Raw genomic sequence first — 60,948 nt, 5'->3', positions numbered from 1 at the left:
AAGAGAGATCTGATCTATGTAAGTGCATTTCCAGTTTTTTTAAATGAAAAATATGCTTAGAAAGGGAACGGGGCCTGATGTCTGCCAGACTCATGCTGTCTATGTAATTGTCAATGGATTATTCAGGCGGCAAGGACAGGACCTACATCTACCTAATGAACAGTTAAACTATAAAAACTTAAGTCAGACTACAGTGATGGTTTTGGAGGGAGAACCAATCCAGAGATCCATAAAAAAAGCTGAATTTATTCCAAAGCAAAACAATTTTTGATGCCCTGTTTACAAAACATTGTCAGAGCACCTCACAGAAAATTACAGTTACATTATATACATTTAAAGTACCTGGTCACCATAGTGATAATGAGTGTTCTTATTGAATATAAAAGATGGAAAATGAAAGATTTTCTGCTTAATTTGAAAAGCTGAAGAAACGGTCAGAAATTAACATTTTTTTACTTTTCATCATAAGTGCACAGCAAATATTGTGCTTGTTTTAAGTTCAAAGTGCATTTCCTGAGCAGGTAGTTTTTTTTAAGGATGGCAGTCTTCAGAACCAGGCAGAGAAGCCATGCTTATCCTTCACCACCCATATGCTGTCAATCACCTTGCCGTACTGGAACACATAGAAAATTATTCATCACTTGAGCAATGCTCTTTGAGCTTAAAATGTCATTCCACCTGTTCTGTGCTTGTGTGCACGGTTCTCCATGTGTGCTTACCTGGTCATCAGAGACCTGCTCCAAGTAAAGGTGGGTGGCGTTGACCAGTTGCATGCGGGTGTAGCCGTAGTCTGTGCTGCGGAAAGCGCTCCAGTCCTTGGGGTTTGGATTGAACCTGTCAGTCCTCTCTCTGCAGCCCTGCAGAGGAATCGGCGGTGATTAAACTGAATCTGTGAGTGATGAACCACATGCCTTTCCCAAGCTCTGTCCACAAAGCCCTGTGTGACATTTACAACTGTGGCTATGCCTCGGTGTGAGTCTGGCCGCGTTTTGATATCCTAGTGACTAACCCCTCTGTGGTTGGATGACGAAGCATGCCATGCGCTGCTCACCACCACATCAGAAAACACTTAACCAAAAGAACAGCTGGTACTGAACTCATGTGGCAGAACAACTGCTGCACAGAAAGGACGGTGAACAATACCTAACATTGTTTATGTTGATTCTGCTTTCAATTTGTGCACTGATATATGTGTAAAAAACAATGAGTGTGTGATGTGAGTGATGTGAAAGTACTTACAGCAGAGCCTGTGATAATGTGCACTGGAGCTTTTGGGTTCACGTAAGGCTGGTCTTTGCTCCCATTGTACACCTAAAGAGAAAAACATTCACTTGCACCGATCCAAAACAAAGGCTATATATGTAAAAATATGGTGAATTAAGAATGCAGGAGCTGACCTTGTCACCGTAGACTGGCCAAAGCCTCTCATATGTGTGCTCATGTGCCCACAACTCCAGATCCACTCCTGTGAAAGAAATCGGCTGATAGTCAGCAACCTTCCATAGAAAAACACAACTGGCAAAACAGCTCAATTCAATTTTGCTGTGGAATCTATCGTTTCTCAGATCCTATGCCCGTTTAATTTTGAGATTTCTCAGCAATCAACAAAAGCTTAAGATCAGAACAACCAAAACTTTCAAAGTTCCACCACAAGTTAAATAATTAAACGCAACAAACAAAAAGTCTGAGAAATGTAATACAGGAAAAACATTTGCAAATGCGCTGTTGGGACATCAGCCAGACCAAAGGCCTGCTTTTTTTAATAAAGGATGTTTGGATTGCTCTGCTCTCTGCAACTGTTAGGACATTAGTCTGTCTGAGCGTGCAAATTTGCGATCTTAAACACCCATTAGCAGCACACAGCTGGTTGTCAAATAAAGAGCATACCGTAGCGGTAAAATAGATCCTCTAGACCAGGAGCTGGCGGTTTGGTGTCATTCCGTCCCAGTCGGACCTGAGATTTAACAGAGAGGGATAATGACAGCATGAACCGGCATTAACGGTTAAAACAGTACCTGCTACCTGAAACACTACCTGGTGGAGCCCCATTATGCCCATGCCAGCCTCACTGCAGACAGTGCCAAGTGCTGAGAGAAGTCAGCCTAAGTGGAAACTATTTGGTTCCAAATTACAGTGATTACGACAGCAGACCGTACTCAATGTGCTTACGGGCTGCAATGTGGACTGGCCAGCTTGCAACATGCGTGACACGTCTGCTAGCAGGGGCCATTAAAGTGTCAGGCAACACAGCAGAAAACGAATCCTACAACTATCTTTACGTGATGAAATGAAACCTTTAACAATACAAACATGTCCACGTAGTGCAAACTAAACAATGAGCCCTTTGGAGGCAATTTAGAAAAAGGTTTTAAGATAATGATAACATTTCTTTTTCTTGGCCAAATAAAATAATGTTCCGTACATAGGTATTCTACTAACAGTTAATAATTATGCTTTGCTAATAAAATGTCTGCCATCAGGAATGCAGCAAAGCCATTACAACAGGAATTTCCACACTTGAGACCAAGCAGATGTGTGTGTGGCATCATCCTCCGCCAGACTTTAAAACAGTCTTCCTCTTCAAGGTACATGCTCCTTATAAAACTACCTGTCAGTATGAGTATGGCAGTGTGAAGACATCAGTAGTTTAGGCTACGGTGTATATTAGAAACAACGTATGAATGAATGGATAGGATTCTGTGGTTTACACACATATGAGTCAAACTTGGTGCAGTCATCCTGGTCGTCATCAGAGCAATACATGGGTCTGTGTCCCATGGTGATGATCCATGGACGCACTGCGCGGTTCTCTGGCTTGTTGGCCTCCTAGGTTAGGAGAGGACATGCATAGTGTGTGTCAGATTGAGATAGGAAGACAGAGGTCCTACAATGTTATTTGGAACAGAATGACAAGTAGAAGAAATAGATTTATAATGCAGAAAATGAGAATGGAACGACTTTGAAAGATAGCATTGTGCTAAAGTGGAAAAAAGAGGCAACAAATGTGGGAACAAAGGAGAGCACTTAGCCATCATCAACACATGTAACTGGTGCGGTAAGTAACCTCCAGGTCTTTCGTCAGCCACTCGTACTGCTTGAAGAGGAGGTCCAGGCCGAATTCGAGATAGAAATAAACCTCGGTGGAGATGGAGATGATGTGTGCTGACCCCAGGTTCCAGCTGTGGACACACATCGTTAAAATGATACACAGCCTCAACCCAGTAGAGGAAGCATGCCGAAAGTCAGTCGATAAGCAAGAACAGGCCTCTCTTTAAATTCCAGATTGTGTGAAAAATACTCAGACATTTTTGTCTCTTGCTGTTGAATGTGGTGCCAGATCCACTTTAGTGAATAAACTCCTTACCATACTGTGTGAGTGCTTACGTGTTCATCCTGCAGGCTTAATGGAAAAGCATGGGTTCTGTACATGTGCACTGTATGTTAGGAACTGTTTACAGCAGGAGCAGGGATTTCAGATTGCCTCTGCTTGTTCCTAATCATGCACACGAGGCAAGGGCTCTCAGCCAGCAGGCCTGTCTGTGTCTAGGACTGAGGAGTGGGCAGCTGGCCTGTGGTCTAGCAAGGTATTATCTTACTGTCTGCAAGGAGGTCTGTAGTGGCTTATGAGTCATCCAGTCAGATGTATAGCCCCTTTGTGTAGTCCCAATGTCCCTGAGATAGGAAGCAAACTAAACTAAGAGAAGGGAGCTCTGCACTTCTCTGCTGCCAATTCTACTGGGCCGCCTCTTACAGCTCATTAATGCTTACTGAAATACAGTAGGAGGTTTGGTAAACCTTCACATGATACTTCACATGGGGCCCCTTGTTGGAAAAGAAATGATTTCTCTGTCCTAGCTCTCTGTGTGTGCGTGTGCAGCTTGCATTCACTTGGATTTAAAGTGGCCCTCTACTGACCAGAACCGCTTGTGGTTCTTTCACCTGCTTAAGCACGTCAGAGTCCACCTTAACTAAAGCAGCGACTGGCTTATTTATTCCACCAGGTCGACATATTTTCTCCTCCCTCACCTGTACCACAGGCTCTCAGTCTGGCCCGGCATGCTGAAGCGGTTCCTGTAGTTGGAGAAGTTACTGTAAACAGACAAGATAAGAAATGAAAGGTTAGTTAGAGGAGCTGATAATACGATCTACGTTCTTAAGAAACAGCAATTAACACCACAGACTTCTGCCCTCTCTTATTTTGTGGTGTCTACACCAGAGCTCAAAGAAAAGAAACTGCAATCCATTCGTAACACACTGTGTGGAGTGAGGATAATTCTCAGCTTTACTATAAACCAGCATTTCTTAAAATAACTGACTGTTTTTGTTTTTGTTTTATGTTACTTTTCAGTTTTCATTTCAAGCTGAAAGAAAACTCGGGCCGGTATATCATCCGAAAAAGATGACCATCAAACTGGTGGTGGTACCATCTGCTTCAAACTTAAAAGAAAAAGATGTAGCTAGTTTTAGATGTTCTGAGAAACCGTTCCTTTGCTGTAGCCAGGCTATCAGTGGCTGCCTCTCCAAATTAAAGGCTGTAGAAAAACATGGACATCGCCCTATAAGTTTCTGATGGGACGTTTTGAAGCTTAGGATCATGGTCAGTTTCTAGAGCCAGATAATCAAAAATTTGGGCGACGTGGGGGAGCATGGGTGGCGCGAGTAGGAGCCACAATGTGTACTTCACCTGTCAATCAAGAAAAACTGCCTCTAAATATACTCCTTTTAAAAAAACCATGACATTTTTTTTAAAGATCACAATCATTTTAGATCCACTGGCCATTAGAGGCATCACAACCTAAGGCACTTCCACAGCTGTGTCAGCCTTGAGTTGTGGTGGTTCCTACTTGATCCAGATATAGTAGGATGCTTGTAGTGGTCAGTCCACCCCTACACTTATCTATCACTGCTACCACAGTCACCACCACTCATTTCCATGACTATTTGCTCTGCACCAAACTACGTAAATAGACATGTCCTTTAAGACACCGAGTAATTGAAAACAACATCTTAGAGTTCCAGTACTCTTCAGATACTACAATGGGTGCACGCACCATGCAAAAAGGGAAAAAGTCTTTCATGGAAAGCTCTGGCCGACGCCAACCCGCCGGTCTCTTTTCACAGTTTTTAATTTCAGCATGAAAGCAGGAGCCAATCTTCTCAACGGGCTATTAACTAAGCGAGGTGATAGGAATGACTGTTTTCTTATCTTACATAAGGGAGAAGAGGGGGGAAAAAGGCAATATTCTGGGATGCAGCCGGGGCAGGGTGGGACGGTTCGGATCCCTGCACTGACTGGGTTAATGTAGAGTTAGCGGTAACTAGAGACCAGCGGGGTCAGAGGTCAAAGGCCAGGAAGAGGGATACAAAAGAAGGACCACAGTGAGTTTTACTAATGCTGAATAAGTCTAAAACTAACGAGAGCTGTGGTGTCTGTGGACACCGAGGTCAGGATTCAGTGGCCAAGGCCAGTATGATAATCCAGCAGAAGCCATTTTGTGAGCTGTGCTCATTCAGCACAAAGGAGAATCTCTTTATGTCCACTCTAGCATACTATTATTGCCACACATCAACACATTCCTTATCAAAAAGTAGCTAAAACGTAAACTTTCATATTTATGTCCTGACTATAAGGGAAATAGTACAAAAAAGTAAAATTGTATTAAATGCATCAACCCTAAATTTAAAGTATATCCTGATCTAACCACACAATAACGTAAGCTGAAACAGAGCTTAAGAGTGAGATCTGCTTCTGTGAAAATCAATTATGATCTTGAGGTCTCAGTAATGGCACCGACCCAAGAACAGACGTAAGATGAGTTCATACTCCCATCTTGTGGCTAGGAATGGTACCAGCAAACATGCATAGGAATCTGGGAAGGCACCGTCTTCTTAGTTGAAATAAACAATCAATCTTCTATTCCGTAAAATAATACACATACTCTCTATGAATCCAAACAGAGTGATATCACTGGGCATGGCCTGAAGGAAAGGATTAGCCTGTAGAAATAAAGTCAACCGCAGGTTTTCAAGTCTCTCGTTTTGTGGTACAAATATGATAAACTTATATTTGTTTCATTAATCTGCACTATGGGAGTCCAATGTGTGAGTCATCCTCCGTAACCCAAAGCACACTTGTTTCCATCTGTTTGCTTTTCCATTAAAATAAGAAGGAGATAAAAATTTGGTGGCTGTCAAATTCAATGTGAACAACCTGACTCTTAAACTGACCCAACAAGACTTTCCCTCCTCATCAATTCTTTCCCTTTCATCATCTGATGAGCGTAATCCAGGCCGTTGGAGAACCGAAAGGAACCGTTTGTAGTCTTCAGGAAGCATGTCACTACCTCCCATCACAGGACATTGTTTCAAACAGAGACGGTTACTAAGCTGTCCCTCGCAGGGCCTGACGAGCCATATTGTGCTTGGTGAACAAAGACAGTCTTGATTGGGGCCTTAGCATCTTCTGTGGATCCACTGTTCTCATCCTGCTGGAATGCTGACTGAAAACGTTTGTGGTCAGCACTGCTTCAATTGCCTTTTACCCATTAGGTTTTGAGGTTGGAAACAGAGAGGAACAGAGAAGTATAGTGAGAGGGAGCACAACAGAGAGCGGGGAAGGAGAAGCAGGGGCCAGCTGCTCGGAATATCTGGAACACCGCAGAACAAAACACACATTTAGGTATAGGAGAGGGAGAGAGGAGCTGGCTTTCTGGTTATGTAATGCAGCGAGCGAGATGGTTCTTGGTATCAGGTTCTTATGTCACGACGCAGCGCCAAGAAAAAGAGACTACTGTTAGCAGCTCCTTAATAAAGACCAGGCAGTTACACATGGCAAGGCCAGGCGAGGACTGTCTCAGTATCGCAGTGGCAAGTAAATATTATGGTACAAGATCAGACCCCTCTAAAGCTTTCAAAATGTGCACACAACTAACTCCAGCAGATGTGCTTGGAATTTAGGGATACATATCTGCTGATCTTTGGGATTAAAAGCATCTGAGGCTAAACCATTTTCTATCATCTTCAACAAAATACCATTGAACTGAACTCCAAAATGTAATGAAAACATTTGATCAGACAATCGGCTATAATTCATAGGCAGCGGTACATTTCGGATCTTTGTTAATACAAACCAAGCTGATTCATTATTTGTAAAAGCTACAAACAGACTCCAATTCAATAAAGACTAATGAGGCAGCCTTGTGGGGACAGAATAAAAAAGCTAAAGGATATTTATATGTCAGAATATCAATGAACAACTCATGTATGTACAGTAGCAGTGAAGGCCACAACAAACAATTAATTTATCAGTTAATCTTCACATTTGTTTTTTTAAATAACCACTTAAACATTTTATCTATATAAATAGTAAAAATAGTGAAAAAGTTTCCCAGATTCCAAGCTCAAATTGTGTGTTTTGTCTGACCAAGAGTCCAAAACTGACAGATGAACGATACTAAAGTTGAGCTTGTGTGATGTGGCGTGAATATGTGTTGCCAGGAGCTCTGTTTTGTTTTGTCTTAGGTTGTCTTTTGCTTTGTCGTTAGGATTGTTTTATTTTGTTGACGAGAGAAGTGTATATCTTATATATTGAGAAAACTAAAGATATTCCATTTACTATCATGTAAACAAACTCTCATCCCATCTGAGAGGCTAGAACCAGCAGATGTACTTTGCTTGAAAAAGTACAACTAATAAGGACTGCATTGCTCTCCCCTCGCTGCCCTGTGTCTCAGTCCATGACATTTCCGAGACTCCAATGTGATCAGCACATTCAGTGAAGATGAGTCAAAACGCAGACAGAGTTCCCGTCCCTGGGAATTGAAAAACAGATAGTGAGTGCTGAAGATTCCCATTCAGATAAATGTTTGTTTTGGAGAGCGTTGCCTTGTTTAGATGTTGGTGGTTCCTGACGCCGCTCCAGTCTTTAGAGACCAAAATAGCTCCCATCTGTTCAAACGGTACAGTGAAGAGTTTTCGGCAAACCAGTGTGTTCTTTAAAGGGGAAAAACTGCGGCTGACAAGGAAGGTTGCTTTTTTTTTGGGGGGGGGGGATCACAGTCCCGTCCCATCCCCCTACACACACACACACACACACACACACACACACACACACACACACACACACACACACACACACACACACACACACACACACACACACACACACACACACACACACACACACTTTACATTTACAGTAGCCAGTTCTGAATGTAATTTGTCATTTGGTGTTTGGCAAGCCTCCCCTGCTAATACGGAATACAGCATGTACCGCTGTTTTTGTCCAAAACCCATTAACTATACTTCTGCCCCCGAGCAGAATGTGGCATAAAATGAAAACAAAAAGGGAACAGACAGACTTCTTCCATGTTGACTCACTGGCTATGAATTTCTCTTTAAGCGGTCACTGTTAAGAAACAATTCTTTACCAAAAATGTGTTTAAATTCATTTAAGAAATTAAGAGTACACCAAAAAAGAATAAATGCAGTGAGAAGAAACTCCACCTACTATGTGGCTTCGTGGTTGCCTGGACAGGTCATGTAGGGCACGTAGGCTGCTATGGACTGGATCTGCCTCATGAACTCATCTCCAATCCTGGCATTGTCCTGCAGCAGTGTCATTCAGCCGTTAAACACAACGTCAAAGATTTTCCCGTTAGAAAACAATGTTTCATTTTTCTCCATTCGCCGCTATTCAGCCAAATTAGTTTAAAGAACTGTGTGAGTTCATTTTCCAGACAGCTTGCGGGATGTATCATCAGCCTCCCAAACAAACCTCACTGAAACCAGAGGCCCTTTTTTTTTCTACACAGATTTTTTTCTTATTTTTTTTTAAAACCACAATGGTTCATGGCTGTATTGATGGCTTTTACCTGTTTTTCTATTTATAATATCAGTGAAGCCGCAGGATGTTCTTGCACATTCCAGCTAAACACATTGCGTGGTTGAATTACGGTTATTAATTTTTTGCAGTAGTCTGCTGACTGAATTTAGCAGTTCTCCATGTTAGGGTATGAATAATTTCAGGAAATATGATATTAGCATCCAATACAAGTTTATGTCCACTAGGTTTCAAAGATGACAGTTAGGAGGTTTTCAGATGAGAAAATGGTTCATTGGGACTTAAGATTTGGGGTTTTGAATGGCACTATTTTATTCAAGAAATACTTGGACAACATGACCCTAACTCTCATCTTTCACCGCAGGCTTAAGGCATTTCACAGTAATGCTAATCATAAGCTGTGTGTCTCAACCACAGCTGAGAGCCTTTATATGCGGTGATTTTAAATAGTGGTGAGTCTTGGGAAGGGGACAGTGGAGAAAGGTAAAGTGGCTTATCTCATCTGTCATTGTGGAATTAGTGAGGCTTTGAGAATATTTACTATTGATGAAAGCAATTTGCTGTCAGCTGCCTTAACTAAGTGTGATGAGAGTTCATGATACTGAAAAGACAGAAGAGTACAATACCTCATCCATATCGTAGGCAAAGTCCCCTGTAAAACAAGAAAAGATCTACAGATTACAACAAATATTGAAAGTATTTTTAAAAATGTTCTCCCACAGTATAGAGTGAGAAAATATGTACATCTCTGGTGCACTGTGCAAAAATCTGTTAACTTAGAGGTTTTCCTTAATTTAATTCTCAGTTCATCGTTTTGTCATTAAACAGACTTTATTATAGGGATAATGCACCCAAAGGAATAGTTAAACATTTAGTGAAAGACGCTTAATCGCTTTATTGCAGAGAGTTAGAAGAGAAGATTGATTCCACTCTGTCTGTACACTAAATATGAAGCTAGAACTAGCAGGCAGTTTGATTAGCTTAGCATAAAGACTAGAAACAGCTAGCCTGGCTCTGTCCAGAAGTAAGTAAATCTGTCTACCAGCGTTACCTTTAGACAGAGCAATGCTAATTTCATATTTAGCATACAGACATGTCAATGGTACCTAACTATTGAAAGGCAAACAAAAGAGGCATATTTCCCAAAATGTCAAACTTTACCCTTAATAATAATTACAAGTCAACTACGGTTGACCTCAAATGAGTGTTTGATTTGACTTCATGAGACAATCAAAGACTTATATTCTCTGTAAACTTGTAAAGTGGCTGTAAAACAGTGTTTAACTTGGTGTTTCATTTGCCAAGCCAACAAAAGGAAGAGAAAAAAAATTATTCTTTTTAAAACTATCTGACGTGAAATTGAGACAGGGGACAAAAACTAGAGAGCCAGAGATTGAGTTAAATTTTTGGGCAAACTAATTTTGGCACAACCCATATTGTGAGTATACTCCCCACCTATTCACATTTTCATATGTGACGTGAGCAAGTGACCAGCATCCAACCCATATAGTTCAAAAGCAAAATATACAAATGATGAATAGGTATCATTATGCTGATTACAGTAATTACCATCATGATATATTACCTCTTCATTATACATCTCTGTTGTGCAGGTATCTGTGGATGACTAATGCCTTACCTAACGGCTGATAAAACGTCTATTTACTACTTTTACAGTGCATATGGTTGTAATATTTCTATCAGTGTGGAGCGTACCTATGTGCAGGATGACATCGTACATGCCAAGCTGTGTCTCCTTTTGCAGTCGAGCCAGAGACTGAGGGTTCTCATTGCCCAGGTCACCGTACAGAGCAAACCTGGGACTGAAACTAGTGCTGTCATTCAGCGCAGTGAAGAGGAACACATCGCTCCAGCCCTCATCACTCCCACAGTGATATACTGAAATTACATAAGAGAAGAAAAAAAGTCTTGTTTACATGTTTATATGGAGAAACAAAGTCAGTAATATTAAAGCTCCACCCACCATAAGTAGCAGCGGGTTTGAGGCCTGTGAGAGTGACCCTGTGGATGTACAGCTCCCTCTTCTCCTCTCCTGAGTCCACAAACAGAGTGGTGCCACCTTTGGCACTCATCTCAAATAGTCGACCTCCCAGAAGGCCATACTCCACCTTGCTCTCTGTCTTATTGAAGGTGGTCCAGGTCACTGCCATAGAACCAGGCACTCCTGTGAAGAAAAGCCCAATTGTTGGAATCGTGATGTAGATTGATCTGACTGAACAACTGGATTCACTTACTGATGCATTTATAAAAGCCAAGAGATGCTTATGAAAAGGCTGACTTTGCACAAGAGTGCCGCTTTTGATCTTGCCACTGGCAAGATAAAACCTGAGTTAAGCTGACGACTGGCCAGGTACTTATTTCATCAAGACATCAACTGCTTTAATGACTACCATGTTTCACCTTCATAAGGAATGTACTGAAGAACATTTATTTTGCAGACTCTGTATTAACCAAGGGTAACATCAGCTATATGTATGGTAGCTGATGCAATTATCTGGTGTCTTTAACCTAAATGACTTCCAAAGAGTGCACACATAGTGCTTCAGTGCACCAGGACACCTGTTGCATATTGGGAATAAGCCTTAAAGGTATAATATGTAACATATCCACATTATGTTATATATAGCCCATAACTTAGCACTGACTTTATTTGATATAAAGATAACTGAAAGCGAATTTGAACTGAAGTGAAACTTGTTGCAGAGCTATAGACCAGCAACAGAAAGTTCAGATTTCTAAATATACCAGTGCTTTCAATCATTATATTATTGAGTGATTTGTACAAAACACCTGTACAAATCTGCAATCCATATGACCTGGATACTGTTTTGTATTACTAAGGGGAGAATGGTATCCCTACATGAAAACACATGAGGCTGATGGAGACAGTTCAAACACTTACCCGGATAAGAGAGGTGCACCTGCTCTGGCTGTGTCCAAATGGGAGGAACACCAAGCACCAACAGGGGTACGAAGCTCAACAAGGCACAGGCAGCATGAACAGGAACCATTTTAACACTGAACTGCAAGAAACAGTAGTCTGGTTAAAGTTGCAACACACACCCGGAAAATAAAACAACTGTCACATGATGATCAAAGCTGTCGTGCAACCAAAATCACATGACTGAGTCTATTAATATAAAACCAAGTGGATCAATGTGTCTCTTTTGGGATTATAAACAGTACAGCTGTAAAGTATCATACCTGACCTCAGTGCCAGTTTACACAGAACTCCCCCACAGCAACAGACACACGCAGACCGTGTTTTGGTCCCTGATGAGGACCTCTACATCAGTCAACCTGAGCGATGAAAGTGCAGAACCAAAACAGCAGAGTCAGCGAGGAGCAAAAGGGAAAGAGATGATGTGTCAATAAAAGCAGCTGATGTTGTTTTTCGTTGTGCATTCAGGGAGGTTGCTGCTGTCAAAGTGAGCACAAGTACAGCAGAGATTAACCCACAAGCCACAGCTTGCCTCAGATCAATAAAGCACCAAGGCAAACAGCCGGTATGCCTCACTGATCGGGAGAAAGGCACGGACAGGGTCATGGCTCATGAAGGCAAAACCATAGTTTCATTAGAGCCAAAACAGTACACCAGCTGATCTTATTTATGAGTCATGGTAACTGGCTCTCTTGTTTAATGCGTCTATCAGTGAGATCAGTTGACTGGGAGTATGACTTAAAACCACAAGTCTACACCACTGCTTCAATGAAGTGTTTGGATTTGAAATTTGCTCCGTTTATATGTCAGTGGTCGCTAGAGGGCGCACACTGCACACACTGCATTATGAATGGGATACTTTATTCTCTCTGGGCGGTATTAGCATTTGAAATCTGATGTTAGCTAACGTTAGGTAGTTGTCGCCTTAAATAATCAAAGGGAAAGATTAAACTCTACTGTCACTGCTTGAGAAAGGAAAACATGGTGAGTACAACAGTTAGGATAAGTTATTAGCTTCACTTTATGATTTGCTGTGAAGGTCACAGACTAGTTTGCTGGACCACTCGTTTTAACGTTAAAGCCTTACAGCCGTACAGCCTTACACTGTCAGTGGTTACACCGTGCGAACCAGATGTTTAGTCTTATTAGCTGTTAGCTGTTCGGCTAATTCTTGACACAGTTACTAAACATTTATGCTACGATGTGTAACTATTAAAACGTGCTACACACAAAAGATAGCATTTTTTTTCTTTAAACACTCACAGTTTAAAAACAGGCTCTCCCAAAGGTCAAACGATGTCTGACCCGAATAGTTATGTGAACGTTAAATTAGTAACTAAAACCCTCACAACACAGCACAACTCTGCTGTTTGGCCCGGGAGCAGTTCCTGACTACGTCATTGCACAGCAGGACAATAATATCCACGTGGATTGTGGGAAATGGTGTTTTTTTGTGTTTTGCCTGGAGAGCCTGTTACACTGAGGTATAATGCTGTTTTCTTACTGTACTGAATTTTAATATTGTATATCACTTAAAGCCGTAACAGAATGTTATATGAATGCTGTGAATAATAGATTTAGAGATATAAACCATACTGTGGTTATCTTTTATGTTTGTATGTATTTAATTAGTTCTGACAATGTATTATAATCAATATAATCATATAATATAATTATTTAATATAATCATATAACTGATTTAAAAGGGGTTTCTCTTTCTCTAGGTCAAATGGACTCCAACAGTGAGGACGGAGAGTACCAAGCAGCCCAGTACAGAGTGACCTATCCTCACGGGAGAAACACAAAAGCGGTGAGCTGAGTGCCACGTTATAATACACACATGTTTTTCTGTATGCTAGACCTCGTTTTCTGCTAGTGTTATTTGTCACCATGCAAAATGTGTTTTTATATGCAGGCGGACTATGAAAGGAATGAGGAGTTCAACAAAAAGAGGTAGGTTGTACATGTTTTGTGGTTAAATTACAGCAAGTGCATAATGTGCTTTGGCTTTCAACAATACCTTTGAACATTTCACATGGCACAGATATCCCGTGAGTCGCTCTGGCAACAACCCCGGCAGAGTGAAGCGCGTAGTGTCATGTAAGAGGAAGACCCATCATCTGACAGTGGCTCGAAGGAAGCAGGTCGGGACCGGGAGGACTTGTGATGCTGCAAACAAGGAGAATGAGATGAACTGCATGCAGGACATGAAACAGGAGATATTTGACATGGACCTCTGGGAGTTCCCACTAAATGTCAATAACAACCACAGGACTGGTAGAACTGGTTCTGAGCAAGCAGACTACAGTACACTCACTGAGGTCAGACATAACATCACAGTTCAGACTATATTTCGCTTTCTTGTGTTGTGGCTTTTTTATTATTATTACTAATATGCAGATAAAACTGTCTGAATCTAACAATATGTTTCAGCTCACAAGGGATCATAGCACAATGACTGATGTGCTCTTTGGAAGAAATCTGAGACTCAAAGTGTCTTTAACATTGTGGCAGAGAAATGTTGGAGAGCTGTTGACATACTTCCTGAGGTATGTACATGTAGTGTGTGGTTAGTTGGTGCATGTGACACACAGTATGTTTGCTTGAATTTAAAGTATTGTTACTTCCCTGTCTTTGTGCAGAATCCAAGACATTGGTGTGTTTGTTGATTTTCTCCCACTGATAAGCAAAAGGTAAGTGACTAAGATTAAGCAAAGGTAAGACTGACTACAAGTGGAGTACATCTTATTTAGATTTAATTCTCTCTGCAGCATTGATGATGATTCCCGCAAGATTACCATTGGTTGCTGTGTTGATCTCTTTCCTTTAGTTAAAAAAGTCCTCAACAATCCATATGAAGAGTGAGTATTCCTGCTGCTATACATTTTTTTGTTTTTGCAATGCAGCTGAATTATTACATAGTGAAACACACATATTTGCATAGAAGAACAGAAAGCACTGAAGGTTGTCTCTGATTCTTACAGGTATCTTATTGTTGGTTTAAAGTGGATCAATTCAGTTTTGAAAAGCTGGTGGGAGGAACTAAGAGCAAGTGGCTACAGTGGATCAACTAATCTCCCATTGGATGAGTAAGTGTTGCTGTGTTTTTTGAGCAATAGTGTTGGAGAAGCTACTTTGAAAGCTACAAGTACTGCTACAAGTACTTCACACTGGAAGAAATTGCAGCAAAACTGCCCTCAGGATAAATCTAGTTTGGTTAACTAAAGCTACTTAAACAAAGTAGTACATATAATGTAAAAATGTGACATGCCAGCAAAAACAAATGACAAATTCAGATTTAAAACATTAAAATCTAAGCCTAAGCTAATATAGTTGAATTGAATTGCATGTAGTACACTACTCCCCAACACTGCGAAGCAGCATGTTATTTTTACACAATAAACAAAATAACATAATGCTAATTAATAATCTAAATGCTGTAATGATCTTCCATCATGTGTTTGGTTATTCAACCTTTAAAACAGATATTAACTAAACCCCACATGCAGCACCACTTGAAAACTAGTGAGAATTTGCCACAATTTCCATTATTTGGTGCACTGTGTAGATCAGAATGTGTAGCCATTGTGGTTAAATATTTATTTTAACTTTGTTACAGAAATTTCCAGGCCTTTAATCAGCAGTTATTGGAGTTATGGCATCAGCAACCTTTACTGAAATCTGTCCCAGGAACTGCTGGAGACATGGCGAAGGTCAGTGCCACATGTATGAATACATCATTACCACTGTTGTTGATGACTTTCTTAAACAGAAAAATCATCTTTTTCCCTCAGGTCATTGATTCCTTCCTGTCTCAGCTTACTTGACGGCAATGAAGAACCAGATAATTAAGTGACTGTTCTCTGGTAGCAGCCCCACAAGAATCCTTAGTAGAATCATTAGACTGGAGCTGCTGCTGTTTCCACAGAGAAGTGCCTTTTAGCTCGTATCTGTCCTGAGGTAATGTCGGTAGAGCTTGATGTATTTTTTGGCTTGCAGAGCAACTTGAACAGAGGTACTGAGAATGTGTAATATAAATTGAATCATTGTCTTTTGATTGACCAAGTAGGATAGATGTTGTAATTATGATCAACAAAAATATTTTGATCATTGTGCAGTTTGAATTATGTCACAGAAACTTAAAGGCTTTTGTGAGTGTAAGAATGAATGTAAGAATTTAGTTTCATTGACATGTGGTATGTGTCTGTTCTCTTTAATTGCCCCATTTGTGATGAATAAAGTTTGTATTCTAAATTTTAAAGTTTGTGGTGTTGAAATGAGCATTTTTTACAACCAGAACAAATGGTGTAATCCCCTTCTTCTGTGGGAGAAGACAGCACCAATATGTTGCCGTTTTAATTATGCACGTGCTGTACTTAAACTCAAAACTGTACTTTACCACAAGTTAAAGTAGATGAAATAACAAGTGGAAAGATGCCAGATCACCAGCAACACATATAAGTTGAACCCCTACAATCCATTCACATCTGGACTTCAGCCTCAATAATGCTTGAAGTGATTTAAGTAAGTCAGAGATATGGGTTTACAAAGCTCATATCTCTCCATTTACATGTGGGTTTATCTCACTTGACACAGATAAGTGGAGGGTTGATGTCATTGTGATGTGAACCTGAGGCTGAAGTCCAGTTGTGACTGGGCAGGAGACACAGTGAACTCTGAATCTAAACTCAGCAGTCTGCTGGTGCTTTTCATTCAGTCAGTGTAGACCATACAGTAAGAGCGTGGGAAAAGATTTGGGTTCAGAGAGTAACATATTTCTGTCACCTTATACAGCTGGCTATACTAAAGGTAAGCACATTGATTTTACATTTCAAGATACCTTCCTTTTTTCTCCTCAGTACAGTTTTTTGTGTTCTTCATTACGTACTGAATTCAACAAGAAGCTCACAGCATTGTATGATTAATTAGACGCAGTTGGTCTGACAGCAGAGGAAAGTGAAGGATGCGGTGTGCGAGATGCTGGCTGCCAGCAGTGGCTCTGCTGTTGCTCAGTGTGTCTGGAGTTGACATGGAGCATCTCCAAGCTGAGAACCTGAATCTGATTTCTCCAGATGAGCATAACTTGGTCCTGAACCGTGGGATGAGAGGTATTTATTTGTGTACACATTCACTTTCATTTTGACTCTTCTTTTTCCTGTCTATCACAATAATGCATTTTTATTGCATTTGTTGGGGGAATTAAATGCACACAGCTCATGCATAGATTATCATGATTATCCGATTTTCCTGTGGGTGTGGGTCAAATTCCAGGCTGTAGATCCAAATTGCTTAGTGACTCATTATTGGTAAGTGTTACCTCCAGTGAGGCGATTTGTGTATCTTAGTAAGATAAGACAAGACAATAAGACAAACAGTTGTAATAGTTTGGCAATTGATCAAGGTTTTACTTTGTGTACCTGGGAGACATTGAGAAACAGTGTTAGTGTGCCGTTGCCATCAGTGTAACAACTGATTCCTGGCATTGCTGTTGACCACATTGTAGCTTTTGACACTATCACTGGGAGCTCCAAGGAATAGTAGAAATAGGGGGTATAAGGAAATATGGTTATTCGGTTTCTTGCCAAGAGTTAGCTGAGAAGATTAATATCACTGTCATGTCTGTACAGTAAATATGAAGCTAGAGCTACCAGCCTTTTCGCTTAGCTTAGCACAAAGACTGGAAACAGGGGAAAATCTATCCTGGCTCTGTCCAAAAGTAACAAAATCCAAGTAGTGTGTTTTGATCAAGAACGATAACCCTCATAAAATCATGATGTGTCATTTTCACACTTGTATTCATATAAACAAACTAAATCTGTTTTAGTGATCTTAAGAGATGTAGTGGGATTTTGTTACCTTTGGACAGATACAGGCTAGCTATTTCCCACGGTTTCAAGTCTTTGTGCTAAGCTAAGATAACTGTTGCCTGGCAGTTCATGTTTAATCGATTGACAGCAGAGTGGTATTAATCTTCTAGTCTACTGTAACTCTTGGCAAGAAAAAGAATAAGTGTTTTTTCTCCAAACACTGGCTCCAAATAGGTCCTTAAAGGGTCTCAACCATAGTTTCTTCTAAAAGCTTGGAATGGGAGAGTGAGGTATGGGTGTTGCTATCAGCAACTACACTGCCAGATACCATGGACATCACTTTAGCATCAAATGGATAGAAATCTGATCTTAGGACATATCTCCCCCAGCCCACCCATCTCTTACTAACCAACATGCTTAATCAAGTGTAATTACCCTTTACTAATTAGCAGTTATGACTCAAACATTCATTTGATCAATAGTGTTGCCCAGAGACTGCCATGAAATGCTGATGACATCTTCAGGCCAGGCCAGAGACGGGGTGTACCTGATCCAACCAGGTGACTCCCCTATCGTGGCCTACTGTGCCATGCAGGAGGGAGGCTGGACCGTGGTGCAGCATATCACCGTCAACAGCAGCGTGAATTTCGATCGTACCTGGGTGGAGTACAAGCATGGCTTTGGGGATGTAACTGGAGATCACTGGCTTGGGAATGAACACCTTCATCAGCTCACCCGTGGCCCCGGGCGCTATAAACTGGGAGTAAAACTAGTTGACCGAGACGCCATCACCAAGATGGGGGAGTATGATCCATTCCTGGTGGAGAATGAATCATTAGCATACAGGCTGAGGCTGGGGTTGTTCCAGGGCACAGCTGTAGACGCTCTGACCCTGGACACAGAGAACTACCTCCACGACAACCAAAGATTCACCACTAAAGACAGAGACAATGACAACTACTTCCAAAATTGTGCTAAGCTGGAGTTTCAGGGAGTGCCAGGAGGAGGTTGGTGGTACGACGCCTGTGCTGGTGCCAACCTCAATCGCAGGAATGTGATCTACTGGCAAAAGGACTGCAACAAGGAGCGACTGTGCAAGTACGCATGGATGATGGTGAGACCTTCAGACACAGTCAAACTGATTCAAAGTGGAGACTGCAAGAAGGATGAGCTATAAGGACATCATTGTCAGGATTTGTGATGCTGGGTGACAATGGGTTTGGCAGCTATCGAGTGTCAAGAGGAGGTAGAGCAGGCTACATGAGTGATTTTCTTCTAATAGACACTAAGCTGGACATTAAATTCACCACATTTTATTCAGAAATGCCTGGACATGATCACGAAATACTGAAAACAGCAAAAAATGAATCACAAACTTGGAACACAGTATAAAAATGCAGTACGGTTTTAGCTCTAGCTTTGTTTCCATCATACACCATTATTAATACATGAAGCAAAGCATCTCCTTCATTCCCCAAATTGCAAGTGCAGATTTCTGGTTTATCACAGTTACAAAAAAGTGTTTCATGACATTATAGCTTATGACACATGTAAAATATCGTTTGCATGTCATCTCGCATCCAATGCCTACAGAACATTTCACAAACAGCTATTTTTCCTTTTTTTCTTTTTTTTTTTTGCCACAGTACATTACAAGTTTGCCAGAAATACAATGAAGATAAGACATTTTGATTTAGCTACAGTAATTCAGAGAAAACAAATACTGTATTTCAAAAAGAAAATATCCTGAGGATAAGGAGTAATAAACAGATTATAATCATCACTGTGTGCTCTTAATTCCTCCACTGTTTTCTCATCGTAAACACTGATACTGTTCAGCAAGTTTGTCGTGTAGTTTGTACAGGTTATAGGGTAAATCAGTATGTTCAGTTTTTGGTTTATTTTATAAATGTTTGTGTTTTAATTTATGGAAACCTTACTCTTCATATTCCACTGAGATTTTGCAGGGCAGAAAACACAGAACATATGTGAAAACAATGAAGATGAATCTATATTCACTCGTCTGACAAATGACATTGGCACATGTGAAAAGGCTTTGATTATCATCAAGTTACAATCTTGACTTAGCAAACAGATTCTGACATCAGGACAACACGCATTAGCCCTTTACAATAACATAGCAATTCTAAAGTGAGCATCCTCAATACAAACACAGTACCTACAGAATAAAACACATCTGTGTGTGTTACATATTGGGTGTAAGAGCATTCAGCTTTGGGGAGGATACTGGCAATTTTTAATACTTTCAACAGTGTAAATGATCATCTTGTAACCATTTTATTATGTTGTTTTATCATGTTCTAGATATCAAACTGCATCTTGAAAACAAATACAGTACAATATGAAATGTGTTAATTGATGGGATTACCTGCAAAAGAGCATCAATTCTGGGAGAAATTACAGGTATTTCTAATATTTTAGAATCTATTTACAGTGTGACTAATTATATTGGGACAATTTTATAATGTTCTCTCTTTTCCAAAGTTTGAGCAGTAATTAACATACACTATAGTAGACCTACTGATTAATGAGCCACATTACAAATCGTACTAGCTCCTTGATATAGTATTTTTATTTTCTATATCACCTAATATGTAGAATTCAGCTTCATGACGCCAGGGTTAATAATACAAACATATAATTTACAGCCATCATCATACACCATCTTAAAAAAATAACAGTTTATGTCAGTTTGGAGCTGACCACAGGGTTTTGTCCATACCAGTACAGTTTCTCCTCAATCCTTTTCTTCTTCCACTGACAAAGTAAGAGCATACGGAAGGTCTTTTGGAAAGTCTTGTTACAAAGTGCGTAGCACATGGGATTGACAGTGCTGTTAACGTAGCACAGCCAGTAGCCCAGATGCCAGAGTGAGAGGGGAATGCAGTCTGAGCAGAAGGTGGAAATAAGCACCATGATGTTATAAGGCGTCCATGTTAGGATGAAGGCCAGCAGGATGGCACTGAGAGTCTGAGCTGCCTTCCTCTCCTTGATCAGCACCATCCTCTTCCTCTTGGTGATCTGGTTCTTCAGCGTGGCGTCTATGGGCTTAGACGTGGAGGAGGTGGATGGAACGCTCATGGACTCAGCTGAGGAGAACGTTGACGACGCCATTTTTGTGTCTCCATTTTTGCTGTGGTGCTCCACATGAGCATCTTTGGCCACGGGCTTGAACTTGTAGGACACGCACTTGCTGCTCTTCTGAGAGTTGCTTTTGGGTGGCGTCTGGAAGAAGCTATCCTCATCGTAGCTGCTGAGCTGCTCGCTCTCACTGCCCACACCACTCTTGATGGTCTCACAAGCCTGGTTCCTGAAGGAGGGCTGGAAACCCCCTGGAGACACAGGTCTGTCCTCATCCTCAGAGGAGGCATAACTGTTGAAGGTGGTCAGCTGACCGGCTTTTGACCACTCGTCATTGGTGGTGGCTGCCGATTTGGCAGCATTGCTTCTGCTGGAGGAGGACCAAGAGGCTTGGTTCCTGTCATGTGAAGCTGACCTTAATTTACAGCTAAAACAGGATCTGATAATGGTTTTCTGGGGCTGGGTGACCCGAGAGTCTGTGGGATAGTTAATACCCTGTAGCTCCGCCAGATCTTTGGTCCTCTTCTCCGTCTCCTTGTAAATCCGACAGTAAAGGATTGTCATGACTGATACAGGGATATAAAAGGCAGCAATCGCTGTCCCAAAGGTTATCACAGGCTCAGAGAAAAACTGGATCTGGCATTGCCTCTCAGGGACAGTCCTTTTCCCTACAAAGTACTGCCAGCAGATAATAGGTGGAGCCCACAGAACAAGTGACACCAGCCAGGCTAAACCTATCATGATCCCAGCTCGTCTGGGAGTCCGTTTGGCCCTGTAGGTCAGAGGTCTGGTGATGGAAAAATATCTGTCAAAACTGATCACCAACAGGTTCATGACAGAAGCGTTACTGGCTACATAGTCCACTGCCAACCACAGGTCACAGGCAAGATTCCCTAAGGCCCAGTAGCCCATCAGTATATAAGAGGTATAGAGGTTCATGGAGAAAACACCTATGATGAGGTCAGCAGCTGCCAGACTCAGCAGGTAGTAATTATTCACTGTCTTTAGCTGGCTGTTAACTTTGAAAGAGAGCATCACCAGGACATTACCCACAATGGTTATGAGGCTGACTATAGCTGACACAGTGGCAATAGTGATCACCTCCCACAGACTATGAGTGACCAGCTGGATATCCATTGTACTGGCATTTACAGTGGAGTTTAGTATGCTCTCTCCTTCCATGGTCTTCTTGTTGTTATTAGCATCCAAGCATGATAAGAATGTTTGGATTAGTCATTTTCAGGAAGATCTCCTGGAAAGAAAAGAAAGAAAATGTGATTCCTTATTCCTTCAAAAACAAGGTCCCATTCATTATCATCAACCATCCACTAGATGTCGACAATTCAGCATGTTGAGCATCAAATATTTACACTTGGCTTGACACCAAGGAGGAGAATATACAAGCTTAATATGTTTTGCTCTTTAAAACCAAAAGTAAAACCTGCCTTTGTCCTCCGTAACAGTTGATAGCATCCACTTTACTGAATTATATATAAAGTTGGTATTTAAGGGATTGTGTTTTTTATCTGCTACATCTACTGAAAAAATGTCATTAAGCTATTGTCTTCACACAGTTGACACAATTAGCTCTAGCTCATGTAAGTATACCCATATGGAGTGTTTTAGGCAATCTCTGCAAACATCTGTGGCACATTTAAAAAATCCAGGTCATTACATAATTTTGTTCCTTGCTCTAAATCCTTGCTGTTATATTAAGAGTGCATCAGTTTATAGTTCCCTAAGATGGGCATTTCTCTGTGACACTATGAAAAAGAGCATATAGCAAATCATTTGTGAAAACTGAAATCTTCCAACAAACAAATGATTATGGTGATGTTTGTAAAAGCCTTGTCCCAGTGCTTACTAGCTAACACAAAGTACATTAGCAGTCACACATAGCTACAGGCAACTCCCAGCTCACTAACGTGCAAGTTTTTGGAGTGTGAGAGAAAAATGAATTGTCTGGAGTAAATCAAAGTGGTGGTGGTGAGAAATGTCTTTATTATTTTATCAATCAAATGTGACAACATACATTTCCCTCAAATTGAATGCAAAAATAGTGGAAGAAGAAATCAAAACATGAATTGGCACTTGGATATAAGCATAAAAAACAACTTTGGTGCACTCTAAGGGAGCCAGTACTGTACATTCAGCCATGAAATTTGTTGAAAGTGTATAAAATGACAGATGCAGTATGGTGGATAAACATACAAATGTGCCTAGATTTCAAACTCACTGCCAGCTAATTTGTCAGCCATGCATCAAATTCCGATTTCTGCAGTGTATACTTCATTTTAAAGAGTGATGGCACTAAAATAATCAAATAAGCAAACATTTTCTCCTAGTCCTGCAATACTCTCTTCTCTACCGCGCCTTGGCCTATGGGATCATTCATAGAAACAGAACCATTCAGTTAGCCAACCACAGAAGAACTGGTAAAAAGCAGTATATCTATGATATATATATATATAAGTCATATCATAGATTTCTGTTCTATTGTTTGGAATTAATAGTTTGGTTTACTTTGCTAACATGTTTTCGGAGCAGTTTAGTAACTTGGCCCAGAAGTGGTGAAACACCCTATCTGTGTTATAGCTCCCAGTGCATTCTGAGTTCTCATAACAGTCAACATAAACTTTTTAAAGCAACATTATTTTACCTTAAAATAAAAGCTTCAAAATCATTTTGATGCTACACTGACTAATACTCGGGTGAATGGTGCCTCTGTCATTCACACTCGGCTCTGTAACACTTCACAGCCCAAAGTCACACACCACCAACTATGTCTTTTTACTGGATCATATTTTCTGAAAGAATGTTTTCAAGTTTTGTCCTCTGGCTATTCTGCCTCAACTCTCTGGGATTTATACAGTTTCCTGATGGAGAGAAAGATTTACTTTAGTTTAGCTAGTTAGTTCAGTTTTCCGTTCAGCACCGAGAGAGTATAGGTGTTTACACCCCTAGCACAGGAGCTTTGGACCTCCGGGAAGAGGTTTTCAGGCCAAGGGTAAGCCAGAGGGGATGCTGATGGGGAGCCAGCAGGAAATGGAACTTGGGGTCTGCAGCCTCTGTGGACATGGCAGAGGCAAATAGACCCAAATGGACATTGATGGAGGAAGCTAAGAAGAGGAAAAAGATAAAGTTATCAAGTAAGAGGCTGCCAGACAAGAATAAATCTCAGATTGGCTTTTAGCCACTGGCGATAGCTTTGCAAAACAAATCAACTACAAGACAGACGGCAAGCTGGTCTTCTTGCTGTTAGACTAGTAAGTAATATTAGATGGCTTGTTATCTTGTGTTGTTGCACTTGCTTGATGTTATGTTACATGTGAGAAGGTACAGTACCCACACATAACTACATGCCCTGCACCAGTAGAGGGCAGCAATCACCCTCCACACCCTCCTACACCCTCAGGTCAGAGCAATGGTGTGCATGCACATTTCATCCCTGGGTGCTGGACGCACCGATCAATAGTGACTGAGGGGTTACCCATGCCAACCTGAATCTGTGCATTCAAAACAATCCCACAGGAAATGTCCATGCCTTGATGTCTCGTCTTTCATGACCTACAAATGCATGACAGTGCCATGTGGTCTTGCTCTTGCCTTGAAGGTGTTTATCAAATATGTTGAAGCAGCATTAAATCCCCTGGGTTTGAGTACATTTGTATATGCGGATGGATGATTATACTCTGTGGGGACAACCCAGATTTGTACCCATTAGACTATTCAGTAGCCCATTCGAGCGTGAGGCTAGTCTCTATGTTATACTGTTCCTCTGTTGTCAGTAGAGATAATATGTTCTGCACTCCCTCCTTCCAGCTTTCTAGAGAGGACACTCCTCGGCCAACTGGACGCTGTGGTTTTGATGGGTCTTGCCCCTTGCTCTGCTTAAAATTAGGGACTTTCAGTGCCATGTTAACGCCTAGTTTCATCCAGTGTATGACGTTCCAAGATCCGAATGTTCGCATAATCATTACCTTCTTAAAAAATGACCCGTACAACAATAGTGGCATAAACCCTCCATCAGGAAGGCACAGACTGTTTGAGGCTCTCAGTGTGGAGTGACAATGAACTCCGGGGCATATGGCTTCCACAGAGAAAATCCTCCATGAGAGTTGTAGCAATTGAACCTTCAGGCCATCAGCCAGGGATGACAAATGGATGTGGATGTGTCGGCACACATGTGGGCAGAGAATCAGGTTTACACTCCCCCACCTCCCCCGCCCAGTCTGCCTTATCCCTATAGACATGCCCAAAGAGAGGCAAAGCAGTCAACACACTCATTAGCACCATGTTGGGGGATAGGCACTCAAAAATACACTGATTCAGATTCTAGCTGACCAATCCTGGCCACTCCCATATACAGTACAGACACCTGGAGTGTCTCCCATTGAAGGACCGCATAGGGGACATTGTAGTGAGAGTCAGGTTCAGAAAACTGAATGCAATCACAGAAAAACTTTATCTATGATTGCTGAGATACCAAACAGAGAACATATGGTTACTAAACTCTCTTTGTGATCGGGTGATGATGTATTTGGCATGAAATAAAGATGGCTCATGAAGCTGGATGAACATTTTTAAAGCCCTGACTGCTAAACCCATGAGGTTTGTATTCTGCTCCTTTCTCCCACAAGATCTCTTTTTTTTTCTTCTTGTGATCATCTCTCTTAACCGCTCTCTCTGCTGGAGATCTCATCGTAAGACGTTTATGCCCATGATGCAACGCTTTGGATGTAATCGCTACACTGGAGTTGAGAAATCATTTCCTAACTCATTGGCATTGCTTTAACAGTGCCAGGTTAGCAGGAGTGCCAGCGTCAGCCGGAGGCCTACACAAATAACATTCCAGTCACCGTGGGGGTCCTCCTGCAGGACTTGGGTTGTCCCTCGTCTTGTTATAGAATGGCATTTCATATCACATCAATCAAATCCCCCACATCATTACGTTGTTCAGTGTCGGAGGTGCCATGAATCTGTCCACAGATTTTGCTGCTATTTCCTGTTGTGCACAAGCTTAGCGATTTGTAGTTTTGTTCTTATTGTTTACCTTAAGAGACCTTCGTAATGAGCTCCTCGTTTTTTTCCACTGAGCTCTGTAACATTTTTGGTCTAGTCTAGTTCATGGTGTAGCTCTAGAAATGACAGTGTTAGGTTGGTTGGGGGGGGTCCAGCACTTTGCTGTGGAATTAAATATCTCAACAACTATGAAATTTGGTCCACATACTCATGTTCCTTCTTTGGGTCATTACGTAATAAGCCATTGTATACACAGCTCTTTTCAAAACAAAAATAGACTGAATGTGATCATGTTTCCAAAAAGAATGAATTAATGATGACAGCTACGGTGTTTGAGAAATGAGGATATTTCTGATTCACTGATGACTATAGCGTTGCTAAGCTTACACATACACACACAATGAATGGACTTGTTCTACCTCTTGACCTCAGCCGGTAGAACAAGTCAAGCTTGCTAATAGCTTCTAAATTGAAGCAGGAAGCTTTTTTAATGGTACACTCAGAACAGAGTGTGGGGTAAACATGGACTGCATCACTATAAATAGTGAATATGGTCTTATGGCCTGTTTTTGGACTTGGACATCAAATGTGACGCACAGAGGGGAAGAGCATCCTGATGCAGTCTGGTCATACAAAAGCTTTGAAAAATAAAGATACTGCAGAATTTCTGGTAGCATACTGTGACTTGGTCATACGGTGTATGGTGAAAAATATCATACCCAGAGGTCAGTACTATGAATCAGGGCCAAATACTGGCGCAAAGACATTTTGCTCTCACTCTTGCCAAGAAAACTGAAAACTTCCTCATTACATATACATCCTAAGAGTATCTGACTGCTTCCTGAAATATCGTGTTCAGCTCAGTATGCATAAGTAATGGTCATTGATCCAGTGATTAACAGTGCCCAGTCTCTGAGCGAGGACAGACTAGGTAGCACAAATCCGTCCTGAGCCTCTATACCGAGTGCAGAGGCGGACATGTTGAAGGGTGGCTTCCTGCAGGTCCTCTGGCACCTGGCCATCAGTGCTCCTGTGCAGTGGCTCCATACACTGGCCCCCACCAGGCCTTCCAGTCATACATAACCTTTTTCTTCCCACTCCTTTGGTTGCAGCACAGCTGCTCTGTACAGCAGAAACGTAAAAAGCAAATAGCATGTGTGTGGCATTTAAAAGAAAGGGAAAGAAGATGAGAGAGACCAAAAGGAGAAGCAGAAGAAGGCAAAAGAGAGGCGAGTCAAAGCAAAGGAGGCAAAGGACACCATGTGTGTCTGCGTAGTGGATATGTATGATGTGCAAATCAGCCCAGAGCTTTTTGTCACAATGGTTCATGCATCCTGTAGTCAGCCCACTGACCCATGGTTAAGATTCCTGCATATGTAAGGACCTAAGAAATACTTGAATCATTCTGCGTATCCGACACTGGAGGAGAAAATAAGCGGATTATAAATGTTCACATGTAAGACTCCGAAACATGCAATATGGAATGTTTATCAACATGTCAGTGTTGGTATACTTATCAATCATAGCAGCATATATTTGGATGGACAATGTTAGGTGTAAACAAGTTGAAAATAAAAGTAAGAACATATACTCTGTAATGCAGCGTATACTTTCGGGCTCTTTGTTTATTAAACACCTAAATATTTTCTCCCCAGTGATTTTAAAACAAGTACAAACTTGAATTACATCTCTTTTACGATGAGGAATGATGAATATGATCATTAGATGAATGTTATGATCTGCTTATGGACACCCCAGTGGTTTTGGCAGCTGCTGAAGGGAATAAAACGATAACGCTTAATGCCTGTAGGAGTTCTTTTTTATGAGCGACAACAACATTTCATTAATGCCCCATCATTTGGATAATGATCTGGCTATAAATTCATTTGTGTTCTCGTATGAAGAGTTTTCTAAATATGGATCTGTGTCTGTTGCTGTTTTTGCCTCTAGGTTTGTCTACCCTGTGTTATGGGCTGTTTGTCCCAGCCCATTACATTTGTCTTCAAAAACAAATAACCTTTTGAATAACCTCCATGCTGTTTAAATATCAATTTTAAGTTTATAGGGGGGACGCACAAAAACGCATGGACAATAAAACATATCTGTGTTTCCCTCTCAAACTGCTATCTCAGTTTGTTAAGATGCTTAAAATTAAGCTCACTGGCACACTATAGAGGAAATTAGAGCCAAATGAGAGCAGGTCTGATGTCATAGTATATCCCTGCTGGACAAATCCCAAGCCAACATTTACAATCACAAATAATGTGATTTAAAGTAAAAATGCTGCACAAAAACAAGTCAAGTCTGGTCTACTGTCTGGTCATGTTTTTTTTCTTGACCCACAAAAATACTGTTTTATGGCAGCCACTTCCATAGTCCATTCCATTTTTTAAAAGAGCACCAGCACCTTTCTACAGTTTTTGCAACACCTCACAAGATCTGTGGGGACTGGATGGACTCGTTAAAATCACGCTTCACTGCTTAATCCTTCCTTGTTTTGTCATTTCCACTTAATCAAAGACAGGAGGGGAAAGCAGGTGAGAGCCGCGTGCTCTAGCTTTTTGAAGAAAAATATCGATCTCTCTTGGTCTTTTGGGAGAGAAATAAAGAGAGAATTAAAAAAAACACGAATTCCACATTTTTACCATACAAGGATACCATTTTGAATTTTTAAAAACAAGGAGAAAGGAGGAGTAGGCAGGAGAAAGGGTGTGGTAAAAAATAGGATTGTGCTTTAAAACTGAGCGTACTACTGACAGGCTAAGAGTGAAATAGGAATATGTGGAGGATGGATGAAGGCAGATGTGAATCTGAGATGAAGACTCACAAGTTAAATGAGTGTATAAAACAGATATGCCACTTACAGCCTATGAAACACACATTCCTTCAAGTTATTTTGCAAGAATTAGTAGCCTTTAAAATGTACTTGATATGTGACCAAATAAATACATATCCAGTCTAATGTGAGCACTTTTCTATACACCAAGTCTTCCAGAAGAACAGATGCACACACATCTTTCCGGCTGCACATCCTCGGTTGCATTCATTAAGGTAAAAGGCTACATTAAAAATACATGCTGAGACCTCTCAGACATGCACTTGTGCACACATGACTCTATTCCCCCTTAAATCCAGGTCATGCCTTTGTGCATTCATCAAAAAGTGCATATGCAATCACTCATGAGTCTCTAGAGACCATGAAACAAGTCACTAATGTAAAGGGGGGAAAAGATGAACATACTCACAGTTGACTTTCCTCAGATCTCACAGTTTTCTGTTTAAGGGCAGACTGTGTCTCCTGGTGAGAGCAAAGTTCATAGTTAATCCCTTTGTTTTGCCTGGGAAGCCTTCAGGTCAAGTGTGGCGCTGAGGAACAGGATCACAACACAGTTGGAGGGAGGATTGAGGTGGATGAGAAATCCTGCCGACTTGACCCTCGCATGCCAGAGGAGAGCACAATGGCAGAGGAGAAAGAGGACGAAGAGTAGGAGGAGGAGAAGTGGACACCAGAAGGCTTCAGTCATCCCTGCTCAAGAGGCGCAGCAGAACAGAGCATCATGTTCCCCATCAGCTGTCCAGCACAGCCACCGTGTGTCCAGATGAGAAAAGTATCCTCAAGTTGCAGAGCATCCTTCCCCGGTCATTCATAAATTAGTAGAATCTGCATGGGAGCCAAAGGAAGAAGACGAGAGAGAACTTTTCCTCCCAGTGTGAGCTGAGCTGGGTGAAGTGTGCCGCCTCTCAGGCAAGTTGAAGCAGAATGTCACTGAGAGGCTGCCTGACGCCTGAGCCAAGTCACTGCTACTGCCACACTGCTGCCGCTGCTGCTGCTGCTGCTGCTGCCTTTGCATCTATACTCTGGCTGACGCTACAGTAGCTTGCTGGGAGGAGAAATTCCCATAGGGCTGAATGGTTCATCATGTTTCGGGACAGTGAGCATGCAGCTCAGACCACAGAGTGTGAGAGGGAGGAAGGAGGGGGGGGAGGAGGTGGCCGGGTGGCCTCAAGGGATTTGTTTTGGAAGGTGTGGGGGGGGGGTGTGTGTGTGTGTGTGTGTGGCGTGTGGTGTGTGTGTGTGTGTGTGTGTGTGTGTGTGTGTGTGTGTGTGTGTGTGTGTGTGTGTGTGTGTGTGTGTGTGGAGGTCGTGGTTATGGAGAGAGTGGTGTTTAGTCAGACCAGTCAAGCCAAATCCTGTTTTAGTGTGGTTGAATGTGTGTGTGTGTGTGTGTGTGTGTGTGTGTGTGTGTGTGTGTGTGTGTGTGTGTGTGTGTCACATAAACCATTAATTACCTCCAATAGCATGTCTTTTGTCTGTGCTGTACAGAAAAGCAAGAAGAGACAGGGGCTATCACCACTCCCGGCTCTCTCAGTGTTTGAACTGCATTGAGGCTAAAGCAGCGTGGCTATCAGCAAACTCATCTGCGGAGCATAAAACACCACCACTGCCTTTGTGTGAGTGCTGACATGGCTTGGCCAGATAAGCAGACCACTGAAGTGACAGATGTTTTTCACTGGGACCTTTGTATGTGTGATTGTGTGTGTGTGTGTGTGTGTGTGTGCATGTGTTTATACAACACGCATGCCATTGTGCTGATTGGGAAATTATTTTCTCGGCATTAGGCGACTGCCCTGAATGGGTGTAAAGTCCTTATATGCTATAATCCGGATGATGGAGGCTGATCTGTCCTATGAGCTCCCATCAAATCACCAGTGAGATGCACTAATAAATCCAGTTGCTGCCAATACATTGCCATACAATGCTTTGAATGTTAGGATGTACTGTTGGTATTTTCCCTCATACAATTTATGCCACTGGCTCATATTCACAAGGTCACTGGACACAATTGGCTCTTGATTTTATACTCATTCATTGTGGAGAATTATCAAAATACCCTAATTTTAAGCTCTGGATATCTATATACTATATATCTAGTGTTATACTGTATCTATACTATATGTATAGCCTGATAAAGTGGTTCCCAACCCGAGGGACACTGCCAACAAATGGTAAGATAAATCTGAGGGTTAGTTAGAAGGTTAACCTCCTATACAGCAGGGAAGACGTGACTATGGGTGGTACAGAAACATTACTTTGTTTTGAAGAGTCACGAGCCAAAAAGGCCGGGAACCACTTGTCTCATGTATTGAACTAAAATGTATTTTGATAGCATACTTCTAGATCAGACTTCACAAAGTGCTTCACAATAAAAGACAGAAGAAAGACGTAAAATAGATAATAATATGGAGATAAAAATAAAAATAGATAATAAGCTGGAGTTGGTATTCATGCAATGATAATATGATAATAAGACCTCTGTGTTGATACACACAGAATAAAGAGCTGCACTTTGCCCTGTGGTGCAGAGGAAGCCGGTTAGTGGACAGCAGATAGACGAGACTCCCTCCTATACATCATACTGACATTTGTCATAACACAGCTCTCACGCTGAAATGATTTTGCTGCTAGATCAGGGCTACAGTACATGCCAATGACATGATTAATGTGTTTCATGAAAATCCCACCATGTCTGTTCCACAGAGCACCGTATATCCCCACCCAGCCGCCCCTCCACCTTCCACCTCGCCTGACAGTCTAATCTAATGCCATTTCCAGGCAGCTGGCCAAAGGACAGACACCTGGCTCATCATTACCGTTAAATTGCTGACCGACACAAAGTTTAGAGTGTAGTCATTTTTTTTATGTGATACATCCACACATTAACATGCACACAAAAGCATATGTGCGCACACCAACTAGCCGTACAAGCTGGTTCATATTGGTTATATTTGCAGGATATGTCTTATTGATTAAATTGCAAAAATTGATTCGAAATAATGTCAAGCCCATGCATTATTAACTTTCTAATTACATGTGCTGTTAAAAACTGATAATAGATCAGTAACTGAAATTAAGCATATGACCTTTAACACTACAGACAAAGCATAATGGTTTTCCAGTACACCTCACTGAACCTAGAAGTGTTCTTGTTTCCAGACATCTTTTTGATTTTGATCACCCCTGCCTCGTCCTCTCTGGAAAACAATATTCACAAGGCTTCTAATGATAGCAAACGATGGCAGATGTCAGGGAAGCACTGAAGCCCTCTTTCATTCATGCATCCTCGTCTCTGCTCATCTGCATCCTAAAGGCACGGCTGTTTTTGTTTTTCTACAGGTTACTGTCTGATCACTGCATGCCTGTGAGAGAGACAAGATGGGGGAGGACATCAACACAGCCAGAGATGGATTACATCTGTCCACAGTCCACAGGGGCTTGCTTATCTCCTGACCCAATTGTGCACCCATATGCTGGCAAAATAAAAAAAAAAGATCAGCCTCTGCACGATGCAATCTTTTTTTCTATCTTTTTTTCCCTCAGTCTAAAAGTATTTGTGCTTAAGAGTTAATGACTATTCCTGGTAAATGAACTTCATTTAGATGACCACTGCTCTTACACTTTTGTTGTTGTTGTTGCCAAATTAGAGCCCTAATCACTATAAATATCCAGCAGAATAACCTGGCTGACACGATCAATGGCTCACTTTGGAGCCCCTTTTAATCTAGTTTATCCCTGGCATATGTGTCCCTCCACACTGGCTGAAAGAATTGACTCTTCTGATGTCCTTCTCCCTTCAAGGCTTTGATGAGCAACAAATGTTTATCTGCAGTCGTGCCTGCCTATTCTTTTTCTTTTTTTTCTCTCTCTCTCTCTCTCTCCCTCTGGCCCCAAGCAACAACTCCTGTTTGACATAATGATTTGCCAATACCTTGTACTGTACTCAGTAGATTTACAAGTCCCCCTACTGTGGAGCTCGCTTTTATCCCTGTGTAGAAAAGACTGGTTTGTTTTGAGCCCTTAGATTATAAGATACACAGGGGTTTCCTGTTTCAAGCAGTTTGCTGCACAAATACCTTGTTTTAAACCTTTTGATGATTGCATGATTTTTAAGAAAGTTAACCAGTATTTGATCAAAGCTACTGAATAGAACTTATGTTAAGGCTCATGTATACATAAGTGCTTACTGGAATTAGAATCTAAAAGCACTATCCATGTCGCTAACAAACAGTAAATGAGTGAACCACCAGCTTTGTACACCTACTCTACGTACCAATCAGCTGGGGCTGGGTGGCACATGAGCTCTCCCTCTGTACAATGCAACTTTAATGTTGCCTTGACAGAGGAGATTAGGTGGAAGGCAGCTCTGATTGAGCTGTTATTGTGGGCCCGTGGTTTGCACTCCTTTAAGGACATTCAACACCGACTCCTCAGACACTCCTGCGTCAACAACAATGACCTTGTCTGGATGAGACCCAGGCTGACCTGTGCACGTGTCAGATACCTGTGTGACTGTGTGTTAGGAATAAGGAATAAGCGCTACCTCTATGAGCCATACTGATAATGTTTCAGATCACAGCCCGTGACGCAACTGTCCATTTTATATTTATGGTTTTAATATGTGTTGTTTTTGTCATTTTTGTTTGTTTGTTTTTTAAAATCATGCATGAGTAAGGCCAGTTTAGATGGCTTTTACGTTTTAGTGACAGTGCACTACCATTAAGACAAAGCATGGGAAATGTGGGCGAATGCTCCTTCATTACAGTGTAAGTTTGGGGTCTGTAAGATAAAAATAAAGCAGTCACCTCCATTTCACTGTAGCCTAACTACAGTGTGGTAACAGGGTGTGCAGGCTGTAAAAAAAGACAGTCCAAAAGAGTAATGACAGTGTATACAACAGAAACATTTTGGGAAATATGCTTACTTGCTTTGTTGCCATGACTTTTATGAGAAGATTGATAACCACCCCCTGCATCCAATAGGAAGCTAATGTCACACGCTAGTTACCCTAGCTTAGCATGAACGCTGGAAACAGGGGGAAACAGCTATCCTGGCTCTGTTTAAAGGTAAGGAGTTTGCCAGTTCATTAATCACTGATCTTCAGAAGTGCTGTTGTACAGATTCTTTTGGTTTTTTTACCTTTGGACTGAGCCAAGCTTGCTGTTTCCATTTGTTTCCTGTCTTTATGCTAAGATAAGCTAACCGGCTGCTGGCTCCAGCTGCATATTTATCATACAGAGTGGCAACAATCTTCTGATCTAACTCTCTGCAAGAAAGTAAATATTTCACAAAATTTCAATTTCTTATTATGAGTATTATGATATCTGGTGGTGTAGCTATGAATTTAAGGTGGATGCCACAGTCTAAATGATTGAAATGGCCCAAGGAAACAAGTGTAAATAAATAAATGTCTCTGTTTAACAGGCTGTAAAATAAACCAGTCCCTTATTTACCCATTTACAAAGTATTAACAAAAATATTATATGTGAGTTGATGTAGCATCACTTATTACTGTATAATTACACAGTGCTTGTATTATATACATTATTATATATTACATTACTCTCTGAATACATATTTCAGGTAGCCTAATGGTATTTTGGATGGCATTGTTGCTACTGATAGGTACTCAATTCATTGGTATGTACAAAATAATGACACTGTAATTTGTGGGCTGTAATCTTTACTGCCACATTTATCTATTTAATTAAAGGTCAAATTTAGGGAATAAAGAAAATTAACATTCAGCACAGTTGCTCACACATCTTGACAATGCAAAAAGAAAGACAACAAGTAAGAACTGCTGGATTAAAGTTTTTCTCCCATCATCCTAACGGAGTTGCCGTTGTCCTTGTTTATGTAGGTGTGTGATATGTGAATGCGTTCATGTGCATACTGACGCAGATCCTGTTGTGGACACTGTGTACAAGATGTCCAGACTCCCTCCCTATCAGGTCGTCCAGTCACCATCCGTCTGAATTATTGGTCGCCTGAAAAGGGTGTCAAGGCTTCAAATGAGCTCGGCCAATGCCGCAGAGAATCTTATCAGCAGCAGCCAAATTTCCACTGTGAAGAGAGAGAGAGAGAGAGAGAGAGAGAGAGAGAGAGAGAGAGAGAGAGAGAGAGAGAAATTAAACGCCTTTTCAACAAAGCTTGCCCCAGCCCGACCCCAGAGAGAAAAAGTGGTAGAGAAGAGAGTGAAAATAATTGATAAAGGGTGTTCAATATCTGATCTCTCGCTCCATCTGACTCTGCTCATCTGTCTGGGCACTGTCCTGCTCTCATGTTGTGGCTGGCTTTGCAGGGCGGTCTGTGTCTTTTTAATTACTGTAATTCAGGACCACCCACTGAATGTCTCCATCTGCCTCTCTCTGAGGTGAGACATGGAAAATTCCTCAAAGAGAGAAGGTCCAACCTTCCAAACAGCAGTGAAGTAGATCCATCATCTTAATAATCACCCTCCATGGACAAGGAGAAGTCGAGGGCAATTAAATCTTCTTCATTGTCTGTTTATTCTTTAGAGGAGATTTTTTTAACCCACAGTTCAACCTAGTAACTCCAGGATGACAAAGCTTATTTTTTTCACCCCTGATGAGATTCAATTCAATTCAATTCAATTTTATTTGTATAGCGCCAATTCATAACAGAAGTTATCTCAGGACACTTTTCAAATAGAGCAGGTCTAGACCGAACTCTTTAAAACATTATTTACAGAGACCCAACAGTACCACCATGAGCAAGCACTAGGCGACAAGGGCAAGGAAAAACTGCCTGTTAAAAGGCAGAAACCTAGGACAGGTCCTTCGGCTCTAGGTGGATGGTCGTCTGCCTCGACCAGTTGGGGTGAGAGAGAGAGAGAGACAGAGAGAGAGAGGGGAGAGAGAGAGAGAGAGAGAGAGAGAGAGAGAGAGAGAGAGAGATGAATCCTTGTTTCCATCCTGAGGACATTGTTCTAATCTGCTTAATTCACATGCAATGTTAACCCTAATAGGAGGATTTCTCATGCAATATCCCGAGGTATAGTATGTTTTAGTGAAACACGCTATGGTGGATGAATCCACTATTTATCAATGTGGAAAATCTATAAGCCACCAGCCACAGTTTCTGCTCATGCTGCTTATGAGAAATTTCTCCATGAGGGGAAGTTTTGCAATCAGGTCTTCTGCTTGGTAAGTGGTGATTAAAAAGATCATTTTATTGGATAATAGTAACAACCGTTTGCACTTTGTTAGTATAATCATATCTTTGCACTGATTTGTGTATTATTATGATATACCTCACATTCCTGTACAGTCAACATTATAACATGAAGCATTAAATAACTATAAATGCATGTCTGTATTTTACATGCATGCTGTGTGTGTGTTGTAGTTAGTTATTCCTAATGAACCTTATTATACCAATATAAGACAAAACACAATATCTACTAAGCTTGCACTAACCAGCCTATTACAGGGCATTATTGTCATTGTATAAAGAAATGTGTTATATTTTTAAATCTACATCTTTAGGTGTCCTTATCTTGTTTGTTTTGTGATTTATATGCTTTAAAACTGCAATTTCCCTTTTATTAATTTGATCAAAGTTGGAAATTTGGTAAATATGTTCATTCATTTTCAGTATCAATCTTCTATCTAACTCTGCAAGAAAGCACACTGTGCCTTCACGATGCTCGGAAAGAAAGAGACTATGACAATTCAGGAGATCACACTTCATCTTTTTCTTCATAGGTGTCCATATGAAGAATAAAATGAAGTCTGATCTGAAAATTAACTGGGATGTCATCTCAGTTTGTTTTCGACACCTTCCATAGAGTAGGTGTTTTTTCTATGTAGCCCTGAACTGCTATTTCTTGCCCAAATTTCAATGTGTTAATCATATATTTCAACACGAATATATCTTCTAACTCACATACAAACACAGAGTTTTTGCTCCTGTTTCCATCCTCTTGAATTTTTTGCTCACACTACAATATAATCAAAACCTTGCATGTCTACTTCAAAAAGAAGATGCACTCAAAACAAACACAAATGGCTGATCAATGCCGTTTGGTTAAAATTATATAAATTATTGCTTCAAAGAGGGAACACAGGACACACGTCACATCAAAGCGCTTCTACATTTGCAACTGGTTACTAAATCAAAGACTTTTGAAAATTTCTCTCTGTTCAACTGATGTTGAACAGAGAGAAATTTTCACACTACAGTCTCTTCTTTCTCATAGATTAAGACTTTTTTTTTATTTTTAACATTCACACTCAAAATTTTGTGTGGTCCAAAAGGCACTATTAGATTCTGCTATACCAAAAACAGCCTGACCCAGTTTAAGAATGTGAGTTACATACTGACACCAAGTTTTTTGCCTCTAACAATGAAAACTCTGCTTATATAATCCACTGGTACATGACCTGTGAGGCTGACTTGTGACGTTTTATTGTAGCCCGGTGTTTTGTTTGTGTGAGACTCAAAGAGAAACAAAGAAAAGGAGATATTTGACTTGACAAATGAGTGTTCTTGCTCCATTAACATGTAATCATTTTTGTTTTGACACCACAGATCTGGCATTAAAGAGGGATTGCTCAGAAGGCCGTCTCATACCTGTTCACCCACACTGTTGCGGCAGCGATGAGTCAAATGAAGGGCAGACAAGAAGTGCATGACAAACAGATGTCTTACTGGCACCTGAATGAGAATGTGGAAGTATGTTTAAAAGTCGAAAAATAAAAGACTAAAGAGTTAGGAATATTTTTACTTCTCGAGGAGTTATGAAATGCCATAACCACAGATGCAATCAAGGTCCTGTCTCGCCACCTTTCAATCTACCCACTTTTACTAAGATTTTTGAATGCTCGTCACACCTAACACTGTTCAATGACGGATTGTTCTTTCAATATATTTAGCTTTCAGAATCGTTGCTGTTATCCCTCATTTGAGTCTACCCACCGCCTACCAGTGCTTGTATTGGGACTGTTCTGGTTACAAAAACAAACTGTCACTTAAACAGTGCTGCACACCCCTCACTGTCAAACATGCATACTAGAAACAATTAACACAAAAGTCCAACAAATGAGTGACCAGACCATTAGTTGATGCAGAAAACGCAAACAATATGGGCTTAAAGGTGTGTGAGATTTCGCGGGATCTATGCGCTCTACATTTTATGATTTTTGCAGCCACCATACTTTTTCCTGATTGCTAAGAGGGCAAGGGTGAGGTGAGGGGTATTCAGATGGTTGCAATTTACAATCTTGCCAGTAGACTTCCTACACACTGGACCTTCAATAATGGTACGTTGAATTTAAGAAGTTTGGCCCAAAACAAGGTCACCTCTTGCCTTTACTGAATTTGGGTATAAGTAGCAGGGGAAATGGCTGGATTATTTAAAGGAACAGCTTGACATTTTGGGAAATATGCTTACTCACTTTCTTGCCAAGAGTTAGATGAGAAGATCAATACCACTCTTATATACTGTATGCCCATTAAATACAAAAGTCCTGTCAGCAAAGTAACCTAGCATGCAGACAAGAAACAAGGGGAGAGAGCTAGCCTGGCTCTGTCCAAAGGTAACTAAATTAGCATACTAACATATCTGAAGTCCACTAATTAACAAGCTTTATCGTGTTTGTTTAATCTGCACAAAAACTAAAGTGTAAAAACAATAAGGTTGTGCAAAGATAAGCTAACCAGTTGCTCATGGTAGCTTCATATTTATTGCCCAGATATGAGAGTGGCATCAGGTTTCTCATCTAACTCTCAGTAAGGAAGCTAATTCGTTTGAAATGGATTCTAATAACCAACTATGTTTAATTAGTTACATTTCCAGTTTCCAGTTACAATACATGACTTTTGAATACCCACCGTTAAAGAAAACATCATAACAAATTAGATCAAAAAAGCAGTTATTAGATATCTTGTAGCTGGGATGGAGTCAAAAGTGCCTGGTTTAAGACTTAGGTGTTTTTAAAGAGTTGTACACTTCATAACACAATATAAAGACCAAGAACATTCAAGATAAATACCAATGTGAATATTGGTTGTGAAAGTGGATAGCATATAAAGCATTTACTGCAACAACTGGATCGACACATATATTTGGTGGAATTGCCTTTTCTCTTATACACTGTGAGCATATAATACACTGAGATGCCAATCCCCCGAAAGGGCTATTCAAAACAGACCCCAACAGACATATTAAACTGAGTTATAGCATACACATCAGGCATTAGATGAGAAATGCCTTCACCAGGTACGGCGATAAGCTGAAGGTTGGAGTGATAGGGAATAATAAACAGGCAGTAAGAGTGTAGCAGTCAGCAACAACAACAAGCAAAGAAATATACAGTGGAAAGAACTATCTCATTATCTTGATTTAATGTGATTGGGAAATGTTTCAATGTGATTGGTAATCAAAGAGTCAGCTGAGACTGAACTGCACTACAAGAGCTAATGTGATCCTTCATTCATCATATGTCATTTTTCATCAGTGATAATGAATATAGTGTCTATGTGCAGCCCTGTGGTGGCAAGAGATAAATAATTTTGGGAGACAAGGTAATCTTCCAACCTTTATCACATAGTCATAACTATTGCATAGATCCTTCGCAGTTGCTTCAGAGTTTGTTCCTACTGGCACATTTCTCTCTCATCCATTAATATTGTACCTCAGAGCAAACATCCCACAACAACAGGAATGCAAAACAGCAGCCAAGTGCATCCGATGTTTGAAGCCATTTAAAATGGAATACCTTTCCCAGCAAATGCTTTGAAGTTTCATTTGAAATCACTGCAGTGGATTTGAGCCAGGATTGATTTTTGCTGAGAATGCAGCATTCAGGAAGTTCCAATTGTTTCAAATGGACTGTCAGATGATTAAAATAAGAGGCTGTTTCACAGTAAAATATTTTTCACTGTCTGCAAATGCATATCGATCTCTGGAGACGAATGTCGTTAGATCACTGTGTTGTTGCATACATTGCCGCTTGGTATACTGACTTTAAACATGGTTTAAATTGATTTTTTGTGTTAGATCCAAAGACGTACTTTTAGAGAAAGCCTGCTGGCTCTAATTCTTCTTATTATCTGTCTTGTTGTAATTCTTCTCATTATTATTTTCTTCTGTCAAGCTCTTCTTCTGATTCAATTCTAGTTGTTGGTCCTGGTCTTGTAACCACATAAACTCCAGTTCTTTTTCTTTTTCTTTTTCTTTCTTCAGACTATTGGGGTTTAGTAAATAATGGGCGATGATAACTGAAATTATTTTCTGCGCATAAATATGGATTTTTCTTTTAAACAGCTAAAAACCTCAAATAATGAGCCTGTGAAGATAATACATAGTCAGTTACTCCTTTAGAGTTAAACCAACAGGAAGACTATTAGTTTACCTAAAAAAGTGTTGTAAGGTAATCCTCTATCAGTGGAAGCTCGATTGTGCTTTACATAAAAGACAACAATGCTCAAACAAGGAATTAATCAACTAAATGTCAACTTTCTTAATAAGAAAAAAGAACAATGAACAGCCACTCGGCTCAGCGTGGAGCAGCTGAGGAAAATGGCAAGGCATGGACAACTATGACTGCTTACTTTAAAGGCTGAGATCCTCCTTCACGCAATGCCTTTTCCCCCACAGCAGAACATCATTATTCATCAGCAAACCTGTGGAGACAATGCAACAGTAAGGGGAAGAAGATAGGAAAAAAAGTTCAATATAAAACATATTAGGCCCATAGGTCACAAAAGGTGTGTTCGATTTATATACTTTGAAGATTCGTTCTGAGATCTATGAGATGTTCATTGTGACTTGATCACCAAATTATATTACATTCAAAGGGAAACCTAAGGAGCTTCAATCACACTGTACTGTACAATTACAAGATCTTACTGTGTGGATGTAGATGTAGACAAAAAAAAGAGAAGGATGTATTTTGGGAAGGATGTATCTGTACAGGATGGAATATTTCCTTTATTTACCAATATGTGTAGTGTTGTTGATAAGTTAGAAATGGCCTCAGAGCACAAGACTGCCAAACCCTATCCAAGCAGTGGATACTGAGTTACACCACCATGCTTGTGCTGAATACCAAAATCACAAGCTGTAAGGAGGTTTATCACTTTACTGCTGTGCTGGAGGCTCTCGCCATGCTCTCCTGGGCTCGCCGGACCAGACATTCTGCAGCAGAGATATAGTCAAAGTCTTTGCAGATTAAGTGACGTCTTTCAAAAAGTAGCTTTTGCAGGACAAGATGTGACCCACAAAGACATTTATGACAAAAGGAAAAAACGTCAAAAATAGAGTTGTACATTAATCCACTGTGACTCATCGCCATGAGAACAAAAGAATATGTTTTGTGCTCTGCATGGTGACTCATTCACTTTTCCCGCCTCCTCTCCTCTGTTCTGTCACTTTCATTCTCCATCTTTCTCCCTCTCTCCATATCTCTGTCCGTATTCCTTAGAAAGCATTTCATGCCTGAGCAAAGTGCATCTGCTTATCTTCATCCATACCCCATTGCCCTCCTTATGGCCTCAAGGTCCACAGGCTTTGAATTTCTTCGGGTGACAGACCAACTAAGGCTTACCTCAGTTCACGCTGATGCACCTTGGGGAGCCATGTGTTGATGGTTACACACTTACAGCACCTACATTGTAGGCTACAGAAACAGTGAAGAAGTACAGTGAAATCAATCAAAATGTCCAGGTCCCTGAAATCCTGAATTACCTGCTGGATATTCCAACATGCTATTAAACATGTGCACACCTGTCAAAATGTCAGACAGATGAGAGACACATATACACTTTCAAACCCATAAAACACCACCCAGACTTCTCTCTCTTACTCTTGTCATTTTGTACATATGCTGTCTGGTTCCTGACATTTGCTGTCCAGCAGTGGTGGAGCAGAGCTGTCAGAGCGCATCTCATCTGTTCCCTGTCGCACTCACACAGCATCAATCCTCCTGTGACTCCGTTCAGCTCAATGGCAAAATGCCTGCGGAGGAAGCAAAAGAAGCGTAATTCTTTAATGGCTTAGTCAATAGCAGTGAGAATATTTGCTTCAACTTTTAAATGAACAGCGTGGAAGTAGGCAGTTAAGCCTGCTGTATAATTTCATGCTTTCAAATGGCTGGTGCTGTTTCTTGATCCATTCATGACAACCCTGTTTTATAAAAAAAACTTGAAATATCATGTTATCTTGCCATCATGTTAGTGAAGTCTGACATTTATCAAAAGAAATACAATTTTATAATAGGTTTCCTTCCGTGCTGAAGCTGTCTCCTGCTCTAGACCTATATGGAATGAAGTTTGTTGTATTTTTACTGGTAGAATATGGCATATCATTTATGAGTATGTTTTCATTACATAAGAACTGTTCTTTACCTTAAAATGAGCCCTTTTTATCTACAGAGGGAGCGTGTCCTCTTCCACTGACTTAAAGACTCTCTTAGGCTAGCAGTTAATTGAAATTACTTAATTGAAAGTGTACTAAATGAACATTTGCTGTTTGCGCCATGATTAGTACCTGCAGTTCTTTCCAGAAAATCACCCACAAAAATATGGAACTATTCAGAAGTTAGGGTAATCCTAAAGCATTACCAAGTACAGATTTGGACTAATTGAAATTTTAATCTGATGATGGTGACTGATGAAAAGTCAGGAGATCACTTTAGTTTTCATCGTCATGTGACATACATATATGATACATACATACATACATACATACACAGATTTTATGGCAATCCATCCAATAATTGCTGAGATATTTTAGTCTGAACCAAAGTGGTGGGCCGACCAAAAGACATTGCCATCCCTAGATCCACATGGCTAGTATTATATTGTGCGAGTGCAGACCTTTTTAGTCCTCTTCTTTTGTGATAGCTATGGTCTATGCACCTGTGTTAACAATATATTAAAGAATGATTAATTATTTCAAGAAGGAAACACGCAGCTGCCTTTAGGTGCCAGACAGCAGCAAAAGAGAGCGGGTGCAGCAGCAGAGAGGTCCTTTGTGTGACTTTAATAACGTGGCATTAGTACTGTGGTCAAAAGCATGTGTGCAGCAGAGGCAAACTAAAGGCAGCGTGAAGGCTTTTGATATCAGGTTCTTTTGTGTGCAAGCCTCATGGCTTTTAATGAGGCAACCTGCCTCATTATCAGAACTCTGCGAGGCCCTGACACAGCCACATGGTGGGACCGCCTCTTCTCACTGTTCTGAAGCCACAAATTACAGCAGCTTAGCCCCTCACTGGGACTAGAGGCCAAACTAGTCGCCCTTTCTAATGGCACCCGAGGGACACAGAATTGTACATATAAGTCTGGCCAATAGGCAATTCCTTTGTCAGTCCCATTAGAGTGAAAGTTTGAGATGTGAGGCGTGAATGTGGGATGTTGTCCCTATCGATTGAGGGGAAATATTCAGTAGCAGTCTCTGCTTTCAGTACAGCCTCTGTTGTTGACTTGTCTCTCATTCTGTTTGGCAGTAATTTGCAGGCAAGGTTAGCTGGAAATAAAGGTTTCCCTAGTCATGCCAAGACTGTGGCTGAACTTTAATTTCACCTGGGGACACTTTAAAAACAGCACAGCCCAGCAGGGATGGAAATATCATCAGCAGAATCAAATTAATATGCTTCACAGTCTGTTAAATTCAGATTAACAATATTTCATTACCCGTTCTACAGCTTTCCTTCAATTGCTTTAATTGACCTTTTTAAACTTGGGTGAACTTTAATATGTAAATATCACTTTGTTCTTTAAACCAGATTATTTTTTTCCCAAGCACTTTATACTGACACCTTAATTAACCTTGCCATTATTTTGTCAACTAAGAATAAATTCAGTTGAAATACATATTTTTAAACAAAAGCTTATAATGAAAGAATTTTTCTTTGCAGCCCGATGTCCCTCTTTTATGTGTTCTTTTTCCTTTTCTCTGTCCCTATTTCTTATTAACACTTAGTTTATTTAATAGTATGAGAATAAAAGATTAACTTAATGAGGGAAGAAAGGGATGCAATCGTTTCCATGTTTGGGGATGTCAAGTCAGGGGAAAAAGGTGGAGGATATTTGTGAACAATATAAACGGAGGTGTAGTGTTTGTGTGACCAAATAGACATTGGAATAATTTCCATGTGATCTTGCCATTAACAACAGTAGTTTCTAATAACTTTAGATGTTATCCACTATGCCAGTGGTTTTGCATGTATTATCGGGTCACACATCATGTGAGACTGGAGTACAGCATAATTTAAATGAAAGAAAGAATTTTCTTTTGGATTTTGTATTCTTTCCAGCAGCTGACTGAAAAAGTTTGGATGCTCCTTGATCCTTTTTGAACATACTTTTTGAACCTTGTGACTTGGTCCCGGGCAGGCAGTGTACAGTGGGTTTATCAGAACTTCTTTGTTAAAACAGCTGTCTGCATCTGGACACAGTGTTAATGACAGCAGTGAGGGTGAACCACAAAAGTAAAGTTGCTGTCCCTAAAGCCAAAACAATGAGCTGAAAGACACTATAAAGCTAGAGATAAGTTGAGGGTTTGTTGTGGTAGTTGCCACTAACATGTTGCACACACACAGACTCACAAGGTAAAAACAAAACCAATCACCCTCTGCTGCCGCTGATATTAAAATAGAAATGTCAAAAAAATGATATTTTAAGGAGACAATAAAGTTCACTATTGTGCAAGCATGTTTCAAGTAACTGGCAGAGCCAGTTGTTTTTCCTGTTGTTCTGCATTCATTATAACCAATGGCTGACAGTAAGGTAGGTAATTTGTCTAACTTATGACATGCTTTGGAAATTAGCAGACATTTAAAAAAAAAAAGGTATGCACAATCTGTAGTTCAACTGACATAAACAGCAGTAGCCATGAGCAGTTAAATTGATCCATAACAATCACTGTCAAAATGTATTTGAACAATTTACCATAACTTCTTTGTGTGCACAAATATATTCATAAACAGATGGTTTTGTCCTGTATTTGTTTATTATAACTACAAAACACTTTTCTATTACTTTAATATAGGGAATTCACCCAGGTAATGGCTGTGAATGGTAGAGGAGGGATGGCAGGAGCATTTTTTCACAGCTGTCAGAAAATGAGAAGCTAAAGATTGGTGAGGAGGAGGAGGAGGAGGAGGAGGAGAAGGAGGTTGACTAGTGCCAGGCACACATGATGAGAACTGGCCTTGACACTGTGGCAGACGCTTGTTAAAAGCTCCTTGACCCTCATGCACCAACAGACACTCTCAGACTGTCCTGAATGAGACGTTTGCAACTTTTGAAGTGCACTACAGAAGACACCTTTTTGTCTGTGTTCTTATTCATAATTCAAAATCAATCTACAGACGAGAATCAACCGAAATACCTCTAAATTAATTGTCTGTGTATGTGTGAGTTTGAGGGCATGCCTGGACTTGCTGAACTTCACTCTATACTTAGCACAGACAACAGTCACCCTGCTTGTTCTTGATGAAAATTGCGCTACATTAAAATAGTGTTTGTTGCCCAAAGCAGTAGGCAAGGTGCCGAATGCTAATTGGGTGAGATGTCTGTCAGGAGTCCTGATGCCTGCGGGCCATTTACCCAGCAACACCCCAACTCTCTGATAAGGTGTTTATTTTGGGCGTACAGCCAGTGCCCATCATGTGGTCCTTCATCTTCCACACAAACAATTTAGCATCCCACCATACACCAGCAAATTACTTGCTCTCACATACACACTCCATCCCATGAATTTGGCATTAAATCACACAAGCCCTGCTGAATTCCCCATTTGGGTAAACCATGCTGTGTTTTTCCTGAAGCAAGTATTTCCATATTGCTTCAGTTTTACCAGTTTGTATCATATGTAGATGATTTGAGCATGAGTCAGACACACTGTTGCTTGACTTGAATATGTGTATTGGCATGCTAGCAAATATAAATCAGTAAGTACAGTATGTGAGGTTCCTTGTTGTTCATCAGTGAGATCAGCCCATTCCAATATCGTTAAATAATTAATTGATACATATAACGTAAAGTGTATCCTTGATGAAGAGGGAGATGAGAGAGGAGAGATGAGAGAACCACTCTTAATGGAAAATAAACACAGATGGCCTCCCCGACTGCTGAGAACTCCTGATGCATTGGCTGTCAGAAGTATGGCCTCACACAGCTGGGCCATTGAGTAAATATTAAAAGTGACATCTCTTCAAAAGTTTGAGGATGAACCAAGGCTTATTCATAAAGTGCACTTTGATGGTTTGAAGTGCCATACTTGTCTTTTCAGGAGTCTCAAGCATGAATCTTTAATTTCCATCCTAAATAATGTTCCATGGTTTATTGATGAGATTCACTGTCCTGTGGCGCTGTGCGCTAATTGGTCAACGTTGCAGTACGGTCCCACGTTGAGTGATAAGAGAATAAAGCCATGGTAGCTACTTTTGATAACTTACACAGGTTGTGCTTCTGAAGGTGTCGCATGGTGCATGGTCACAAGTCATAGCTGGTGTTGAAAGCTTTGTCAGACATTTTTAGAAGTAGTTGAAAACAAGCTTTCCACAACTACATTTACACAGTGCCACTAATACATTGTACATATATCACTGGCAGTGGCACATACTACATGTCAATGAGCTTTAGTGTGGTCCAGCATCCTTTTTTGGAAGACGTTATGCTGGTAGAATCAAAAGTGCACAGTAAAACCACAAAAACTATAGTCATATTTTGTGTTTGTTTAGCATCTGGCATACGTTTGTCAACGTTTGTGTTTATTATTATAGATATTATAAGCCTTAATATATGCCTTTTCATAGTTAAACTAAGTTTTAACACTGTATGTGTTAGCCAGGAAGCCTGCTATATTACTTTGAAGAAATGCTGAAGTATATAGTGTAAGTAAAGTAAAAGAGATAAAAACTCTGAGGCTAAGCATGCCAAAAGGAAAGTGGGTTAAATGTGCATTTCATATGAAATTTCACTTTAACTTAAATATTCATATGTAGTAGTAGTTTTATAATAAAAGATTTAAAATTGTGCTCTAATATTATTGAAGATTATAAGGCTACAGTGCCATATTCTGTTAGGATAGATAAAAAGGATATAATAAGACAAGTTTTTTGGGGAAGTTTAACTATGCATGCCCACTTGTGCAACCAAGCCAGCTAACCAGCACTAGCATTAGCTGATAATTCCCCAGCTCGCCCCTTTTGATTAAATAAATAAATACATTTGTTTTTTAAAACGTTATGTAATGTTAATTAAATTTAAAAAATGTACAGACTCAAAATAAGTTGTCTTCTGATTTGTTAACAATTCTCATCTGTCTCTATTTTTGGACTTGCCGGTGCTGATGGTAACCTTGAGGCTGAGAAATTAAGTGAGAACAGTCTGAACTCTGAGTACCTAATGAGTGTATTCTTTGGGTAAAAGTCCCATGGTGGCATAACTATTAATTTGGCCTGTAATAAGCTCTCACGGTGTGTTCACGGTGTGTTCCCAGAGTTAGTTGAAGAGTTACACTACCCTTCAGCCAGGGACTACACTCTCATGCATCTCTGATCTCATTTTATCTCTTGTATTCCAGGTGTGAGACATGTAGCAGCTACAGGACATGTGAGCATAAAATGGGTAACCTTATATGAGTAATGGAGGTCAGAAATGGCCTGTTGTGTAGTTTCCGCCATTGTGGATGAGAAGGACACTCATGGCAAACCTTGTTTCCCTGCGTGCCCTGGTCGAGGAGAGAGGAGGTCAAAATCAGAAGCAGCAAACCCAGAATAGCAGTTATTACAAGCTAAATCACTGCTTGTCATTCATCAACTGCAGAGATGTAGTGGCCGGCCATCACGAGTCCAATCTCTAACAGTGATTGCAGATTCATGGTTGCTGTTGTATTGCAATCCCAATGTTTCATCAGCAGTCAACAAAAAATAGGATTTAAAAGATCAAAAGGTGGCTAATACAGCTGCGATTGTATCTTTGATCAATAACTTATTGTTCCATTTATCTCTGCAACATAAAACCCATTTCAGATAACAAGAAACTTTAATACTCGGTTTGTACTCTGGTGACAACTGCCTGCACTGTTTTTATGTGCACAATAACCTAAAGCTGTCTAAGCTAACAGCTAAGTCCTGGGGCACAAAATTTAATAAAGCTGAGTGAAAAACAACAGTAAATTGCCTTTATAAGCTTGTGTCATGTTGAAATTACCTGTGGAACGCACTTGAGGCTTCCACACAGGATAAAACAACATGAATGTATCTGTTTTCCCTTTTCAGTGGTGTCTAGAGCAAAATTATATAATTGCACACCTCTGTATTAACCTCAAGGCAGCCAAGAGATATGGAGTGCTGTAGCTGATCCACTCCATATTCAGGCAGCCTCTCTTCAGACATCACTCACCGGTCATGCCTCAGGTGGTAAATCAGCTCCCTCACAAAATCATTTTGCAGATGTCCATGTTTGAAATCTATAAAAGAGTGACACATAAAGTCAGCTTTGGATGTTGAGCGGTTGCTCCCTGGCAGCATCGGTGTTAAGTATTTTGACTCCCAGCTATCTCAGATATTGGCGTACTGTACATCACAGGCTCTACACTATCTACCTGGTGCAATCTCATCAAGCAGCTGAATAAAGCAGATTGTAGCTTAAAATAGAAAACAGAAGTGCTTAACATTATTACCTGATTAATGTTGCAAACTTTGCTAATATATATAATATATGTGCCAGACCAGATAAGAGCCATTTCTGTGGTTCCATTGGTCACACCACAAGTCACAGTGACAAGCTGCAAAAGTTAAGTGATCATAAAAGCTTGAATTTGGAGTTTTGAATGTAGCTTCACAACTATTGGAATGACTGTCATGACATTTGATGTACACATTAATGCCCCCTCAGCAAGAACTGTATGACTTTGATTATCCACTGACTTTTCATCCAGATCCACCATCATTTTAATGTGTCCAGTACTTTGGTTTTTAACCAAACATCTGCAAACTACATTCCCATCATCCTCATGTATATATATTATAACATACTAACTAAGGTGGTGCCCGTGGTAAGCATTATACCTGCTAAACATCAGCATGTTAGCATTTATGTCAGAGCACCACTGTGCCTAAGCCTCACACAACTGCTAGCATGGCCACTCAACTGTGATTTCTTTCTGTGTGGATTAGTAATGTGCTTGGTCTACAGCAACCAAACTTTGTCTGCTCTCCCCGTGACCTGTACCACCATTATCAGAACAAGCAACCAAAAGGGTAGACATTTCTGCTATGCACAGGCTTACTGCCCACGACAGAAGGTCCACTGGGACTCCCATTTCCCTCAATACGCGCATTGCTCTGACACTGCAAATGACACTGGCTGGTTCTGGCTAACATCCAAGGAAGAGTAAATGGGCCGTGAAGTGGAAAACCAAAATTGCTGAGAAGAATGGAGAGAGATCTTGAAAAGCTTTTTGAGAGTTACCTCTGTGTCCTTCCCTGCCTCGCATTAGCCAGCATCAGTGTCAACCCCATTCATACTCGCGGTGATAATAAGATGTATTATTCATAGATAGGAGGAGCAAGCAAGCTTAAATTATACAATCACTGTCTTCATCATCATCATCTGTTTCTGCTTATGCCAAGCACTGTTGCAGATTTCTCTTTCTAGTTCTCATTGCTCACTAAGTATGAATCGGTGTGATCAAACCGTAATTATCGTCATCTTTGTAAAGAGGTTGGGTCCTACTTTGAAAAGCTTTATTCAGGAAGCTTGCAGCACTTTGAATGACAACCTGGTGATTGAGAACAAATGGCTAATTACTGTACATGTTTATACTCATCGACTACAATCTCCAGCACCATTACCTTGATTAGACCCATCCGGTTGTTTCTGTGCCAGGCAGAAGATAACACTGTCACGTTTCTTTTGGCTTAGTGTTCTAATTGGAACGAAGCTTTAAACGTTTTGTACAGTTTGTGTATTAGACTTTAGTGGAAAACAGCTGGTGGAGTTGAGTTGGAGGTGAGATTAAAGGTAAAATGGGGATATTCTTCACGTTTCAAGCATTTTATCACTTTTTCTGACTCACACGTCTCTTTCTCATATTCTATCTGATCCTCTGTGTGATGTTCTCATATTCCTCTCTTCTGTGCTCCAATTTGTCTACAGGCTTAAGCCCACCTATCTTTGGATCATATCTGAGAGTTTGTGGCCTGCAGAAAACTCAAAGGTGAGTTAAGCGATTCTAAGTAATGCGATTCTAATCCAATCGTGCTCGTGTGTTCATGTCTAATCCCTGGATGAAGATGCCCCTAATCGTGTCTTTCCATTGACTTTGTATGCAGCTGTGTCAGCCTCTCTTCACACTGTGTCTGAACACAGTTAGAGGTGCTGGACAGTAGATTTTACTACATTTTTACAAAGCCAGCCTCTATGGTAAACCAACCAGCTACTAGCTATATATTTAACATGAAAGATGTATTGTTTTTCTTATTTACTCTTAACAAAGAAGAAATACTGGTATTAAATGAAATTGCAACCTTTGTATCTAAAGTTCCAGTGTACAGGATTTAGAGGCACCTAGTGGTGAAGTTGCAGATTGAAAACAACTGAATACAGCTCACCTTCCAAGTGTGTAGGAGAAACTACAGTGGCTGTGATCTTGCAAAAAACGAATAGGTTTGTTTGTTCTGGGCTACTGTAGAAACATGGCAGTTCAACATGGCATGACTCGCTCTCTCTGTACATAAAAATGTCTCTAGAGAGTGAGCCAGAAACAATGATTGAGAGGTGGCACATCTTATACGATTCACAGCAGCCTTTTTATAGGGGTATCCTCAAAAAGGATGAGGTTTGGGGCGCCCGGTTAGCTCAGTGGGTAGAGCTGGCGACCCATGTACTGAGGCTGAGTCCTTGCTGCAGCGGCCCAGCGTTTGAATCCGACCTGCGGCCCTTTGCTGCGTGTCATCCCCACTCTCTCTACTCCCCTTTCCTGTCTATCTTCGGCTGTCCCTATCAAATAAAGGCAATAAAAAGGCCCAAAAAATGACTTTAAAAAAATATATATATATATAATGTGGAAGCTGTAGGGAGTTACAAGTAAGTAAACTGTCCTCCAAAGATGTAGAAACAAAACTGAAAAAAGGGTGTTGATATGATATTGTTCGTAGTGTATCTGGACAATGTTTTTGCACTCTATTCACTAGAATTCGCTCGCTCAGTGTAGCATATTTGTGGTGTCATTCTAGGGTAATAAAAACACTACAATTCTTATTTTCAGGTGATTATACAATATACAACATACCTATGAATATTATATTAATAGATCCTCATACATGTTACACACAAACAACAAATTCTAGAGTCAAAAGTTGATCCATAAACAGAATATTTTTGCACACTCCTCTCATTTCTCATTCGTCCTCTCCAGGTATGTTTGGCCCGGTGTCAGAGCTGGATCTGCACTTGACTTGTCCCCTGCCGTATCAGCGCAATAGAACACCCGTGGAGTCGTAGCAGCCTGTTCAGCTCACTTCAACCCTCGCTCAGCACCGCTCACCTCACATCACTGTCCGTCTGCACTGCTGGCCCTGCAGCATTCAGTTACTCAACAGCAACGGGCTAAAGTGCTTCTGTCTGACCTTGGACATGTAACAGATCCCCTGGACAAGAACCTAAGAGCTGGTTCTCTGCATAAATCCAAGGACAAGACAGTCCATTAAACCAGAGATGATGTTCAGGTACTTGTTAGGTGTTGGAAATATAACTGGATTGTTTAATCTGTCTGGATTTTAGTACAACAAGAAGGATTGTGGTTTCATTTTCATGTAGAACATTGTTTTGGCAGTAGCCACTTTAAAAGTAATGTGGACACACATTAAACACGTTAGTTCTTATAGGGGATTCTGCCTGAATCTGTCACAGGAAGATGAAATAAATAGGAGTTGACAGAAGAAGCACTTTTCTCTCCGATACAATAGTGAGTGAAGGGATTCCCACTCACGCATTCTCAACAGAAACATCCTGAAAAGTGCTTCAGTCCAGCATGCATGTCCAATAAAAACAACAGAAGAAATTTGAACACCAACTGTGTTTTGCGCCCTCAGACTTTTTCAGATTAAACAACCAGGATCTATCAGTTGAATCGTCTCACAGCTAGAGGAAAGCCTTAGATGTTGAAGCTGCAAAACATTGTGGGCTTTGTCATTGAAATGGGCTATGAAGGGAACCTCACATAATAAAGGCCACATGACATTTGGCCTCAAGCCACCCAATAAGGGTCAGTGACACCAACAGATAACCCCAATCCCATTGAAGCATCCTCGAGGCTGCAATCCAGTCCAATTAGATTTTACGAGTTCACTGACAGATGTCACGATTTTCCAGAATGAAAAAATAGGTAATGAAACACAAACGTTAGAGGGTTTTTATCTTTTATCTTTGTCACACACACACACAATACAATTTCCACATAAACTCTATCGCTGTAAAGTGTGCTTCAGGGAGGAACACATCTGCCAAAGGAGTGGATGCCAGACACTGTGGTCAGTGTGTGAATTGAGGACACAAGGCTTTATGTTAGCATAGAGAGTCCTTACTGTATTCACACACACACACACACACACACACACCACACACCACGTTTAAACACTTTCAGGCATCTGTTCATAGTATGCCCTGGACAGATTTAGCTCCCTGTGTTTACTGAAGGTCACTACACTCACAATGCTGAATCAGTAAACACTCATTTGTTACTATTTTGAGGTAGCTGAACCTTCCAAATGCAAGGATTCTTACAAGAGAATTCTCTGAGGAATAATACCTACTGTATAATCTGAGAAATGTCATCTATAGTATCTGAATAAAGCAGCCTACTGGTGATACTGGTGTTTGTATCATAATAAATTTGGTGATTTTAATAAAACAGTTTTACATCCTAAACACTCATCAGTCTTTAAATTCAAGCCTGATTGCATATGCTTGAGTTTGCTTTTGTTCTTTTTGCAAGAACCTTCGACCACATCACAGAGTCTTCATCAGTGGATGGCTTCTCAGTTTCTTTATCTAGATTGCTTGTGTTTTATATTTTAAACCTATTGTTGGCCTATTGTCAGGGCCAATTTGAACCATTTTTTGACATTTTGTTGCATCATGCTGCATACATCAGCAAACAGTTTTCTCATGTGTCATAGAAGGTGGATCGTTGACATGCAAACTCAGATGGTATTAAGATCTACTCTTATAATTAACTATGATTTTTTATGAGTTTTAGGCCATTTACTATGAATAAAAATCATAGTAAATTAATAATCATATGCAGTGACTTGTCACCAGCAGATGACACCTTTAAATGACATAGTGGCCATAGGAGTTGATTACACCTATTTAATGAAGAGGTATATTACCCAAATTGTATTGCTTCTGCATACCTGGTCTGTTAAGGTGTTATTTGTTGTGTGATGTTGCATGAAAAAGGCTCAAACACTGACGCATCAACGGAACCATATGCAGTGACTTGTCACCAGTTGGAGGTTTCGCCGCAGGTCACCAGCTGCAGGTGACAGCGCGGATTGTGACTCAAGCTGCTCTCTTTTTTTCTCCCGACACATCCATCACTCCACAGCCCTGTGCACCATGCAGGGTCCAGGATAACAGGCTGCAAACAATTTTCAGCTGCATTACATCAGCAATAGGTTATTTGAGGGAATCGGAGAAAGGAGAACAGGGGTCAGGCATTAGAGCAAGCAAATCATTTGCCATTTGTTGAGCTGCTGAATGTGACACAGACAGGGGGCCAACACCTCCAAATTAGCAGTCCAAGTTCAATGTAATAGTCATTTTAAACCATAAATAAGTACTAAAACAAAAAACGTATTATTTGATTGAAGTCTTGTGGTCATATAAATTCTAAAAAGCTGTCAGGTCTTCCACCTGAAGAGGAGAGAATGAAGTGTAAAATGTCCCCTGGGTTGTGTCATTCCACCTTAAGTCTCTGGCCATGTGTCCTGTTTTATCATGACTGTATGTTGGAGATAAAGCCCCTGGAGTCGGTGTGAAGAGCTGTCAGCAACAAGCTGCTCGCTAAATGAACCCTCTCTTCACCTTTTCTTTTACAAACAGGTGACATAATGGAGTAACTGTGTAAAGCCACTTTAACGCATCAGTTATTTTCAGCGGAGTTTGCTGTCTTTACCCTGTTCATGTTTTCACTGAATATTTTGGTTTTTTTACTGTTATATTACAGTTGTTCATTAAAAAAAAACACAGAAAGGAAGAGTTTGACAATAATAAAACATACTTATTTGCTCTCTTGGCGAGAATTAGATGAGAAAATGTATACCACTACCATATCTAGCTGTGGACAGATCTTTTCTGTGTTAACTGTTGCTGTATTGTATGCATTATATATATGTATGTATATATATATATTTCATGTTTGTTTGGTTTGTTTAAGCAGAATTTTGAACGCTGACATGATACTTCTAAGCACGAAAAGTAGAAAGTCCAATATTTTTCTCGTCCTGAAACAAGCACGTGCATAAATTCCCTCAACAAGCCATTTGAGATGAAAATGAAAGGCCTAATCTAATTTTGCTGCCACCAGACTCAACAATGGGAAACGGAGGATTTAATAGGTGTAATATGTCTCCAGTTATATGATAGCTTAATTGTTGCTGTTTCATGTTGAGAATGGCTTCCCACAGCTTTCATTATGTCAAATTATTGAGAAAGATCATATCAGTCAGTTCACACATTATTGTTTCCTCCCGTTGCCATAATGGCCACATAATATGCTAAATAATATCAGAGCCCAATATTTCTGAAACTTTTAATTGAGTTTCCTCTGATATTGCCTTTGCTTTACACGGCGCATTCAAAATAATACTTACTAAATATTTACTAAACTATGACAGTCACAGCTTTTTAAAACAATTAGTGATTAATGTGGCTTTTTAATTTCGCAATTACTGTTCATTGTTTGGAAGAATAACATCAATGAGTCACGTTTTAATTTTAAAAATATAATTTCCTCACTGTGTGCTGGAACCATAAAAAACCAGCCAACATGTTAGAGCTGTTACCGGCGTAAGTTGATGAGGAGGCAGAGCTGCTCTCAGCAGCAGGCTGCTGCGCTGTGTGGTGCCTGAGGTGTGGTGACATGATGTGAGCTGACAGGTGGCACCATGGGTAATAGGGCTAAAACTCCCATCATGCAGCCTGCTGAGGCCCCATCCTACCTCTCTGACCAACCAGGAGTGCAAATCTACTCAGCCACTGCTTCCTACCACACTGTAATTAAAGGATGGACACAGTTATGATATAGCTTTGAGGTTTGGGGGTGAGTCAAATTAACTTGGAACTAAAGCCAAGGGCTGTTTGCACACAGTAGGCATCTTATTTTGAAAAGATGTGGATTAACCGCAGAGACAGATGTTGCATGGGAATGAAATGACTCACTGTCTCAGAGCTTTTAGATTTGTCAAATAACTCTTCCTGTTATGATGCTGATGTGAAGAAGTTGAGGAACAGTTTTATATATTTTTGATCTTTTGTCTTCTCTAGAATATCAAATGTGAGTTCACAGATCCCGGAGAATAAAATAAACATGAACTTTTCTTGCACTGATTTCTTTATTTTTTCCCATCAAAAGAAATGCACAGATCAGCAAAGCTACTACATACAAATGGCCATACAATAGCAATTAAATTTTTGTTCTTGTTTGAAAGTGTTCAGTAAATTCTGACGTGTCACTTTTACACTTTGTACCTTGAACATTTGCAGTTATGCTGCATTCAGCAAAAAAATCAGTCAAATCAACCGATGCTGTTCTTCCGTGTTCAAATGAAAAAGTTCAGCCACAATCTACGTATCTGGACAGCTACTCGTTACTGCTCCAGGAAAATTACTGTACTTACATACAATAAAGTAAAAACAAAAGTTTTGCATAGCTTCATTGTAATGTAGATACAGTACTGTAAGGCACTTCATGAAAAAATTTAGGCATTTTTTATCCTACATAATAAACCTTTTGCCACTTCATTCTAAAACGTCATCTCAATATGCAAGGTTACAACATCTTAAATAAAAACTTTTCTCATATCACATTTTTGCGCACTATGTAAATCTACTGTATTCCACCACGTTTCTTTTGGCATTAAGTCTCAAATTCAACATTCTCAAAATATTGAAGTTGGGTTCTTGTGCATAATATGACTGACACATTGTCCCATAACCCCACACAACCCAGTGTTTCTCAAAAAGACCAAAAAAGAATTGTGCAATGATTTGGGGTTATGTGGAGTAAAAGGCAACACGCTGTCAAAAACGAGTCCCAAAACTTAAAAAACGAAATGTCTGGGCAAGTTACACGTCATTTCCTTACTGACTGGCACTGTACCGACGGTGAGGGTGTCATGGGTAGGAGACGTTTCTCTTTTTAAGATAAAAAAAAGTTTTGTCTCCTCAGGCCAGTCCAAAGCATTGGTGGGGGTTACTGTGTGGTGTTGTAGTCCAGCAGCTATATGTAGGACTACATGTTCCAGCAGCCCACTTAACATGGATAGAGGTAAAGAGGATGCATCTGTTCTATCCAAGCTGATCTTCGTACTGTTTGCGGAAGCAATCTCCAGCTGGGAAGAAATCCCAGCAGCGCTCCTGGTACATCTTCCACACATAAGACTCCTGGAGTCGGACACACACAGATGGACATCAAAGTTTTACTCAAAATTATAAGGAATTCACCATCTGGATATAAATACAATATGTGTATGCAAACAACACATGCTAGGGTGACTAGGGCTGAACAATGATTCATTTTTATGTCATAACTGTGATTTGAAAAAGTGCAATTTTGTTCCTAACAAGCTGGGAAGTGAACGATTTGTTGTCTTGCTCTTCATATAAGACCAACAGAATAGCAGTCTTTCACACAGATAGCTGGCAGCTAGCTACGTAGTTGTCGAGTATAAATATTGGAATCTCACAGTTAATGCTAAAGCAGCTAAGTAGAGCTGTCAATGTTAGATGTTGTGAGTTAGATATTAAAACTAAATGCAAACTTACCAGCAGTTTGTCATTATTACCATAAGTGGAAAACTATACAGTTGCAATGAATAAATCAAATGTCAGTTTTGCATGTCATGAATATATTTGGATATTAGTGAGTGTTTCAAAGTTGACCTCTAATGCAATATCCCATTGAATGTGAGCTAAATTGGTCTTTTTTTTTCTATAGAACACCGGGACTGAAACAAGTGACTGAATTATTTTATCAGGTTCTATTCATGTAGAATAAAATATATATTTGTGATAATGCTTGGTACAATCATATCTTATTTAATAATAAGTAGATTAGAAAATATACACAATGTATTAATTCATCAGCAATATTGGTCAGAAAAATTGCAATTGTCATTCAGCCTTATCACAGACAGTCAGTATCTCTGACAGTGACAGGATAATAATTGTTTCTTCGTTTGTTTTTGAATATTCCTTAGAGAAAGGTCATTAGAGTGGAATTATGCTGTACCTGGCCAGTGTGCTCCGTCTCATCCTTGTTGATAAGGTACATCAGGAAAAACCTTTAGAAAAAAATGTCAATGAGAAAAAAACAAAAATGTCAGACCAAAAAACATTCTCCTCCTTGAACATCGGATCACAGTTTAAACACAGAGCAGAGTAGAAAAAAGGCTTTGCTGAGGCACATTTTACAAGAAATGTCACATTCATGTGTTACTAGGAGACAACTTCTGAAACAAGTGCCAAACAAAGTCTCATCTCCATCACCGAAATCACCTGTTGTTTCCCAAATCGAGTGTAAATGGCAACGGGCCGCTGTATCTCCGTGGCCATCGCAGCTTGCCAAATCATGATGAATACTGTATGAGAGCACGCTATCACAAACCTATTTTCCAATAAAGTTCATGGCATTAAATAGTAATGAAGCAACATAATGAGGTCGCTCTCATATCCTCCGGCCAGCTGACTGTGAGCGCAAATGGACTGAGACTTTCTATTGTCACGGGCATTATACAGAAACACTGGATCAGCAGGGAGTGTAGGGAAACACAGAGACAGATGGAAAGAATACCTAAAGGGATCAAGTGTTCTGGATCACTGGGGCTATTAGTGATTTGGCCCCGATGCGGTGGTAATGTGCTAAAGCCATCAATCATGTGGTTAAATTACAGAGAAGTGGCCATACATGTGAAAGGTGACAATAATGATGAATATGTTTGTAATAAAAAAGGTAAATCAAGGTTATATAAATGTTTGAACGTGGGATACTTACAGGTAGTTGGCCAAGTTGTGCTCTTGTAAGGTGTGAGTCTCGAAGCCGTGAGGTGTTGTGTCAAAGTAGTCATTACCGATTCCGCAAATGAAACATTTGGTCTGAGGACAGAAAATGAAAAGATAATTAGAGACCGTGATTGTATTTCTTTCTGTGCTTTGTTTCATGCACTATTGTAACCAAGAGGATGTTTTGCATCATTTTTAAAGGGGCATTCCACTGATTTTACACATAAACGTCAGTTTAATCGTCATGGTTGGTACTACTGAGCCTGTGTACAGTTGTGTAATGTCTTCTGAGAAAATAACTCTCTTGGTGATCTTCCCAGGAACTTCATGATTTTCTCTGCCCTCTCATAGAGTCCCAGGTTGCATCTCAAGTGTTTTACCAAAATAAGAGTCAATCACTCATATCTTTAAACTAAATATTTATTCCCCCCCATCATGGTAATCTCGCCAACCAAAAAATGTCCGAACTGTGCTCTGACCTTCGTCTGGCCTGAATGACTGTTGCTTAAAAGACTGTGATGGGAGAACACAAAAGTAGGCCACATGTCTAAAGTCCAGATGTCCTTAAAAGAAAGTAATGTCTTTTTTCCAACAGATATATTAAAGTTAAGGAGCTTACTCTGTAGATATGTTATAATGGCAATGTTGTCGAAGATTAAATCCTTCCTTGTCTTTTTTTATAGTACTGTGGTGGTTTTAGTCAATTCCTTATTTACAACTTAGATCAATACAATTCATAAGAACAATTCATGTAATATGGAATGAAAGTAATTTTAGTTGCAGTTTATTTTAAAAAAAACAAACATTTTTTTTTGTTTTTACCAGCATATTAAGACAAATTTCCCCTTGGGGACAATAACGTTTATTCTATTCTATATAGTAAAAATCCTTGAAAGAACAAAACCCCATCTCCAACCCCCTCCCCCCCGTTTCCCCTGACCCCCTTCAGCACTCCATACGCTTGGCACCTATAGGTGAGAATTAAATCTACTCTCACCTCCATGTCCTCTTTAACTTGTTCCTGCTGGTCTCTCAGCTCTCCAAAGGCATCAATGATCAAACCTGTAACCAGAACAGAACTGTCAGCATATCATATATACTGTATCTGTGTAATCAATACAAGCACAATCTTACACCCTTCACTTCCTAAAAATACATTATGGAGTGTAATGTGGATGTACTACGGGGATGGGGAGTATTGTAAAGTTTGTGAGGAATATCAGTGTCTCAGAATTTGTGGTATTTTACTGAGGCTATAAAACAGGTGAACTAATATAGATCAGTATAAGGATAAGTGATCTGAAAGAGAGAACAAGGAGATTACCCTGGATGATGGCCAGGAGGATGACGATGACGAAGAAGAAGAAGGTGATGTCAAACAGGATACGGTAGAGCTCATAGGGGTCACCAGCTGGGTCCTCGATCTCGTCCCCAATGCCCCCTCCTGCTCTCACCCCAACGTACATGTGGAATAGGTAACACTGTGCAAACACAGAGGGAGGGTGAGTGCAGACCTCTTCAAGTATTTGAGAATTGCTGTCTGTGTGTGTTTATAATTCACAATACATGTGATTGATACTCACAGTCATCATATCATCACACTTCATATCGGGCTCATCCTCATCTTCACTCTTGTTGTAGAACTTCCTGAAGAAGTTGAAGGCCACCACAGTGTAGAGATAGACCACAACCGCCAGCAGGCCCACCGTCAACACCAGCTTAAGAGAAACACCGTCAGCAGTCAGTAAAATGTCATCACAAACTTCCTGTCTATTTATGTACTTGTGTTTGGAAACACACTAGGCGCAGTGGGGGCAAAGCTGCCTGCTCCCATTTGTTTTCTATAAAAAGAAGTTAAACCCTCATGAGGAATGCGACGGGACTGCCGGCGGTGAGAGAAGAGCAGGCGGCGAGACGGGAAAAGTTCAAATGAGTGGAAAAAGGATGGGAGAGTTCGGCGTAGCAACCAATCACGCTCCTGCGCCGATTTTACTTGTAAACAGCAACAACAGTGGAAGCATTTTGATTGACAGCGCTATTGATCTGCCCACAGGCAGTGTGGGAGGTGTTTGACGATTCCTTGCGGCCTCGCCATTTGGATATATTTCCACCCTTGGAGGCTGAAGTGACATTAAATTTTGATTCGTGCCTCTGGTCAGTTGACACGAGAATCTCTGCAAGAACTGACTTGGGACTGAAATGAAGGCAATTAAGCCATTTGAACTCAAATGTCAAAAGATGCTGTGTGCATCTAAATCCATATATATGCATCCTTGCTCCCTTCACTTGCATCTCCTCCTTTTGCTGCCTCCCAATTGTCTTATGAGGGAAAAATGCAAGTATTGGGTGTAAAGACAAGAATTGACACAACACATACAATATTTACCAGATGGCACGTTCTTTGCTCAACCAAGCATCATTTTATCATCCCATATCCATTACAACATGTTGCCGTGTACAGAAAGTGTAGAGAAACAGATATTTCTCCCAGGAGTTAGCAGAGTTAAAAGGTGAGTAAGATTAGACATGACCAAACACACACGTCTACTGGGATGTCCATGTGGCTCTGTATCTTGTGAATGCGCCAATAAGTTACAGTTTGCTAATATCTTATCATAATTACTTAATAAAACAATAGTCTATAGGCTTGGTTGTTTCATTTCCTTAAAAAAACCCTCAAAACAGCTTTTCATTTATGAAAAATCACAAAGAACTGTAGCTTATATAACAATTTCTTTGTTTGTATTAAATAATTACTAGTAGAGTACAGACAACAGATCATGATTATATTTTGTGTTGCCATCTAAAGCCAAATGAGACAGAACTGATTGTTAATACAGTCTTACTTTCTACAGTATTTGTATTTGGCAGAGTTGAGAACAAGCTTGAGGTTAGTGTTACCCAAGATGCCATCAGTGGGACAGGAGCATGGAAACTGTGATAAAACTGGCTTGTGGTTGCACATCAGGGAATAAACAGGCGGTGGTTACAACCCAACCCCAACCACTAACTCTGCAGTGCCCCCTGCTGCTTGGAAGAAGACATGCATCCTTCTGGTCCTTACCTGTTTGCCGTTGTGTGTGACAGAGGAGAGGATGGTGCGTAGGGT

The 60,948-nt window shown here is 40.4% G+C and overlaps 5 protein-coding genes across 17 annotated transcripts in view; 2 read left to right on the top strand and 3 right to left on the bottom strand.

Moving 5' to 3' along the window:
• Positions 1-226: 226 nt before the first annotated feature.
• acp7 (acid phosphatase 7, tartrate resistant (putative)) lies at positions 227-13,843 on the bottom strand. Of its 4 annotated transcripts, none has more exons than XM_051392574.1 (15): positions 13,825-13,843; positions 12,068-12,163; positions 11,766-11,886; positions 10,827-11,027; positions 10,559-10,741; positions 9,469-9,494; positions 8,510-8,607; positions 4,027-4,089; positions 3,065-3,179; positions 2,713-2,826; positions 1,888-1,954; positions 1,398-1,465; positions 1,240-1,311; positions 720-857; positions 227-613 (listed from the first exon to the last, which is right to left on the bottom strand). In XM_051392574.1, exons 3-15 carry the CDS (start codon positions 11,872-11,874, stop codon positions 548-550), a joined length of 1,320 nt encoding a protein of 439 aa, XP_051248534.1. In that variant the 5' UTR covers positions 11,875-11,886; positions 12,068-12,163; positions 13,825-13,843; the 3' UTR covers positions 227-547. The 4 variants fall into 4 exon arrangements, with proteins under 4 accessions (XP_051248534.1, XP_051248524.1, XP_051248540.1 ...); XM_051392564.1 differs by lacking the exon at positions 13,825-13,843 and adding an exon at positions 13,068-13,218; XM_051392580.1 differs by lacking the exon at positions 13,825-13,843 and adding an exon at positions 13,068-13,218 and having other exon boundaries at positions 11,766-11,881.
• On the top strand, positions 12,408-16,065 carry LOC127358980 (KATNB1-like protein 1). The gene is made up of 10 exons (XM_051392600.1): positions 12,408-12,788; positions 13,529-13,614; positions 13,720-13,757; positions 13,849-14,125; positions 14,238-14,353; positions 14,447-14,497; positions 14,576-14,665; positions 14,789-14,893; positions 15,424-15,517; positions 15,599-16,065. The coding sequence occupies exons 2-10, from the start codon at positions 13,534-13,536 to the stop codon at positions 15,629-15,631; spliced, it is 885 nt and encodes a 294-aa protein (XP_051248560.1). The 5' UTR covers positions 12,408-12,788; positions 13,529-13,533; the 3' UTR covers positions 15,632-16,065.
• A 332-nt stretch (positions 16,066-16,397) lies between these two features.
• zgc:194887 (uncharacterized protein LOC571819 homolog) lies at positions 16,398-19,394 on the top strand. Its single transcript, XM_051392614.1, has 3 exons — positions 16,398-16,613; positions 16,734-16,912; positions 18,094-19,394. The coding sequence occupies exons 2-3, from the start codon at positions 16,768-16,770 to the stop codon at positions 18,786-18,788; spliced, it is 840 nt and encodes a 279-aa protein (XP_051248574.1). The 5' UTR covers positions 16,398-16,613; positions 16,734-16,767; the 3' UTR covers positions 18,789-19,394.
• Positions 19,395-19,978: 584 nt separating this feature from the next.
• Positions 19,979-29,645, bottom strand: chrm5a (cholinergic receptor, muscarinic 5a). The gene is made up of 2 exons (XM_051392551.1): positions 28,981-29,645; positions 19,979-21,965 (listed from the first exon to the last, which is right to left on the bottom strand). The coding sequence occupies exon 2, from the start codon at positions 21,893-21,895 to the stop codon at positions 20,315-20,317; it is 1,581 nt and encodes a 526-aa protein (XP_051248511.1). The 5' UTR covers positions 21,896-21,965; positions 28,981-29,645; the 3' UTR covers positions 19,979-20,314.
• Positions 29,646-55,152: 25,507 nt separating this feature from the next.
• The window catches only part of LOC127355334 (ryanodine receptor 3-like), a 103,351-nt gene continuing 97,555 nt past the window's right edge, over positions 55,153-60,948 (bottom strand). For all 10 annotated transcript variants that reach the window (XM_051386122.1, XM_051386130.1, XM_051386171.1 and 7 more), the window contains 7 exons: positions 60,904-60,948; positions 59,423-59,557; positions 59,164-59,320; positions 58,837-58,901; positions 57,832-57,932; positions 57,070-57,121; positions 55,153-56,222 (listed from right to left, as the gene is read on the bottom strand). The exon at positions 60,904-60,948 is cut by the window's right edge and continues 102 nt beyond it. In XM_051386122.1, coding sequence (XP_051242082.1) covers positions 56,127-56,222; positions 57,070-57,121; positions 57,832-57,932; positions 58,837-58,901; positions 59,164-59,320; positions 59,423-59,557; positions 60,904-60,948 — 651 coding nt within the window. In that variant the 3' untranslated portion in view covers positions 55,153-56,126. The remainder of the gene's footprint in view (positions 56,223-57,069; positions 57,122-57,831; positions 57,933-58,836; positions 58,902-59,163; positions 59,321-59,422; positions 59,558-60,903) is intronic.

This window comes from Dicentrarchus labrax, unplaced genomic scaffold (genome assembly GCF_905237075.1).
Source record: "Dicentrarchus labrax unplaced genomic scaffold, dlabrax2021, whole genome shotgun sequence".
NCBI lineage: Eukaryota > Metazoa > Chordata > Actinopteri > Moronidae > Dicentrarchus > Dicentrarchus labrax.
This window is presented reverse-complemented; position numbering and strand designations above follow the sequence as displayed.

Coding starts and splice junctions, on each gene's coding strand:
- acp7 (XM_051392574.1), bottom strand. CDS start 11,874: ATGGTTCCTGTTCATGCTGCCTGTGCCTTGTTGAGCTTCGTACCCCTG. Junction 11,028..11,765: donor GGTGCACCTCTCTTATCCGG/GTAAGTGTTTGA, acceptor TTTTCTTCACAG/GAGTGCCTGGTTCTATGGCA. Junction 614..719: donor AGCAGGTCTCTGATGACCAG/GTAAGCACACAT, acceptor TATGTGTTCCAG/TACGGCAAGGTGATTGACAG.
- zgc:194887 (XM_051392614.1), top strand. CDS start 16,768: ATGCGGTGTGCGAGATGCTGGCTGCCAGCAGTGGCTCTGCTGTTGCTC. Junction 16,913..18,093: donor CCTGAACCGTGGGATGAGAG/GTATTTATTTGT, acceptor TTTGATCAATAG/TGTTGCCCAGAGACTGCCAT.
- LOC127358980 (XM_051392600.1), top strand. CDS start 13,534: ATGGACTCCAACAGTGAGGACGGAGAGTACCAAGCAGCCCAGTACAGA. Junction 13,615..13,719: donor ACGGGAGAAACACAAAAGCG/GTGAGCTGAGTG, acceptor TTTTATATGCAG/GCGGACTATGAAAGGAATGA. Junction 13,758..13,848: donor GAGGAGTTCAACAAAAAGAG/GTAGGTTGTACA, acceptor CACATGGCACAG/ATATCCCGTGAGTCGCTCTG.
- chrm5a (XM_051392551.1), bottom strand. CDS start 21,895: ATGGAAGGAGAGAGCATACTAAACTCCACTGTAAATGCCAGTACAATG.